The sequence below is a fragment of the Pinus tabuliformis genome, chromosome 8, assembly GCF_031772625.1.
Source record: "Pinus tabuliformis cultivar Carrire ecotype Pingquan chromosome 8, CPIR1, whole genome shotgun sequence".
In the NCBI taxonomy this organism is placed as follows: domain Eukaryota; kingdom Viridiplantae; phylum Streptophyta; class Pinopsida; order Pinales; family Pinaceae; genus Pinus; species Pinus tabuliformis.
The window spans coordinates 1,193,232,017-1,193,304,105 of NC_142294.1; the positions used below are offsets into that span (position 1 = coordinate 1,193,232,017).

At 35.7% G+C, this 72,089-nt stretch overlaps 1 protein-coding gene and 2 pseudogenes across 1 annotated transcript; 1 reads left to right on the forward strand and 2 right to left on the reverse strand.

The window, feature by feature from the left end:
• Positions 1 to 5,718: 5,718 nt before the first annotated feature.
• LOC149239652 (pirin-like protein) lies at positions 5,719 to 58,385 on the reverse strand (annotated as a pseudogene).
• LOC149239653 (pirin-like protein) lies at positions 33,978 to 34,869 on the reverse strand (annotated as a pseudogene).
• Positions 58,386 to 58,424: 39 nt separating the features above from the next.
• On the forward strand, positions 58,425 to 58,790 carry LOC149239654 (2-hydroxyisoflavanone dehydratase-like). Its single transcript, XM_089369934.1, has one exon. It carries the CDS (start codon positions 58,425 to 58,427, stop codon positions 58,788 to 58,790), a length of 366 nt encoding a protein of 121 aa, XP_089226060.1.
• Positions 58,791 to 72,089: the final 13,299 nt, after the last annotated feature.

Genomic DNA, 72,089 nt, shown 5'->3' on the forward strand with positions numbered 1-72,089 from the left:
AACCATTGAAGCTAAAAATTAGTAAACAAAAATGTCATTCAAAGGTAGAAGATAAAGAGAAATCAAATAATGTGTATTGCTTTTAGAGAGCAATCCCTGCTAGGGTATTTTGTTGGAGGGGTCACACACAAGTTTGTCATTAAAATTTAGGTTAAGAAGGTTTGGGAATTGCAGGGGCAGAGCTGCCTCTAAACAAGAAGCCTAACTAAGGTCTTCTTCCTATTTCAATTTACCAAAAAGGGTAATGTCCATTAAGTTAATACCACAGACCCTGGGTGTGTAAAAATACTCTGGTTGTGTTTCTCAACGTGAAGAGAGTTACTTGGTGACGTGGATGGCCCAACTTTGCTATCCAATGTGGGTAGAGTTTCCCCACCTTCCATGCAATCTTGACCATTCCTGGAAGCCATTTTCTACATGGATTGGAGGGTTTACCTGCCATGAGTCTTCACAATTTTTAACTCAACTTTGTTATCTAGTGTGGGTAGAGTTTCCCCACCTTCCATGCAATCCTAGACTTTCCTCAAAGCCATTTTCTACATGGATTGGAGGGTTTACCTGCCATGAGTCTTCACAATTTTTAACTCAGCCCCAAAAAGGGGTTTTCTTCTTCAACAACCTTTCCAAGTACTAGAAATAATTTTTCTTCCTCTAAGAGGGGAATAAGATGTTGAAACAATAATAAGTGAAGTACAACCACCTCCCAACTACATGCTTTTAGTATAAAGCCTAGACGACAAAATATAGAACTATCAGCTGATGATGGCCTAGCATACCACTTGCACACAAACTCTTGAACCTGTCACCCAAGCTATCCAAGCTCAAAGTGGTTCTTCAACCCTTAATAAAATTGACAGTGAAAGGGAGAAAGTAGTTTGAAAAAAAATAAGAATAAAAAGAAAAATGGTTCTTTAAAGGCTCATGTTGCCAAAGCCCCTACTATAGGTGTCTCCAATAAGCGCCCACCCAAAAAAAAATGGTTCACCCCACCTTGATGCCTTCCTCACAATGTGATGGTCATAGAGCTTGCTCTCTGCCCCTCTGTTGAACCCATTGATTAAAGATTCAACTAATGGTCTTCTAAAGAGTCCAATATCACCACCTTGGACCACTGATTTGCATAAATAACTGAAAATTCAAACCCCTATAGATTTTGGAAAGCCTTAAAGATAATGAGGAGGAGATGGAAGACATCCTGCCTTTTCTCAATGAAGTTATGTCATGGAACATCTAGGGCATGTATGACTTCGCAGAAAACACACATTCTAGTTCAAAGCTCGCTTAGCATTGAGTGAGCTTCTATTTTTTTCTACAAGAAGTCGAAGTTACAAAGTCAAAGCACAATATTTTTGTTGAGAAAAGCCTTGCATGTAATCTGGTTGAATGTTGTTTTTAATTCTTCTGGTTAATATCTCCTTGGCTGGCTTCTGGGATTATTGAGAAGGGGACAGACTCTACCCAAATAACTTGTTTGGACTTTATTTATCCTAGATGGTGAGCTTGTTGGGCTAACCAAGATCTACAAATCAAATGACAAGCATGAAAGGGCAACATTTTGGACGTAGTCTACTGATGAGTTTCCAAAGGCTCCCTAGATTGTTTGCAGAACACTATGGTAGAGAACCCATAAGACAAGGAAAGGAATATTACTGGTTCATACTTACATGGGAGAAATAAACTTTTATTGCCTAATTCAACCCAGAGTTTTATGACCATAACAACTTTTGATGCCATGATGTGTATAGTTGTGGTTAACCTAGAATAACTTTTACAAAGGTCTTGAGAGGATTATGAAAAGGCTAGATTGAGCCATGATCTCCAAGAAAAATTCCTTTTATTTCAACTTTGCGAGAGAGAGGCCCATAAAAATCCTAGGGGAGGCCACACTATCATCCCATCAAAACATTTGTTTCCCTATTTCCCTATGAAGGGATGTGCAACAAAATGAGAATGCACGGTATCTTGAATCACATCTAAACAATATTAGTTGTATAGCTTGTGAAAGAAAAGTACAATTCGTTACACAAGTTGAAGGGAAATTGAGATATGGATCATCTAGTGGGGCGAAGCCATTTACTGGCCACTCGCCTTTCTAAGGTGCCATAGCTACCAAATTTCCAATGTTCATCAAAATCATAGTAGGATCGTTAATGACTTGGAATACATATCCCAAATCCTATGATAATAACATCAAAAGAAAATATCAACGAGAATATCACAATTTCGTGTATCATATATTTATGTGTAAGATAGGTCAGTGTTAGGAAGTCATTCGATGTGGATTAACTGTCTATTTTAATGGGAAACGAAAAGGTGAAGGTGTATGTGAACATTATACCATTTTTAAAACTTATTTGGAATATTAAAGTGAGAATGTTTATATCTATTTCTTTCATTGAAAGATACCATTCTTAAAAATTATTTTGTATTTGGAATGTTAAAATGAGAATGTTTATATCTATTTTTCATGGAAAGGCTTGATTTTCATAATTTCTTTGGTGTGAGGTTTATGGGAGTGATAAATAACCTATGTCATCATTTAAGAAGGTGAACCTTTTAGTAAATGTAATGTTGTTCTATTATATTAGAATCCAACCACCTTTATAAATAATAGTGTGAGGAGTTCATGTACTATCACTTGAATTTGAAACTTATGAAAGCCCTCAAAATTATTAAAAAGTGGTTATGTAAATTTATTTATATATTCAAGATCATATACTTAAAATATTTTAACTAACAATGGTACTATATGTTGTAAAATAAACATTGTAAAGCATAAATTTGAGAAGTATTGTGACATAAAAAAAACCATTGAAGCTAAAAATTAGTAAACAAAATGTCATTCAAAGGTAGAAGATAAAGAGAAATCACATAATATTTATTGCTTTTAGAGAGCAATCCCTACTAGGGTAGTTGGTTGGAAGGGTTACACAAAAGTTTGTCATTAAAATTTAGGTTAAGAAGGCTTGGGAATTGCAGGGGCAGATCATCCTCTAAACAACAAGCCCAACTACGGTCTTCTTCCTGTTTCAGTTTACCAAAAAGGGTAATGTCCATTAAGTTAATACCATAGACCCTGGGTGTGTAAAAATACTTTGGCTATGTTTCTCAACGTGAAGATAGTTACTTGGTGATTTGGATGGCCCAAATTTGCTATCCAATGTGGGTAGAGTTTCCCCACCTTCCATGCAATCCTAACCATTCTTGGAAGTCATTTTCTACATGGATTGGAGAGTTTACCTGCCATGAGTCTTCACAATTTTTAACTCAACTTTTTTATCCAGTGTAGGTAGAGTTTCCCCACCTTCCATCCAATCCTAGAATTTCCCCAAAGCCATTTTCTACATGGATTGGAGGGTTTACCTGCCATGAGTCTTCACAATTTTTAACTCAGCCCCAGAAAGGGGTTTTCTTCTTCAACAACCTTTCCAAGTACTAGAAGGAATTTGTCTTCCTCTAGGAGGGGGATAAGATGATGAAACAATAATTAGTGAAGTACAACCACCTCCCAACTACATGCTTTTAGTCCAATGTCTAGACGACAAAATATAGAACTATCAGTTGATGATGGCCTAGCATACCACCTACACACAAACTCTTGAACTTGTCACACAAGCTGTCCAAGATCAAAGTGGTTCTTCAACCCTTAGTAAAACTGACAGTGAAAGGGGGAAAGTAGTTTGAAAAAAAAAGAATAAAAAGAAAAATGGTTCTTTAAAGGCTCATGTTGCCAAAGCCCCTACTGTAGGTGTCTCCAGTAAGTTCCCACCGAAAAAAAAATGGCTGACCCCACCTTGATGCCTTCCTCACAATGTGATGGTCATAGAGCTTGCTCTCTGGTCCTCTTTTGAACCCATTGATTAAATACTCAACTAATGGTCTTCTAAAGAGGCCAATATCGCCAACTTGGACCACTGATTTGCATAAATAACTGAAAATTCAAACCCTTATAGATTTTGGAAAGCCTTAAATATAATGAGGAGGAGATGGAATATATCCTTCCTTTTCTGAATGAAGTTACATCATGGAACATCTAGGTCATGTATGACTTCGTAGAAAACACACATTCTAGTTCAAATCTCTCTTAACATTGATTGAGCTTCTATTTTTGTCTACAAGAAGTCAAAGTTACAAAGTCAAAGCACAATATTTTGTTGAGAAAAGCCTTGCATGTAATCTTGTTGAATGTTGTTTTTAATTTTTCTGGTTAATATCTCCTTGGTTGGCTTATGGGATTATTGAGAAGGGGATAGACTATACCCAAATATCTTGTTTGGACTTTTTTTATCCTAGATAGTCAGCTTGTTGGGCTAACCAAGATCTACAAATCAAATGACAAGCATGAAATGGAAACATTTTGGACGCAGTCTACTAATGAGTTTCCAAAGGCTCCCTAGATTATGTGAAAAAAACTATGGTAGAGAACCCATAAGACAAGGAAAGAAATATTATTGGTTCATACTTTCATGGGAGAAATAAACTTTTATGGCCTAATTCAACCCCAGAGTTGTATGGCCATAACAAATTTTGATGCCATCATGTGTATAGTTGTGGTTAACGTAGAATAGCTTTTACAAAGGCCTCGAGAGGATTATGAAAAGGCTAGATTGAGCCATGCTCTCCAGGAAAAATTCCTTTTATTTCAACTTTGCGAGAGAGAAGCCCATAAAATTTCTAGGGGAGGCCACACTATCATCCAATCAAAACATTTGTTTCCCTATTTCTGTAGGAAGGGATGTGCAACAAAATGAGAATGCACGATATCCTGAATCACATCTAAACAATATTAGTTGTATAGCTTGTAAAATAAAAGTACAATTCATTATGCAGGTTGAAGGGAAATGGAGATTTGGATCATCTAGTGGGGGGATGCCATTTACTGGCCACTCGCCTTTCTAAGGGGCCATAGGTGCCAAATTTCCAATGTTCATCAAAATCATAGTAGGATCGTTAATGACTTGGAATACATATCCCAAATCCTACAGAACAACCATTGTGATGTTGGAAAACAGATTTAGATGACCAGACTAAGGCAATTACGGGATGAAGTTTTTTGAGCCAAAGGAGCTCAATTCAATGCTTTCTTGCACTCAATGAACATTAAAGACTGACGAGCTAAAGATTTCTCATAATGTTGGCAAAAAAGGACACCATGGGAAATTTTTGCACTTAAAACAATGATAAAATGGTTGAGTGCCAAAGAAGAGATTGAAAACAAGTTGTTTTAGTCATTACAAGTTGGTTTTTGAATCGCAAAAAATAAAGGAGCATAAGATAGGTAGAGATTATTAGACAAAGCCTCAAATGTCAAGTCACCTAGCAAAAGAGCATATGAAAATTTAGAATAAAGTTGGCCAAGATCTTATCAAAGGAATTTCATACTTACTCCTAAGTCTAGACAATCAATGAACGAAAGAGAAAAAATACAAAAAGGAATAATTTCCAATGAGAATGAAACAAATACAAATTTCCAAAATCATTCTACTAATTGCCGCAAAATGAAACAATTTACTATTAGAATAAATCGATAACAAGAAATGTAGAATATTTGATTATGGTTTAAAAAGTAATGAAAGAATTCAACAAGAAACAAACCAAGGCAAAACAATATAGGGAAACAACTTTGTGAATGTACTTCTAAAGCATTATATCTTATCCTCTGGAAGGCATGTCAACAACAGTAATTTTGGTATCATAGTTTTGAATTCAATATGATTTCTATTCAACATCATTAAGCTCAATAGGATCAGAATGCCTGTCAACAACTCTCTCAAATCCATTTTTGGAACATTGATAATATTCAATAGCCTGAATTATTTCTTGTTTATTGTTCATAACAAAGGGACCATATTGAATGACTGGTTCATTAAGTGGCTTCCCCCCAATTAAGATGAATCTGCAGGGAATATTTGACTTGTACAAACACTCAATCCATTACCAGATGTCAATTCATTAATAGCTGATGAACTAAGATCTCCAAAAATTGCCTCACCTTAGCAAACATAGGCAAATGCCTTCCAACCCTCTAGAACAAGTTGATGAAGAACAAATCCTTGCTTCATTGTGAAATCCAAGAACATTTTTGGAGTTCGGGTGTATACAGGGGACTTAATGCCCAAATCTTCTCCAGCTATAACAACCACTCTAAAACCATCTTTCTCAACCTTTGGTATGTCTTTACGATCCAATTCTTGATATGCAGGTTCAATCCTATACAGAAAACCAATGCCTTATAAGTTAGTAACTGAATTAGAAATAGAGAATCTTAAATAAATTATCTTCTTAGAAACAAAGGTACTTACATTTTGTCTTTTGATGAAATATTTACCAGAAGTTGGAAGCCAATATGGACCCCTTTTCTTGCTGGCATTTCACAGTGGACTATACCTCTTCCAGTTGTCATTGACTGCACAACACAATAAATTTTTACTCAAAAGGTTATCACAAATTCCAATGACCTAGTTCTAATACTCAATTCTCAGATCGATCCTTATTGACCTTAAAGGAAATTTCATCAAAACCACAAGAGATTGAAAAGTGTCCAACCTGTAGATCATGAGCTTTGTTACTACCCTTGTGTCCTACAAAATCTTGATGTGTAAAAGCTCCCTGCAGACAAACCATGTCCTGTAAGTTATTTGACAAAGTTGGCTCTCAAATAAACAAATAACAGGTTCAAGCCCCCACACAAACCATCAAAAAGTCTAAATGGAACTAGTTTTAGTCAACTGTGATGTTATAAAGTCCCTTCCCGTTAAGAAATTTAAGAAAAGCACAACATTAAGCATGATGTGAATGAGGAGAATATGACGAACAAACTATTAATGTAATTCATTATCAACTCAGTAGTATTAATAAGATGTAAGAGGTTCTTTGCCCACTTGTAATGGTCTAGATGAGAGTTCATATTGTTTATTTTTCTTCCTTCATTTATGAATATCTATGTGCTCTTGGACAGATTGACAAAGGACTAACTAGAAGGCCGACATGCAACAACTGAAGGTGCCAACAAACTTTGGCATCTAATAACAGATACTCATCAATTTCCATCTGTAGTTCCTTGCTAATTGCAGACTACATAGCAAGTGCATCGTTCTGGTCTTACACAAATGCTTCTTATCCCATAAAAGAATAAAAGAATAGTTATGTACATTAGAAAAATTAATGTGCAGAAGTTAAAACATCTACACAGGCTTACTCAAATTATTTTTAAATAGATTTTGGGTCTAGATTAATAATTGTGATACATATTGTTCACAACAAAATATTAAATAGAAAAGCAAGGAATGTGATAAGAAACAATGGCCATTGATGCTAGGGTTTGAGTTGGTGTACATGTTGTGTGTTGTTTATTGCTTTTGCTTCATTTAAGATAATGAGGAGGAGATGGCAGACATCCCTTCCTTTTCTCAGTTAAGTTACCTCATTGAACATCTAGTGCATGTTTTACTTTGCAGAAAACACATTCAAGTCCCAAGCTCGCTTAGAATTAAGAAATATTCTATTTTTGTCTACAAGAATAGAAGTTACAAAGTCAAAACACAAGAATTTTCTTGAGAAAAGCCTTCCATGTAATCTGGTTGAATGCTTTTTTTAATTCTTCTGGTTAATATCTCCTTGGTTGGCTTATGAGATTATTGAGAATGGGACAGACTCTACCCAAATAACTTGTTTTCACTTTATTTATCCTAGATGGTCAACTTGTTGGGCTAACCAAGATCTACACATCAAATGGCAAGCATGAAAGGGAAACATTTTGGATGTAGTCTACTGATGAGTTGTCAAAGGCTCCCTAGATTGTCTGCATAATGCTATGGTAATGAAACCATAAGACAAGGAAGGAATGTTACTGGTTCACATACTTACATGGAAGAAATAAAATTGTATGGCCTAATTCAACCTACAATTGTATGATGATAAAAAAATTTGATGCCACAACGTGTATAGTTGTGGTTAACCTGGAATAACTTTTACAAAGGTCTCGAGAGGATTATGAAAAGGATAGGTTGAGCCATGACGTCCACAAAAAATTCCTTTTATATCAACTTTTCTAGAGAGAGGCCACACAATCAGCCCACGAGAACATTTGTTTCCCTGGGAAGGGATGTGCTAGAAAATGATAATGTGGAGTATCTTGAATGTTTCACATCTAAACAATCTTAGTTTTATAGCTTGTGAATGAAATAAAAGTAGATTTTGTTACGTAATTGAAGGGTGATGGAGATTGGAACCATTTAGTGGGGTGTGCCATTTACTGACCACTCACCTTTCCAAGGGGCCCGTTGTTCCACAAAGTGTCTAGGAACCTCTACAATCCTCAGAGTAAGGGATGTCACTCTTAATCCTTACTCACTCCATTTAGACTCTCTCCTAGACAAGTCAAGGTGGGTAGTCCCTAAGGTAAATGGATGAGGATAGCCTGTGAAACACAAGTTCTAGGAGATTTTAATGATGGAAAACTTGATGAATCTAAAGTGAGTCTCGGTCAAATGAGATAGATAGATTAAAATAAGACACAGTCATAAGATAAAAATGACTACAGACCAGTGCTTTTAATTTGAATTAACCATAGACTAAATAATAACAAGTTATCTAGAGCAATTTACAAATGTGATGAATAAGGACAATCATGAATGATTAAATGTAAATTGCTCAAAACTTTGACATGCATGATAATCTGGAAAAATACCTTTCTCCAATAGTCAATATAATTTAGAACCTTTATCGCACCTTGACCATAGAAAAATTACTTACCGTGAAAAGAAACCAAGGAACTTTACATAAAAAATTTAAATATTCCTTAGGCGAATAGAAGAAGTAAAATAAATCAAAAGGGTTAGAGATTTCTGTAGGTCGAGACAATGGAAGAGGAAGGCAATAGATGAAGGTACATGCAGATAGAATATGGCTAAAGAAATCAGAGGTTGTGGGTAGTGTATGAGAGGGATCTGTTAACGGATGAGGGAGCTGTAGGTGGGTACATAAAGAGTAGCACAACATAGGCCAAAGGGATGAGGAACAATGAGGGTAGGTGAGGGAATCTACAGGGATAGCAGGTTGAATAGGGTGACCGCGGGGAGACTCCACGACGTGGGGGACAATGATGATAGTATGGGTTTAAGGCAACACACAGCAAGGGTTTGATGACATCAGGAAGGCAGTAAGGGTAGGGACAGTAGATTGCAGGTAGCAACAAAAAGGCTGTGACCATAAAAATAAAATTGATTTTTTTTTGCAAGAGAAATTCAAAGCCCTAGGCAGAAAAAGAACCGAAGGGAAATTTCCAAATGAAGATCTTATACCTCTGCTTAAGATTGACCAGTGAAACCCTTAAAAAATTTAAATTATTTCCAGATGAAAATTAAATTAAACCCTTGGACTGCACAAAAAAAATCTGGATAATATCCCTGCAAAGATAATTTTGACGAACCCCAGAAATCTAGATCTTACCCTCCAAGACCTAGATCTGGACTCTACACAGATTTCCTCGTCAGATTTATAGCTATAAGGAAACAAAAAAAACACCCAAACGATACATACAATGATAAAACTAAAACCCAGAAAAACCCAAGTCAGAAAACCAAAAATAATTATAGATCTATATACAAGAATGACAAATCTATCAGATCTGATGAGTGTGAGTCCAACTCTGCTCCCAAATCTGATAATTTGAGGCTCTCAATCGCTAGATTTATCAATTTCCCACATAAAATAAAATAATAAAATTAAAGTTTAAAGCAGGTGCTAAGCTCAAAACCCTTCATGCATCATTAGTAAAAATCTTATGATAACCCTAGGATGAAATTAAGATGGGCTCTTCAGAAAACACAAATTGGGAGTTGGCTCGTCCAACTGAAAAGTTCCCCGAATGCCCGATGACCTAAAAATGAAGACTTTCCTGCCAAACTCAATTCAACCATCAAAATAGAGCGAAAAAATGACAATAAAATTTAGACAAATAGAGATACCTACTACTACATTCAAAATTTAAACTATCACTTAAACCCCAACGACTGAGTAAGATACCTGTATTCAAATCACTCTTTAGAAGCTATCATTAAAGGCTAAAAAAATTTGCACATGAAAACGATACATCTTACAATATTTCCATGAAGAGTAACACGGGCGAAAATTAACCCCAAAGTCTTTCTTTATTATATGAATAAAATTTGCACGAGAGCTTTTAACTTAGCACACGACTCAGAGGTCGGATGAATTTACTGACGAATGACTTCCTATTTAAAGATAAATCCTCCAACAGCTAGTTCGAGTAATCCTTGTCAAAGCAATCTCGATCGTCGATGAGGATCAAAATTTCTTTTAATCTCATTCCTCGAAATTTTAAATTCTTGAAGAAATTCGAATTTTTCAATTAAATGCATTTTAATTAATTCAAAAATTAAATTTTTGAATTAATTTCCTCAAAATTTTGACTTTGACTTAACCCCAGGGATCAAAGGCTTAAAATTTATCAAAATAATTAATTTACCTTAGTCCCTGGACCTCTTAAAATTTATTTTTTAAGGATCGATGAATTTTTCCTTCAGAGAATTTAAATTTACCTAAGACCTAGAATTAATTAGATTTATGGCTTATGATTTTAATTAATTCTTGGCCAGAAAATTTAATTAATTAACCTATGAGGGGATAAATTATTTTTCCAACCCTCAAGGCACTTTACATCATGATTTTCACATTTTTTACATCTCAAGGGGGAAACCCATTTTTAAAAATCCTCATATACTACCCATCTCTGCGACACAAATATAATCCAGCAAACTAAGCAATTTGTAATAAAATAAAATATAATCCAACAAACCAAGAAATTTGTAATAAAATAACCTAACCAAATAGTTAGGATTATTCCCAAATCACTTTTACATAGACTCGATTTAGAACACTAGGACTCACCTAAGATCCCAGTGACAAAATCCATTCCAGCTTTGGGGTAAGGCTGAAGGAAAAATCTGTCGACCATCCAAGAATGGATCGGTGAGACAAGAAACCTTCTAGAATGTAGATCATCACCAGAAAAGTAAGTTTATCTAGGTAATTACATACATGACACGGATCTGCCGAGATTATTTACATTATACACACACATAAATTGTTTACAGTATAACATGATGATCAGGATAATGATGATAGTTGAACAACACGGACGCGTCGATCAAGCACTATCCCTTTTGAGAAAAAAGGAGGTGTACTTCTATGGGTCATTGACACGTAGTGGTCAATAGATGGCGCTACTTGGGGACACGTTGCTGCACCGGAGGAATGTGAGAATCCAGAATATGCATCCAAGGAACACACAACATAACATAAGTAGCATCCATCCAAAAATTAGCATATAACGTTAAGCACGGGAAAGATATAAGCTCTTCATTTATTAACTATCTAATAGAATGAAAAACACAAATCTAACTACAAAATGAAATACTGAAATAATAGGGTATAAGGTTAGAAATATAATACAAAGATGCCCCATGGCATCAAATGTGTTCAATATAATGCATATTGAGCATTTGTCTGCTTTCAGGAAAATCTTTTGGTTGTTTCTCAGATGTGACATGTCAAGTTCTACACACAATAGGACTTTTTCATATCCAAAAATCAAGCTAATCGTGACCATTAGATGCATCAAACCAATTTCTCATTCTCTTTCTCTTGAGTCTTTTCTTTGTGGCAAGCTGTATCACTGATGATGTGGAACATTCTACTTCAAAACTCTCAGATGATGTAAGATATGCATGACATGTCTTTCTTCATTCTGCATCTGATTCTTATTAATTTCCATTTTCTTTGGGTCACTTTCAATTAGCCACTTTTCAGTGGAACAAATGACCTCCTCATAATAAGATGGAGCTTGCTGCAGTAGACAAGGAGGCTTATGATTTGTTGACGTTTCCTTGTTTCTTTCATCCTCTGATTGATGCTGAAATTTTTGTACCTGTATTGTTATGGCATCCATCTCGTTAGAGTGTTCAATCTTCATAACAATGACTTCCTTGGCATATTTTTCTTCCATGGTCAATAACTTATTCTGAAAACATATCTGACCAGCTTCCATATCTTTTATTACTTTTTCATTATCTTTTTTTTATGGTCATCAAACAATTTTGCATAGAGCTCATTTCTCTGTCATGATTAGCTTTCATGTTTTCCATTTCCTCAACATGATGACTCTGCATATCGATCCTCATAGCCTCCATATTCTGAGAACACTTTTCTACTACGGTGGCTACGTGATCAGAGTGTTTAATTTTCATGATTTCCATCTCCTCATCATGTTTTTCTAGTTTAGTGTACATAGTTCTCATATCCTTGACGTAATCAGTTATAATTTTTTCTTAATTAAGCTCCATATTTTTTTACAAGTTGTGTTTGACTAAACTACATGTATTTAACCAACTGATTTAGTTCTTCTATAAGATGCTTATCATTCTCCCTTTTATTGTCGACATTGATTTGGTAACTTGTTACTTCTTTTCCACTATCATGGATTTGTCTTACAACGGTACAAGTGGATGGCACATTTTGATATGGAGAATTGTCTTGAAATATTTCATTGACACTTGGATCCTTTACAAGATCACTTTCATCTTTTTTCATAATATTAGGGGCACAAGGAAGGCTACTTTGATGTTCATATCTATCTTTAAAAGCATTGATGATGTCTTGTAAAGAAGTGAAAGAATCTTCAGGACAACTATGAAACCAATTCAAATCATCACCCTCTAAAGAAAAGGCAAATAGATGCATCTTGACATCTTCAAGTTTATATTTGGAAGAACTACAATAACTAATTATTGTATGAGTAACCCTGCATAGATGATTTCTAGTAGTGACTAAATCACAACCCCAAAACAAATGCAATTTATGAATGGCCTCTTCCAGCATATCATGGGGAAAGTTAATAAAATGACACGGGGTAAACAAGTCATCCATGCTGAATTTCTTAAAGGGATAAGGAGGGACTAAATGGATGCTAGAGAGAAACCCTTGCTCAAGAAAATCAAGAGATGCACAAGAAGCAGGCTTCTAGTAGAAATTCTTGTAAGAAATGAAAGAAGTGGAGTCGCTACTTGAACATGAATCTAGCTCTAGGATCTAAAAGGAAAGAGCATATGGATATAAGGTAGGGCTTCTTATCTAACAAATAATGGATGAATAAGTGGAGTTGCCACCCAAACAAGAAACGAACCGAAATTTCCAGGTGTTAAAAGTGCGGATGAAATGATTATTGAGATGATGAAAGATAAGGTGGTGAATAGATCAAATGATTCCAGGAAATGTTGTGCCACTTGACGGGCTAATGAATGGCGGAAATGATGAGATGATTAAAACGGTGAGATGAATAAAACAATGTCGAGGAAACCGAGAACAAAAAAACTCTATCCCTGGTAGCGACGCCAAAAAATGTTGTCATTGCCGGCTCAGATGAAAAGATGAGAAATGACAAGAATGATGAGGAAATGTCGTTGAAACGCAGATAATAAAATATTCCCAGCAACGGTACCAAAAAATTTTGTCACACAAGGTGTCTAGGCACCATGACAACGCTCAGAGTACGGGTTGTCACTCTTAATCCTTACTCACTCTATTTAGACTCTCTCCTAGACAAATCAAGGGGGGTAGTCCCTAAGGTAAATGGATGAGCATAGCCTATGAAACACATGCTCTAGGAAATTTTAATGATGGACAACTTTATGAATCTAAAGCGAGTCTCGGTCAAATGAGATAGATAGATTAAAATAAGACATGATCATAAGATAAAAATGACTACAGACCAATGCTTTTAATTTGAATTAACCATAGACTAAATAATAACAAGTTATCCAAAGCAATTTACAAATGTGACGAATAAGGACAATCATGGATGACTAAATGTAAACTGCTCAAAACTTTGACATACAGGATAATCTAGAAAAATATCTTTCTCCAATAGTCAATATAATTTAAAACCTTTATCGCACCTCGACCATAGAAAAATTACTTACCATGAAAATAAAACAAGGAACATCAGATAAACAATTTAATTGTTCTTTAGACAAATTGAAGAAGTAAATAAATCAAAAGGGTTAATAAATTAAAATTTTAATGGGCCATAGGCCACATTAAAAATTTTAATGTGAATGCGTGAATCCCTTTAATTTAATTCCTTAGTCACCAGAGTTTAAATTTTTTATATATTTTTAAATGTTTTAGATTTTTTTCAAATGTTTTAGATTTTTTATTTGTTTTAGATTTTTTAATTTTTAGATTTTTTAATTGTTTTATAATTATTTTTTTTTATATTTTTTATTTTTTTATATTTTTACGATTATTAATGATTTTTTAAATGAAAATCATAATAAAATCCAAACCACAAATCAAAATAAATTAAAATAAGAAAATCAAAATCAAATCAATAAGTTAAAAAAAATCAAAATCAAAACAACAAAACAAAAATAAAACAAAATAAAAAAATAAAAGGGGCCTAACAAGTCGAAAATCAAATGAAATTAAAAAAAAAATTATATACAACTAACCCTAACCAGATACCATGCAAATGAAATACAAAATAAAACAAAAAGTCGTATGTACATCGACGAAAGCTTGGACAACGAAGGAGAGGAGCTCTGCTCGATGGCAGATGTTATCACTCAGGTTGTCCCTAAAGCTCCTTAAAGGGATACGGTCGAGGTAACCACAAACCAATCTTTGGACTGCAAGTCCTAGCCTACCTGCAGTCAGAGAGGGCTCTCTCTTTATGATTTAGCTTTGTTGAAGATGATATTAGGCTAGCTATTGAGTTCAAGGTGTTTTTTTTATGTTTCGTGGGAAGGAGGATGTTTTCAAGTAGAGAGGCAATGCATAGTGTGGTAAGTTTCAAACCATTGGGCATGGAGTCATGGAGTGAGACTGTTGGTGCGTTTTCTTGGTCACAAGAGGAATGAGGAGCAAGGTAGCTACTCATGAAACAACACTTAAGTTTAAAAGGATAGAATGAGGGCTAAGGAAAGAATCTCTCACTTAGCTTAACAGAGGGAAGATGAATGAGCTCTATCTAGGAGCAACTAAGAATTCTTAGACAACCGTCATTCATATGTGAAATAGATCAAACATGAGCCATAAAGGAATTCATATTTATGCCTAAATCAAGAGGAAAATATTAAGAAGCCACAGACACTGAGCATAGAGCGCAGCTAAGCAAATTCTAAACCAATATTTTGTTTTGTGACTTGAGCATGTATGAAATTGAAATAACAGAGGTGAGAAACACTTATTGATCTATATAGCAGCACATGAATTCCATCATTCACTCTTCAACCATTAACAACACTTCAAACAGTCCATCCTCCAATCTTTTAGCAGTCTTTGATTAAAGAAATCATATCAGATACAGAACGAGTCTCTAGAGGAGTCATACCACCAACCAACCCTTAAAACTGTGCAGAGGGTGGTATATAAAGAAAAATAGCTACAAAATTCCCTTAAACAGCTGTCAAGGGGGAAAAATATCTCAAAAATATCTCTGAAAACAGATCAAAAGAGATCTGTGCAGTCAATGTCATTGATCCTAATCTATGTTGGAAATAAATGCATGAAATAACTTAAAACTGTTGTGCATGAGGGAGCAGCCTCATCAAAATGGCTCTTTAGGGTTGCACATGGTCCTGCAGCTTCAAAAATGGACTGAAAGAGTGCCTTGAGCCACGAGCTGTCCTCTATGTGATAACTGCGTAATTAAGGAAGCAACGCTGCTCCAAAATGCGACTGGGACCATTGTACTTGTCATAAATCTGCGTTGAAATCCTTTAATCTGCCTTCAAGTGGTCCTGTTGCCTTAAGTGGCCAAAATCTGTGAGTTGGTGAGCCATTACAGCTCAATGATGCTTTGTTATAACTACTGGGGCCTTTCTGCCTTCATCTACTTTGAACCGCAATACTGATATTGTCTGTCACTTTCCCGATACCCTTTGACATGCACTTGAGCCTTCTCTTTCCTCTGATACAGTTTACACTGTCAAATCACCCCTTTTCTGCCTTTTAATGCAAAATTAGCTACTGCAAAGGTTCCCGTGGCCTTTGGAATGCTATCGGCGCTGTGGCCGATCAAAACTAGCCTTAAACGTTTTGAAAAATGGTGTAAACAGGAGGAAAAAGTGTTGCCAACTGTGCCGAGGCCGAGACTGGCCCCCTGGAGCAAAACTGGGCTTGGAGCGATCCTAAATGGCTTAAGGATGTATGATTTCCCTTATGGGTTGTGGCGGGCGGGAGCGCTGCACACAAACCTTAAACAATGGCCATTTTATCATAATATGAAAATGCTCTCAAAACACTTCGAAATTGTGAAAATTTGGCGCTTAAGTGGACACTGTAGCAATCATTAAATCTTGGCCGTTGGATCCAGCGTGGGGCCGATCGAATGGCTGGCGCTAAATTGCATCGGGGCAGACCATTGGTCCCAACACATAAAACCGCCGAAATGCCACGAACCCAAAATGCTTATATGCCCTTTCATTATGGATATCGGGTCCGGTCCGTCAGCGATTTCATATCCGCGGATTTTAACAAAATCAATATGCGGACCCAAAATCCCTTAAAACTGCCCTTTATAACTTTTCGGCTCCAGCCTGTCGGGAGCCCTCTCCTTTTGCTATGCCCGGGGACCTTACAGACCCGATGGCTTTTATAAGACCCGCCTTTATAATATTTCGGCTCCGGAATATCAGAGCCAAAAATAAGGGGTGTTCGCCGAACAAACATGGGCCGTTGATTTGGTGATGGCGATGGACGACATTTTTCTATCGGTGGGGTCATGGGGTTGCCACATAAAAATGTCGAAACCCATCGGACCCAAAATATATTTATGCCGCGCTTTATTACTTTTCGGCTCCGCTGGTCGGAGCCATATGGGAGCGATGCAATTACATATGGTCCGTTGATCTGGGGCCCAAAAATGAATGGCTGCGATTATATTGAGACTTCGGCAATCGGCGGGGCAGAGGGTTGACATATATGTGATCGTCGAAATGGGCGATCGTCGAAATGATCCGGGCCATTGGATCGGCAGGGGCGATAGAGGGTTGAGATTTGGTCGTTGTATCGGTGATCGACGGCCCATTATAACCCATGCCTTGAGACTTAGCCATTTTCGCTTATAATATGCCACTGCCCCCTCCCGATAGTGATATCGCATTGGAGGGGGACCAAATAGATTCTTTTCTCATCGGAGAATGCATTTTGTTAAAATGCAAAGGAAAAATGAATTCGGAGGGGTACCCTTTGGTGTTTCGGATGGATTCTAAGGCATCGGAAGGGGTCTGATAGCCAAAAAAGGGAGGATTTTTTCATTTGTAGAAGGTTTTTAATGGTTTTTGCATGGTTTTTGGCAACTTTCATGCCTTGGAAGGAGTCCAAAGGCATTTAGGAGGAATGTGATGTGTTTTGAGAGGGTTTAGTGGCCAAAGAGGGTTTCATGCCTTATAAAGGCAAACCAAGGCCAAAGGGATGATTTTTATACATATGAAGGTAAACTATGCAAAGGAATGAGTCCTTTTGCATTTGGAAGATGGTTAGAGGGGTCAATGAGGGTTCTTGCTGAGTTTCAGATAAACTTAGCAATTCCCGAGGATATATATGGTTATTTTTCAACCAAGGGGAAGGGATAAGTATACAGGGGAGTTATATACATAGTTTTAGTAGGGGAAGGGGAAATAGATAGGGACTTACATAATAAATTTAGTAGTTAATATGATAGTGGTGAGAAAAAGCGCTAAGAATGATGTCTTAGGCTATCAATGGGGGAGAATGATTGATAGAAAAAGTTTGAACATTCCTTGAGTGAAGCAAATCTCCACCAAGGCAAATGATATGGAGAATGATGAATTTAAGAGGTATCAAGCAGATCTTGATCTCTTTTAGGGGAAGTTAATGAGTGACTTGGGGATAGAGGAGGAAGGGGAAGTTAGACATGCCTCGCTTGAAGTCCTTCAAATGGAAAACTGCCTCAAACTTGTGATATGAATAGATATGACACTTGAAAATCTGAAATGTATCACAAGTCATGATTCTGCAACCACAAAGCTACCTACCCGGCCTACTCACCTAGCATTTTCTCTTCTTTTTGGTTTGGGTGCACTTGAACTAGCATACCCAGCTTTTCTTTCTTTCTTGTTGCTTGTGCTCCTATCTACTTCTACACTTATTTCAGCCAGGGGCTCAGATTAAGCTGTTGAGCACCCTTGTTTCTCTACCTAACTACAAATCTGCCAAGATTAAGCTGTTTGGACAGATGTTCATTCTCTATATTCTACAACATGCATGAAACCTAGGGAGGCCAAGATTAAGCTTTTTGGCCTACCCTTAACTGAAAACTGATCAAAATGGATTCCTTATCAAAACTGGAACAAAGCAGTAGCATTAAAACTGGCACACCTTCATGCATACTTCTCTGGTCATCTGTAGCAAATATGGAGCATTGCAACATGCATAGTACGACATATTTGGCATGTAAAAATGTCGATCATGAAAGATGATTAACCTGATACAGTAGGAGGCTAACAATGGGTCCACTTGGGGATGGCTTTTCCTTGTGAAAAGCCAAGAACAGCATGTCAGACTACCTTGATCTTTTGTAGTTGCTGCGCGTCGAAAACTTATTCTGTGCTAACTGCTAAATGACTGGAACGTTGAGATCTGAACAACACTCTCCTTCACCTGAAATATTGTGAAAAATAAAGCATCGCCTGCTTTCTTCTGCGTGCTTGATATTGCGTCCACTTTTGTTTTAGAACTGCATTTTTGAAGTTCACATAAAAAGGGAACCAACAGGAGCAACTCCTCTTAATTTTGTCTTTGAACAGGCTGTAGATGTAACACTAAAAGCAAACGTTCCCCTGTTTTGATACTATTGACTGAAGAGTTGGAAGCATTAATGCAGCATTTTTATTTGAACCCGCTGTTATAAATGATAGCGCTGCCCCTTTACCATTGAGAGCATTTAAAGTATATCAAAACCTTCCTTGTGCACCCTTTGAAGTAAGTTCATAGCTGGGGGAAAAATTGATGTGCTTCTCTTTGAACTTCATTTCAAAAGAACAGAGGCTTCGAATGTCACGTTCCTTTGGGTCTTTTCTTCGGGACTGCGGTCTTTTCTCAAAATCAATGCAAAGATAGAGCTTTGAAATGGGGGACTTGCGTTGCTCTACCTCCATAACTTCGCTACTTGGTTCGAAGCAATCGGATTGCTTATAAAAACATAAAAGAAAAACGCTTATATGTACACACATTAATATACAAATATATATATCAGAACCCTGTATCCCTTAGATCACTGGATCAAGGTAATGCTTCAGCATGCGGCCATTCACAGGGCCCTCTTCAGCTCCGCAGGCATCTAGAGGCTTGAGAAAATATGTATTATTGCCTTGAATAGCGCTGATGACAAATGGGCCTTTCCACAGAAAGTCAAACTTGGCATGCTTTCCCTTGTCTTCTCGTCGTGAGTCCCACCTTAACACTTTATTGGCAATAAAGAAATCCTCAGCCTTAGTCCTCTTATCAAACGCCTGCTTTAGCCTTTCTTGTAACATTTGAGCTCTGTCATACACCTGCTCTCTGGTTTGCTGAAGATGAATGGTCTGATTGATCCTTCGTTGAATATCATTTGGTTAAGCTTGAACCTCCTGCAACAGCTTGATAACAGGAATGCCTAAAGAAGATGGAAATCTGGCTTCCATGCCATATACTAGCTCATAAGGGCTCATTCCAATGGATCTCTTTGTTGAAAGTCTGTCTACCCATAGGGCATTGGTGAGATTTTTATGCCAGTTCTTCTTTTTTTCTTCTAAGGTCTTCTTGATAATACTGATCAAGCTTTTGTTGGATGACTTGGCTAAGCCATTACCTTGAGGGTAATAGGCTGTGGAATGGCCTAAAGTGATATGGAATTTATGGCAAAAATTGATCATATTTTTTGATTTGAAAGCAGCGGCATTGTCAGTGATGATCTTCTCATGGCAGCCAAATCTAGAAAGGATATTGCACTCGAGGAATTGGATAATGATGGTGTCATTGGCTTGCCTACATGGGATGGCCTCAATCCATTTAGTGAAATAGTCGGTAGCTGTTAAGATCCACTTATGCTGGCCTGAGGAAGAGGGATGGATTTCTCCAATGGAGTCAAGACCCCATTGTTGAAAATGCTTCTCGGTTGAGATGGGTTTAAGAGGCAAAGGGAGCAACTTTCTCTTGCCCTCAAATATTTGGCAATTGTGGAATGACGTGGCAAACTTCTTTACATCTGCAAACAAAGTGGGCCAATAGAAACCAGCCCTTAGAATTTTATCAGCAGTGGACTTCCAGTATAGATGTCCTCCACAATCCCCTGCATGGAATTCTTTCATGATATTGTTAGTTTCATTCACAATCAAGCAGTTAAGAAATATACCTTCGTGATTTTTGCAAAATAATGCACCATCTAAGACAAAAAATTTCAAAGCCTTCATTCTTAAAAATATATTCTTGGTCCTAGACAATCTTGGGGGAGCACATAGGTTTAACAATACGAAGCAAATATCAGCATATCATGGGGATTGCAAAAAGGTGTCACTGATCTGTGGAGTCGCCAGCTCCGGTTCATTGTCCAGCTGATTAATGTTTAAGGCCTGAAAGTTTGTTTCGGACATCAGTTTAGCTAAACCTTGTCCCTTTATCAGTTTGGTTGGTTTTATTTCAATGTCATATTCGATAATGCTTGCAATCCACTTGCCTCTTTTGCCTTCTAATCTGTCTTGAGTCAGTATGTCTTTAACAGCAGCATGTGGGACATAGGCAGTCGCGTGTGAATATAGTATGTACACTCTAAAATCCTTTATGGCCTTTACAAGTGCGTAGGCTTGTTTTTCCATTATTGGGTACTTTAAAGGGGCATCTCTTAAGGCTTGGCTGAAAAGGCGATTGGATTTTCAGCTCCCTGCTCATCCTTTTGCAACAGGACAGCGGCTATTGTGTGATCAGATGAAAATGAGAAAATGATAAAATCTTTGACAAACTGTGGGCTTGTTAGAACAAGGGTTTGGGTTAAGGCTGTTTTGATACTATTAAATGCTTGCTTGGCCTCTAGAGACCACTTTACCTTGGCATCCTTCTTGAGCATGTTGCTTAGCATTCTTATTAATTTGGCTAGATTTGGAATAAATCTTCTCAAAAAGTTGATTTTCCCAAGGAATTCTTGTAGCTCTTTTATGTTTCTGGGGTATGGAATTTGGAGGATGGCCTGTATTCTTTCAGGATCAATTCTGATCCCATACTTTTATATGATGTGGCCAAGTAATTTGCCTTCTTCAAGGCCAAATAAGGATTTCTTCGGATTCAAGGAAATGCCATATTTCCTGCATGTCATGAAAATTTGCCTAAGATGTTCGAGGTGTTCTTCATCAGATTTGGAAAATGGGGTTAAGTCATCCAAGTAAACAACTAGGAAGTCATGTATTTCTTTTGCAAATGTGATATCCATTGCCCGTTGAAATGTAGCACCAGCATTTTTAAGTCCAAATGGCATCTTTACATATTTAAATGTTCCCCACGGTGTGGTAAAAGCCGTTTTGTCTTGGTCGTCTGGGTGAAGAAGTATTTGGTTGAAACCTGAAAATCCATCTAGCAAAGAGATTCTGGAAGCTCCCACTACTCTCTGCAATATGTGGTCAATTTTTGGCAAAGGATAGTGGTCTTTGAAGGAGACTTGGTTTAAATTTCTGAGATCTACACAAAGTCTGATTTCACCTATCTTTTTTCTTGTAGGAACCAGGTTAGACACCCACTCAGAAAATCTGATAGGTGCTATGATGCCTGCTTCATACATCCTCTTTACTTCTTTCTCAATCAGTGGGAGAAGGACACGGTTTATTCTTCTCATCTTTTGTTTAAATGGTTTCTGATTCGGTTTCAAGTGAATTGTGTGTTGTATTACAGAGGTATCATAGGATTTTAAATCCTCATAGCTCCAAGCAAAGACATCTTGGAATTCTTTGAAAAAATCCACGTACTTGGGCTTTTGATCAGCTGGTAAATTTTTGGACAGTTTGATCATTTTCGGGTTCTCTGCTGTCCCAATGTTATGTTCTTCTATCTCAGTGTTTATGGGTTGCAATTTTGGTTTTCTGGGGACATCATTGGCGTCAAACATGTCTTCTAGTGGGGTGAGGCCAGCAGGCAGAAAATTATCTTTCAGATCCATGACTTCGGCCTCTGTTTTATCTATTTCCTCCAAGTGCATTTGTTTCAGCTCTTCAATGTTAGCATTGTCAAAAACAGTTGGTCTCAGGATCTGTTTGGCTCTTACAGCCTGCTGATTTTCGTTTAATGCTTGTTGTTGTGGGTCCTCCATGGTATCCTCATCATTATTTAGGCCTGCAAATTCATGTTGTAAGGTAAGAAAATTGTTTATTTGAGCATCATCCTCGAACACTTGCCAGTCTTTAATGTTATTTGGGACAGCAGGCCTATGTTTTATTTGAGCAGTGAAATGGAGATTTGGCTCAAAGGGAAGCTTGCATGTACTAGCGAAAGTGGCTACGCTGTGAGCATGAATGTTATGATTTCTTGAAATCTTAGCAAGCTTGGATTCAGTGAATGTATCAAGTATTGCAGTGGCAACAGTCCTATAAGCTCTTAGCCTTCTATCATTGGTAACAAAGTTTCCTTTCATTTGTTGGATTACTAGGTCTGAGTCACCTAGAATGGAAACTTTGGCAGCTCCTAAAGCTTTGAGCAGCTTAAGGCCTAAGAGGAGTGCCTCATACTCAGCCATGTTGTTGGTGCATTTGAAATTCAGTCTATAAGCATGAACCTCTGCATGGTTGTTATGTGTATTGTGAATCCATATTCTTGCCCCTGCTCCTAACTTGTTAACAGAGCCATCAAACTCTAAATACCATGTGATTTCTTGCTTGTGGTTAGTATTAAGATTTTCAGTCATTTTAGCACTGGGCAGACCTGAGTCTTGTGTTTTGGGAGGTTTTTATTGTGTGCTGGTTGCATTGGCTGTTGTAACAGTCTCATGGGTATGTGCAACCGATTCTTCGTTGATGTGCACTTGTTGTACTAAAGCCATAGGCTTATCATCAGTTGGAGGACTTGTTTCATCATTAAACAAAATAAAAGAATCCATATCAGAATGGATTGAATAGATAGGGAAATTCTGGGGCTTTTCCTCACTACTTACCACATACTTCATCAGTGTTTCTCTATACAGTCTCTTTGGTTTCCCAAAGACTGAAATAGTGGCATAGGAGAGGTCTAATTGGAGAGATCCTTGGAGTTTTTCCCCCCAAGATCTTGACAAGAGCATGCCATATTTTGGTGGGATGTCAGCAACCACCACGTCCATTAGGATTGTCTTGTTGGTAAATTGGACTAAGGAGACACATAAGTCTTTGATTAAGCCTAAACACTTGACTTGACTTGAGTCAAAGGAGAATATATCTTTGTAGGGTCTTGTGACATCAAGGTTTAGTTTCTCCATTACAGCTTTGGGCATAAGATTGTGTGAGGCACCTAAGTCAAACATAGCATTGTGCAAGACTTTGCCATGAATGTGCAAACTGACATAAAAAGCTGGAACATATCCATATGTTGATTTTCCATTAACTTCAGGACCGAACAGCAGCTCAGGGGTATCATCTAAAACATTTACATCATCCTTGACCTCTAGAATTTGAAGTGATCTTTGAATTTGTTGCCTATACACATCATGTTTGGCAAGTTCTGGGAGGGGGATGGATATTTTAAGTTTTCCAATCTCTGCCTCTAAATTAAATGGCTTTTCCAATGGAGTCTTGGTGTTGATGACGACAGTTTTTTCTTTTTCATTCGAATTATCAGCGATTTTCTCTCGTATATCAACGTTATGGGAATTGATTGCTTGCGGTTTTTCAGTTTTAAGAGGGATTTTTGGAACACTGTTCAAGTTCTCTTTCGAGGAAGAAGGTGGCAAAGGCTGATCAACAGAAGGTTGTATGTCTGTTATGTCCTCTACAGTCACTTGGTGCGGGTTTGGGATAGTTATATCAGCTGTTTCTGTTATAATAGCCTTGCCTCTAATCTGGTTGGGTTGTTTGCCCTCCTTTGGTTTAACTTTTTCGGGCACATCTATGGTTCTTGTCCTCAGATTATACTGTTTATGGACTTCATACATAGCTGAATCATAACCTTGTTTAAAGTCAAAAGACTCACCAGAGTTAGTCTGAAATTGATTTATCTCATGGTCATCTTGGTCTTCTTGGGTTAGAAAAATTTGTTGCTCACCCTTCAAATCCATTAAGTTCATGTGAGTGTCTTCTATGGGTTCATTAGGATTGGATGCCTCTGCATAGTTTTCTTGAAAAGGAGGTCTTGTATCATGGTCTGGGCTAGACCTACCAGCATTTGGATTTTGATTTTTCCTGAAATTCGGGTTCCTAACAGTGTTAGCTTGTTGCCCGTCCCATGATGATTTCCTCTCAACACTCTCTACTGTATCTCCAAGCCTGTGCATGCCATTGATAATAGCATCTAGCTTTTGATCTAAGGCTCAGGGCTCTTCCTTGAAGGTGGTTCTTCTCTCAGTTCTAGCTCTATTTCTTTTGACAATTAAATTTCCCTCCACAGTGACAGCCACGTTTTGCATGTCTGCAAGGCTGTTAAGGGCTCTTTCTTTTAACTGGTAGGCCATATCTGGGTCGAATCCATCAGGGAATTTATATAAGGCAAGGTCAGGTGGGGGCCTTAAGTTTTGTGGGATAGCATTATAAACGCTATTGAACCTTGCACAATAGTCCAAGACTGTTTCTTGTGGACCTCTTTTGATTGTATCATATTCAGCTAGTATGCGCAAGGGGTCTTTCCTTTTCTCCCATTTGTTGATAAATGACTGGTATAAGGCTTCTGGGTCTTATATGGAATTAGCGGGGAGTGCTCTAAACCAAGTCCTGGCATCACTTGTCAAACTTTGGACAAAAATCTTCATTCTCACACTATCATCGTCAATCTCATAGCTTTCAAAGTAATCTTGCATTTTCTTTGTATGTTGAAGGGCTGTGCAGGCACTTGTTCCATCAAAATATGTGATTTTAGTTTGGTAATCCTGAGGCATAGCTCCAGGATTAGCAGGTAATTGAAAAGGTGCATATCTGTTAGCCATATTCACAGGTATAAGCGGAACAACAGGGATAAATGGAATGACTGGAACAACGGCAATAATAGTGGTAATGGGAGTATTTGTAGCGAATGGAGGTGTGGAAGGAGTGCTTTGAGAGGTGGATGAAGAACAAGGGGAACTAGGGGTTGAATGAAATAAAACTTTGACAGGGGTTGGGCCACAGTTTGGCTGAACTATCACAGGAGTAGAATCAGAAAAATCCTCCTTTAGCTCTAATTTCGTGAGGTTTATTTGGATCAAATTCGGATTTTCAAAGGCAGCTGTAGGATTTGGGTCTGGATTTGACCTTGTATAACGTGAATTCTTCCTAGGAGCCAGCTTCTGGCTTGTTTTTTTGGGGATTTTCTAAGAATGTATGGGTTAGAAAGAAACTTTTGAAGGTCTGGTTCTTTCCCAGTGGAGCTTTCCAACTTTATTTGTGAAATTATCTGAGGATGGTCCCCAGCAGAGTCGCCGTTATGTTATCACTCAGGTTGTCCCTAAAGCTCCTTAAAGGGATACGGCCGAGGTAACCATAAACCAATATTTGGACTGCAAGTCCTAGCCTACCTACAGTCAGAGAGGGCTCTCTCTTTATGATTTAGCTTTGTTGAAGATGATATTAGGCTAGCTATTGAGTTCAAGGGGTTTTGTTTATGTTTGGTGGGAAGGAGGATGTTTTCAAGTAGAGAGGCAATGCATAGTGTGGTAAGTTTCAAACCATTGGGCATGGAGTGATGGAGTGAGACTGCTGGTGCGTTGTCTTGGTCACAAGAGGAATGAGGAGCAAGGTAGCTACTCATGAAACAACACTTAAGTTTAAAAGGATAGAATGAGGGCTAAGGATTGAGAGGCAACAAAGAATCTCTCACTCAGCTTAACAGAGGGAAGATGAATGAGCTCTATCTAGGAGCAGCTAAGAATTCTTAGACAACAGTCATTCATATGTGAAATAGATCAAACATGAGCCATAAAGGAATTCATATTTATGCCTAAATCAAGAGGAAAACATTAAGAAGCCACAGACACTGAGCATAGAGTGCAGCTAAGCAAATTCTAAACCAATCTTTTGTTCTGTGACTTGAGCATGTATGAAATTGAAATAACAGAGGTGAGAAACAATTATTGATCCATATAGTAGCACATGAATTCCATCATTCACTCTTCAACCATTAACAACACTTCAAACAGTCCATCATCCAAGCTTTTAGCAGTCTTTGATTAAAGAAATTATATCAGATACAGAACGAGTCTCTAGAGGAGTCATACCACCAACCAACCCTTAAAACTGTGCAGAGGGTGGTATATAAAGAAAAATAGCTATGGACTTCCCTTGAACAGCTGTCAAGGGGGAAAAATATCTCAAAAATATCTCTAAAAATAGATCAAAAGAGATCTGTGCAGTCAATGTCATTGATCCTAATCTATGCTTGAAATAAATGCATGAAATAACTTAAAACAGTTGCGCATGAGGGAGCAGCCTCATCAAAATGGTTCTTTAGGGCTACACATGGTCCTGCAGCTTCAAAAATGGACTGAAAGAGTGCCTTGAGCCATGAGCTGTCCTCTGTGTGATAACTGCGTAATTAAGGAAGCAGCGCTGCTCCAAAATGCGATTGGGACCATTGTACTTGTCATAGATCTGCGTTGAAATCCTTTAATCTGCCTTCAAGTGGTCCTGTTGCCTTAAATGACCAAAATCTGTGAGTTGGTGAGCCATTACAGCTCAATGATTCTTTTCTATAACTACTGGGGCCTTTCTGCCTTCATCTACTTTGAACCGCAATACTAATACTTTCTGTGGCTTTCCCGATACCCTTTGACATGCACTTGAGCCTTCTCTTTCCTCTGATACACTTTACATTGTCAAATCTCCCCTTTTCTGCCTTTTAATGCAAAATTAACTGCTGCAAAGGTTCCCGTGGCCTTTGGAATGCTATCGACACTCTGGCCGATCAAAACTAGCCTTAAACATTTTGGAAAATGGTGCAAACAGGAGGAAAAAGTGTTGCCAACTGTGCTGAGGCCGAGACTAGCCCCCTGGAGCAAAACCGGGCTTGGAGTGATCATAAATGGCTTAAGGATGTATGATTTCCCTTATTGGTTATGGCCATTTTATCATAATATGAAAATGCTATCAAAACACTGCGAAATTGTGAAAATTTGGCGCTTAAGTGGACACTGTAGCAATCATTAAATCCTGGCCGTTGGATCCGGCGCGGGCCGATCCAATGGCTGACACTAAATCACATCGGGGCAGACCATTGGTCCCAACAAATAAAACCTTCGAAATGCCGCGGACCCGAAATTCTTATATGCCCTTTCTTTATGGAGATCGGGTCTGATCCATTGGCGATTTCATATCCGCGGATTTTAACAAAATCAATATGCGGACCCGAAATCCCTTAAAACTACTCTTTATAACTTTTCGGCTCCGGCCCGTCGGGAGCCCTCTCCTTTCGCTGTGCCCGGGGACCTTACGGACCCGATGGCTTTTATAAGACCCGCCTTTATAATATTTGGGCTCCGGAATATCCGAGCCAAACATAAGGGGTGTTCGCCGAACAAAAATGTGCCGCTGATTTGGTGATGGCAATGGACGGCAAAGATTACGTCGGCATTTCGCTATCGGCAGGGTCATGGGGCTGCCACATAAAAACGTCGAAACCCATCGGACCCGAAATATATTTATGTCGCGCTTTATTACTTTTTAGCTCCGCTGGTCGGAGCCATATGGGAGCGATGCGATTACATATGGGTCGTTGATCTAGGGCCCAAAAATGGATGGCTGCGATTATATCGGGACTTCGGCAATCGGCGTGGTAGAGGGTTGACATATATGTGATCGCCGAAATGGGCGATCACCGAAATGATCCGGGACACTGCATCGGCGTGGGCGATAGACGGCTGAGATTTGGTCGTTGTATTGGCGATCGACGGCCCATTATAACCCATGCCTTGAGACTTAGCCATTTTCGCTTATAATATGCCACTTCCCCCTCCCGATAGCGATATCGCGTCGGAGGGGGACCAAATAGATTCTTTTCTCATCGGAGAATGCATTTTGTTAAAATGCAAAGGAAAAATGAATTCGGAGGGGTAGCCTTTGGTGTTTCAGATGGATTCTAAGGCATCGAAAGGGGTCCGATAGCCAAAAAAGCGAGGATTTTTTCATTTGTAGAAGGTTTTTAATGATTTTTGGCAACTTTCATGCCTTGGAAGGAGTCCAAAGGCATTTAGGAGGAATGTGATGTGTTTTGATAGGGTTTAGTGGCCAAAGAGGGTTTCATGCTTATAAAGGCAAACCAAGGCCAAAGGGATGATTTTTATACATATGAAGGTAAACTATGCAAAGGAATGAGTCCTTTCGCATTTGGAAGATGGTTAGAGGGTCAATGAGGGTTCTTGCTGAGTTTCAGATAAACTTAGCAATTCCCGAGGATATATATGGTTATTTTTCAACCAAGGGGAAGGGATAAGTATCCAGGGGAGTTATATACATAGTTTTAGTAGGGGAAGGGGAAATAGATAGGTAGTTACATAATAAAGTTAGTAGTTAATATGATAGTGATGATAAAAAGCGCTAAGAATGATGTCTTAGGCTATCAATGCGGGAAAATGACTGATAGAAGAAGTGTGAACATTCCTTGAGTGAAGCAGATCTCCACCAAGGCAAATGATATGGAGAATGATGAATTTAAGAGGTATCAAGTAGATCTTGACCTCTTTTAGGGGAATTTAATGAGTGACTTGGGGACAGAGGAGGAAAGGGAATTTAGACATGCCTCGCTTGAAGTCCTTCAAATGGAAAACTGCCTCAAACTTGTGATATGAATGGATATGACACTTGAAAATCTGAAATGGATCACAAGTCATGATTCTGCAACCACAAAGCTACCTACCCGACCTACTCACCTAGCATTTTCTCTTCTTTTTGGTTTGGGTGCACTTGAACTAGCATACCCAGCTTTTCTTTCTTTCTTGTTGCTTGTGCTCCTATCTACTTCTACACTTATTTCAGCCAGGGGCTCAGATTAAGTTGTTGAGCGCCCTTGTTTCTCTACCTAACTACAAATCTACCAAGATTAAGCTGTTTGGACAGATGTTCATTCTCTATATTCTACAACATGCATGAAACCTAGGGAGGCCAAGATTAAGCTGTTTGGACAGATGTTCATTCTCTATATTCTACAACATGCATGAAACCTAGGGAGGCCAAGATTAAGCTGTTTGGCCTACCCTTAACTAAAAAGTGATAAAAATGGATTACTTATGAAAACTGGAACAAAGCAGTAGCATTAAAACTGGCACACCTTCATGCATACTTCTCTGGTCATCTGTAGCAAATATGGAGCATTGCAACATGCATAGTATGACATATTTGGCATGTAAAAATGTCGATCATGAAAGATGATTAACTTGCTGCAGCAGGAGGCTAACAGCAGAGACAGAGCCGTGGATTCGGTAGCAGGCAGCGAGGTTTTCTTGGATTTGCAGGTTGAAAGGCTTGACAGAGGCAAAGGAAGAGGTGGCAGTGGACAACAATGGTTTGCAGGAGCCACAAGTTGATGGCAGCAAAGGAGGATTATTTTGCAGATGAAGGAAAAGTTTTGGATAGCTGGTGCTGCAGCAAGGGGATGCAAGTTTCATTGAGGGAGTAGAGGAGGCCGCATGAAGGAATAAAGCTTTCTGCAGGGCGAGAAAATGGAAGAGGAGGGTAGTAGATGAAGGGACGTGTAGATAGAATATGGTTGAAGAAATCGGAGGCTATGGGCAGCATATGAGAGGGATCTGTTAGTGGATGAAGGAGATGCAGGTGGGCACGCAGAGAGCATCAAAATGTAGGCCAAAGGGAGGAGGAACAATAAGGCAAGGTGTGGGAATCTGTAAGGATAGCAGGTCGAAGAGGTTGACTATGGGGAGACTCCAAGAAGTGGGGGACATCGATGACAGTAGGGGTTTAAGGTAGCATGCAGCGAGGGTTTGATGGTAGCATGAAGGTGGCAAGGGTAGTGACAATAGGTTGTAGGCAGCAGCAAAAGGCTGTGACTATAAAAAAAATTCGAAATTTTTCTGGAGGAGAGAAATTGAAAACCCCAAGTAGCTAAAGAACCAAAGAGGAATTTCCAGATTAAGATCTTATACCTCTGCTTAAGATTTACAGTGAAACCCTTAGAAATTTTAAATTATTTTGAGATGAAATTTAAATTTAAACCCTTGGACTGCACAATTTTTTTTTTGGATAATATCCCTACAAAGATAATTTTAACGAAGCCCAGATATCCAAATCCTACCCTCCAGGTCCTAGATCTGGACTCTACATATATTTCCTCCTCATATCTATAGCTGCAAGGCAACAAAAAAAACACCCAAACGATATATACAATGATAAAACTAAAACCCGGAAAAACCGAAGTCAGAAAACCAAAAATAATTATAGATCTATGTACAACAATAATGGATCTATCATATATGAGGAGTGTGAGTCCAACTCTGCTACCAAATTTGATAATCTGAGGCTCTCAATAGACAGATTTATCAATTTCCCACATTAAAAAAAAAATAAAGTTAAAAGGAGGTGTTGATCTCAAAACCCTTCATGCATCATCTGTAAAAATATTATGATAAGCCCGGGATCAAATTAAGCTAGGCTCTTCAGAAAACATGGATCAGGAGTTGGCTGGTCCAACTGAAAACTTCTCTGAACACCCAATGATCTAAAAATCAAGACTTTCCTGAAAAACTCAATTCAGCCATCAAAATAGAGCGAGAAAATGATAATAAAATTTAGATAAATAGAGATGCCTTCTATTACATTCAAAATTTAAATTATCACTTAAACCCCAACAACTAAGATACCTGTACTCAAATCACTCTTCAGAAGCTATCATTAATGGCTCAAAAATATTTACGCATGAAAACGATACATTTTACAATATTTCCATGAAGAGTAACGGTAGCGAAAATTAACCCAAAAGTCCTTTTTTATTATCCGAATAAAAAATACATGAGAGATTTTAGCTTAGCACATGACTCAGAGGTCAAATGAATTGACTGATGAATGAATTCCTATTTAAAGATAAATCCTCCAATGGCTAGTTCAAGTGATCCTTGTCAAAGCAATCTCAATCGTTGATGAGGATCAAAATTTCTTTTAATCTCATCTGTAAAAATTTTAAATTCTTGAGGAAATTTGAATTTTTCAATTAAATGCATTTTAATTAATTCAAAAATTAAATTTTTGAATTAATTTCCTCAAAATTTTGACTTTGACTTAACCCCAAGGATCAAAGGCTTAAAATTTATCAAAATAATTAAATTACCTTAGTCCCTGTACCTCTTAAAATTTAATTTTTAAGGATCGATGAATTTTGCCTTCGGAGAATTTAAATTTACCTAGGACCTAGAATTAATTAAATTTTTTGGCTTAGGATTTTAATTAATTTTTGGCCAGAAAATTTATTTAATTAACCTATGAGGGGATAAATTATTTCCCCAACCCTCAAGACACTTTACATCATGATTTTCACATTTTTTACATCTCAAGGGGGAAAGCCCATTTGCAAAAGACCCACACAAACTACCCATTTCTGCGACACAAATATAATCCAGCAGACCAAGCAATTTGTAATAAAATAACCTAACCAAATAGTTAGGATTATTCCCAAATCACTTTTGCATAGAGTCGATTTAGAACACTAAGACTTGCCTAAGATCACAGTGACAAAATCCATTCCGACTTTGGGGTAAGGCTAAAGGAAAACTCTGTTGACCATCTGAGAATGGATCGGTGAGACAAAAAACCTCTCGGAATGTAGATCGTCACTAGAAAAGTAGGGTTACCTAGGTAATTACATACAAGACACAGATCTGCTGAGACTATTTACATTATGCACATCCAGAAAGGGTTTAGAATATAATACGATGATCAGGCTAATGATGATAGTTGAACGGCATGGACACGTCAATCCAACACTATCGCTTTTACGAAAAAAGGGGGTGTACTGGTATGGGTCGTTGACACATAATGGTCAACAGGGCCATAAGTGCCAAATTCCCAATGTTCATCAAAATCATAGCAGGGTCATTAATGACTTGGAATACATATCATAAATCCTACAGAACAACCCTTGTGATGTTGGAAAACAGGCTTGGATGAACAAACTCATGCAATTCTGGGATGAAGTTTTTTTAGCCAAAGGAAGCTAGCTCAAAGCTTGCTTTCACTTAGTGAACATTGAAGACCGACCATCTAAAGCTTTTTCATAATTTTGGCAACTAAGGACACCAGAGGAAATTTTTGGACTTAAAACAATGATAAAATGGTAGACTTTCTAAAGAAGAGATTGAAAACAAGTTCTTCAGTCATTACAAGTTAGTTTTTCAATCCCAAAAAACAAAGGAGCATAAAATAGGTAGAGATGCTTAGAAAAAGTCTCGATTGTCAAGTCACCTACCAAAAGAGCATATGAAAATTTAGAATAAGGCAGACCAAGATCTTATCAAAGGCATTTCATTACCTACACCTGAGTCTAGATGATAAATCGACAGAAGAGAACAAATACAAAAAGGAATAATGTCCAATGAGAATGAAACAAATATAAATTTCCAAAATCATTTTACTAAATGATGCAGAATGAGACAATTTACTATTAGAATAACTTGATAGAAAATGATGCGGAATATTTGATTTTGGTGAAAAAAGTAATGAAAGAATTCAACAAGAAATAAAGTAAAACAAAACAATATAGGGAAACAACTTTGTGAATGTACTTCTAAAGCATGATATCTGATCCTCTGGAAGGCAGGTCCTGGGAAGGGATGTGCAAGAAAATGAGAATGCACAGTATCTTGAATGTTTCACATCTAAACAATCTTAGTTGTATAGCTTGTGAAAAAAAAGTAGAATTTGTTACACAGGTTGAAGGGTGATGGAGATTGGGATCATCTAGTAGGGGGATGCCATTTACTGACCGCTCACCTTTCCAAGGCCCAGGCCATAGATACCAAATTTCCAATGTCCATCAAAATCATAGTAGGATCATTAATGACTTGGAATACATATCCCAAATCCTACAAAACAATTGTTGTGATGTTGGAAAACAGGCTTGGATGACCAGACTGAGGAAATTCTCAGATGAATTTTTTTGAGCCAAAGGGGCCCAGCTCAAAGCTTGCATGCACTCAGTGAACAATAAAGGTTGACCAGCTAAATATTTTTCATAGCCTTGGAAACTAAGGACACCAAGGGAGATTTTAGCACTTAAAACCATGATAAAATGGTTGACTTTCGAAAGAAGAGATTGAAAACAAGTTTTTCAATCATTACAAGTTGGTTTTTCAATCCCAAAAATTAAAGGAGCATAAGCTAGGTATAGATGCCTAGACAAAGTCTTGAATATCAAGTCACCTACCAAAAGAGCATATGAAAATTTAGAATAAAGCCGACAAAGATCTTATCAAAGGAATTTCATTACCTACACTTGAGTCTAGACAATCAATCAACAGAAGAGAACAAATACAAAAAGGAAGAATTTCCATTAAGAATGAAACAAATACAAATTTCCAAGATCATTTTACTAAATGACGCAAAATGAAACAATTTACTATTAGAATAACTTGATAACAAACAATGCAGAATATTTGATTCTGGTTAAAAAAGTAATGAAAGAATTCAACAAGAAACAAACTGAGACAAAAAATATAGGGAAACAACTTTGTGAATGTACTTCTAAAGCATTATATCTGATCCTCTGGAAGGCTTGTCAGCAACAATAATTTTGGTATCATAGTTTTGAATTCAATATGCTCTCTATTCAACATCACTAAGCCCAACAGGATCAGAACGCCAGCCAACAACTCTCTCAAATCCATTTATGGAATGCTGATAATCTTCAATAGCCTGAATTATTTCCTATTTATTGTTCATAACAAAGGGACCATATTGAATGACTGGTTCATTCAGTGGCTGCCCCCCAATTAGGACGAATCTGCAAGGAATATTTGACTTGTTCCAAACACTCAATCCATTGCCAGAGCTCAATTGAACAGTGTGGTGAGCACCAATAGTTGATGAACTAAGATCTCCAAAAAATTGCCTCGCCTTCTAAAACATAGACAAATGCATTCCAACCCTCTGGAACAGGTTGATGAAGAACAACTCCTAGCTTCATTGTGAAATCCAAGAACATTGTTGGAGTTCGGGTGTATACAGGGGACTTAATGCCCAAAGCTTATCTAACTATAGCAATTTCTCTAACACCAGCTTTCTCAACCTTTTCTATGTCTTTACCTTCTAATTCTTGATATGCAAGTTCAATCCTATACAAAAAACCAATGCCTTGTAAGTTAGTAACTAAATTAGAAATAAATTATCCTGTAAGTTATTTGACAAAGTTGGCTCTCAAATAAAAAAATAACGAGTTCATTTCCCCGCACAAACCATCAAACATTCTAAATGGAACTGTTTCTAGTCAACTGCGATGTTGTAAAGTCCCTTCCCATCAATAAATTTAAGCAGAGCACGACAGTAAGCATGATTATTGAAATAATCCCGTCACCAAACAAATGCATTGGTGCTTTCCCCATGCATTTCATAGTGGACTATACCTCTTCATATTGTAAATTGCCTCGCCTTCTAAAACATAGACAACTGCATTCAAACTCTCTGGAACAGGTTTATGAAGAAAAACTCCTGGCTTCATTGTGAAATCCAAGAACATCGTTGGAGTTCAGGTGTATAAAGGGGACTTAATGCCCAAATATTCGCCATCTATAGCAACTTCTATAACACCATGTTTCTCAACCTTTGGTATGTCTTTACCTTCCAATTCTTGATATGCAGGTTCAATCCTATATAGAAAACCAATGCCTTGTCAGTCGGTAACCGAATTAGAAATAAATTATCTTAAATAAATTATCCTCTAAGTTATTTGAGAAAGTTGACTCTAAAATAAAGCCCCCACACAAACCATAAAACATTCTAATTGGAACTGGTTTTAATCAACTTGATGTTATGAAGTCCCTTCCCATCAACAAATTTAAGCAGAGCACGACATAAATCATGATTATTGAGATAATCCAATCACCAACAAAATGTATTGGTGCTTGCCCCATTAATTTCACATTGGAATATGCCTCTTCTAGATATCATCCACTGCACAACCCAATAAATTTTTACTCATAATGTTATTACTAACTCCAATGACCTAGGTCTAATACTCACTGCTCAAATCAATCCTTGTTGACCTTAAAGGAAAGTTCATCAAAACCACAAGAGATTAAAAATTGTCCAACCTGTAGATCACCAACCTTGATGGTACCCTTGTGTCCTGCAAAATCTTGATGTGTAAAATCTCCTTGTAGACAAAGCATCTCCTGTAAGTTATTTGACAAAGTTGGCACCCAAATAAACAAATAACGGGGTAAAGCCCCCACACAAACCATCAAACATTCTAAGAGGAACTAGTTTTAGTCAACTGTGATGTTATAAAGTCCTTTCCCATCACGAAATTTAAGCACAATACTATAGTAAACATGATTATTTAAATAATCCAGTCACCAACAAAATGTATTGGTGCTTGCCCTATCTGTGTTTGCCCCATCTACTCAACGCATAAGGAAACCATTTCCTCTTCCAAAACAGACAGAAGAAGATATATCCATGTGTGATAAATAAGTAGGGAAAATTTTAAGAGCCCCCCCTAAATTTATATATATAATAAATGGGCGAATCTCCATCGTATATAGGAAAAATGGAAGGCGATTTTATCAATAATATAATATGTATATATAGTTTTTTGGCGAATCTCTCACCAGCCATGGCGAATATTTTACTCAATTATAAAATCTTGTAAGATCTTGGTATTACCATGGGTCAATACCATGGGTTATTATAAACCTGGAGCTTAAAAGTTACTATTAGTAATTTATAAAAATTAATAAAATTAATAGTTCATTTTTATTTTATTTTTTATTTTAACCAAGCTAAAATGTTTAACATACATTAAATTACAACATCGATTTTTACTCTTGATCCAGCCCTGAGAGGGATCAAATATTTTTTCACTCTATGCTAGTTTGCATATCATGATATTTGATACCTCTCAAGGGTTAGTAGATCCAGAGTAAAGATGGATCTATGCTGGTTTAATTCGCCCATTTAAATAGGCTACATTCCAGGTCAATACCATGGGTCAATACCATGTGCCATTTTGGTGAATACCATGGGTCAATACCATGTGCCATTTTTATTTTTATTAATACTAATAGTAGGGTTACTAATGTTTTTTTGCATGGTATTAATAACAATCTAGTCCATGGTATTTGTCCCAAAGTATTTTTCCCATAGGTTTCACCTAAATATAACGCATTTTTTGAGTGTTCATAAATATAAGGTGACTTATGGAGTAAATATAAAAAAATGTTTTATTTGTTTACCATACCTCTCGTTTATTTATATTTTTAATAATTTACCATACCTATTTTACAAATATGGTATTTGGCCCATAGGATTCACTTAAATAAAACCTCTTTCTTGAGCCTTCATAAATAGAATGAGGGTTATGGACTAAATATAAAAAGAGGTTTTATTTATTTACCATACATCTAGTTTATTTATATTTTTATTTATTTACCATGCCTTTTGAGTAAGTATAAAAAGACGTTTTATTTATTTACCATACCTCCACTTTACTTATATTTTTATTTGTTTACACCCTTGCATGTATATAAGGTGACTTATGGAGTAAATATAAAAAATGTTTTATTTATTTACCATACCTCTCATTTATTTATATTTTTATTAATTTACCATACCTCTTTTATAAATATGGTATTTGGCCCATAGGATTCACTTAAATAAAACCTATTCTTGAAAATGGGCGAATGGATTCACTTAAACAAAATCTATTCTTGAAAATGGGCAAATGGAAGGTTGTAACTCCTAATTTCAAGGGCTAAATTTACCTTTTTTACCCTCTCCCTTAAAATAAGGTGGGCTATTTGAGGTGATTTGTAAAAATGTACTATGATACAAAATATTCGCCCACTAAAAATTTAAAACCCCTTAATTTCGCCAAAGGGCGAACATTCGCCCCTAAAATTTTCTATGTAAATAAGCATTTGAATCCATGAAAGGCCCAAGTATTGGCAGATGAAGCTTATGTAAGATGCGTTTACCTTGAGCATGTATGTGACAGTCTCAAAACCTGAACAACAAAAGGAAGGACAAAAAGGACCTAGTCTTCCATAAGATACTACACACACCCAATGGAAAAATCAAAGTGTTATTGAGTTTTTAAATAGGAAAAAGATTGTACCTCTGTGAGGATGGTCTAGAAAGCTAGCAAGAGGAGAAATTGCAAGCCAAATGAAATTTACCATTAAACAAATAGTTCTCTTGACAAACCACATTAGAAAAATGACAAAAATTCAACTCAAAATCAACAACTTATGTTCTGATTTGATCAAGACCCATCGTCTCTATCGTAACCCAACTGTAGCTCAAGAAATCTCAAAGGAATTTCTTACACAAGAAGGGAAAGAGTTCGAATCTCATCATCTTCTTGCTAAGAGAATTGGATTCAATTAATTGCAAATTCGTCAAATAAAAAAACTAACCTGGAAATTCATCCAACATAAGGAAAGGATCCAAATTCTTCAATTCGGGCCTGTGTGCATATCAATGTCAAAAAATTTGATGAAATCAAAACACCAGACTGCTAAAAAGAAAAATAAGAAACCTAAATATTAGCAGAAATATTACCTTCCAATGCTTCATTTAACAACTGGACCATCTCCTTGAGGCTCCGACTTGGAAAACAATTTTCTCCCTAGCAGGAGAGGCCTCTTAATTCAGGTGATATCATTGTTATTCATCTGGAATGGAACAATATTCTTAATCTCAACAGCTCTTGAATTTGAGAATGAAAGACCAATCTGGGGCTTAGAATTAATAGCAATATTTGAGGCAATTTTGTGCAGCAGGAAAAATGGTGCGAAACGAACATAAGAAACTAACCTAAACTAACTATTAGGTTTTTTCTTATCCTAACTATTAATCCAAGGGTCTAGAACTTTTCAATCATCTAACATCCGATCGAATGGTTTAGACAAGTACATGGTGGCAACTGGGGGAGTTGATTTCAAAGGGGAACGCCTTACGACGTAAATATATAAAATTCCAAACAAAATTGGTAAAATTAATTTGTTTTCTAAAATTTCAAAACCTATATCTCATTATTCAATAATAATAAAATATATAATATTATACACTTAGCAACAACTTAATTAATATTATATTTATTAAAATGTATATTATATATTTATATAATATATATTTATACATTCTATATTTATATTTATATATTATATATTATATATTTATATTATATTATGGGGTGTATTATTAAGAAACTGAAGGTCATTGGTTTGAAACTATGTGGGTAAAAATATAACCATGTTAGGAGTTGATGTGGCCCAAATCAGATGTGATCCTTAGATAATTTTTACAACTTAAATACCCCTAAGTCACAATTTCTCAACCAAATATATATATAAAACTTACTTTATTGACAAATATTTCTTAACCACCAAAAGAAAATGTGAATAGTTTTTAAAAAATATGCATCCATTATACTATAAAATTTTATTCTCATATCTAAAACACCAACTAATTATACTTCAAAGGATATTGTTTATTTTTTGAAGGCATGCTTTTGGTATCAATTGCTTTACTAATAAAAATTTCTTAACAACCCAAGTAAATAATTTTTTAAAAATATGCATCCACCATATTAAATTTTATTTTCATGTCTAAAACACCAACTAATTATACTTCAAAGCATATTTTTTATTGTTTGAAGGCATGCTTTTTGTTTAATCAACCATAAGTATTTCAAATTCGACTAAGGCTAAGGGATAAACACTAGAGGCAAAGTGCACCTAGGATATTCTTAGTGTTTATTCACGGTGTTTAAAAGAGTTCTATATCCACGGAGGAAAAACAAAATGTTTCATTGGCCTGGAAATATTACATGAATCTTACAAATTCTTTGATTTATTTCTATGAATGGAAGAAACTACAGACCAGTACAGAAATACAAATGCTTTTTGTAGAAATCACTACAAAGCACCAATGGATAGCCTTAGATGGTTTGCAGATCAAATCTTCATTAGTCTTTCCACCATATAAAAGCATTGTGTTGGGAGAAAAGGAAAATATTGCCAAAGCCACCCCTTTAGTTCTGAAAGATGACTCTGTCTCAGGCATAGATGGCAGAATCCAAAAAGTCAATGAGCAGTTAAATTGGACAAATACTACCCTCAAAGGTCTCTCTGTACATGCCTCAACTCATTTTGCACAGAAAGAGAAAATTGAGTCTCTACAAGTCTCTGTGAATACTGTGAATAAAAATTTGAATGAATTTCAATTTTCTGTTTCCACTCTTGAAGGTTTTGTCCGAGAAAGCACTAGAGCCACAACATCTTTGTCTGATCAACTCAAAGGTTAGTATGATGATATTGAAAAAGGAGTCAGTCTAGGTCTACATCAGACACAAGACAAAATTAAAGAGTTGATTTCCAAATTTGAAAGATTATCCATTTCTTCCACAGACAAAGATATTCCCTCATCTATGCTTTTCTGACATCCTATCTCTATACAAACAAAATCTGTTGATAGATTTCCTCACTTGTTTCCTAAAGAAACTCCTGACAAACCTGAAGCATCCCCTGGATCTCATCTTTTACCAGTTTACGAACCTCTGCCAAGCCAGTTTACCAGATATCCTGCCCCTGATCTTAGTGGCAAAGGACGCATGCCTGAATTTCAGACATTCCAACCCGACTCCCACAGAGAATGGAATATTGACAATCTCAGTTCTGGCCAAATTAGACAGATGATTGACCAGATGTTTACTAAATACAAACTAATGTGCATGAAGGGAAAAACTAAAATAGAAGCCTGTAAAACATTGATCCAATGTTTTACTGGCACTCTTCAGCGGTGGTGGGAAGTGGAGTCTTCTCCCACAACTTTAGAAAAAATGGCTGAAGAATTTGTGAAAGATGAGGCAGGAGATATTGTATTTCATGAAGATGGAAGTGCTCAGAGCAACATGATTGGTGCTCTCACATCAATGATTCTTGAACATTGGTGTGGTTCTGAAGTTGAGATATCAGATAAACATTCCCAAATTCTTATGAATCTAAGTCCAAAAACATGTCTCAATATGAAGATTTCCATAGAGATTAGGTGCAATGGGTTTACGAGGTCAAGGAGAGTAAGAATCTCTTATGGAAACAGGTATACCTTGCTGCTCTGCCTTCTAAATTTGTTTATTATTTAAGAACTAAAGAAGCTTTCCTACATCCATATGAATCCTATTCATGGGGTGAGATCTATTGTATTATAACCAAGGCCTTAGTTGGCCTATGTACAAATTTGAAAATGAACAAGTCTAACAAAAACTGTCTAAGCTTCCTGACAGCAAATCAATTTGCAAAAAATATGGCTTAAATCTAGATGATCCTATTGTACATAGAAAAATGATAAATAAGGCCATACAAAAAAATTCTAGCCAGAGGGTCAGTCATTCTCATCAACCCACACGATATTCAGGTCTGAACAACAACCATAGAAAAAGCACAGCCAAAGGATACTACAAAAGAGTTCCCTGAACTCATTATTACAGTCCTCAAGATATTCATCTTAGGACACATAAACATGAAGCATGGAACAAGCTTACTTGTTATCTTTGTGGCCAACAAGGTCACCATGGAAAATTTTAGGGGCTAATGTTCGCCCAATGGGCTAATTTTCCATGATTTTTCCACAAAAAAGATTCGCCAATTTCCAATTTTATAAAAGACGATTCGCCCAAATTTTAGAATATAAAATTATTTTACCTTAAAAATCGTCAACATTATATAGAGACTATATATAAAATAATTATAAATTTGATTAATTTTACAAATATATCAATAAACATTTACAATTTGCATATTAGAGATTAGTGAGATTCGCCAATGTTTTAAACTTCAAGAAAATTTTCCATCCTTAAAATTTTTCTTGAAGGTCACTTCAAATAAATGTCCTATTGGGGAAGAATCCAAATTGAAAAAAGGGAAAAGATCCCAAGAAAAACCACAAAAGTTCCAACAAGAAAAAGGAAAGCAAGGGGAAAAGAAGACACTGGTACATCTTCAATGCTTCAAATGTGGATCCAAACTGCACAAAACAAACCACTGTCCTAATTTTCATATTAAAGAAGAAGTACACATATTAGGTCAAAATTGTTGTGATTCTACTAAAACCTCTAGTTTAAGTAATTCTGACTCTGACTTATCTTATCAAGATAACATGTTCTTTGTTGAAGATTGTAATTGAATAGATTCTGATGATTGTCATTGCACCCTCGCAAATATTGATACTGAAGAAAGATCTGACAAAGAACAGACACCACCAAAGCCATCAGAAAAAGTTAAAATATGTATGGCTCATCTCAATGATGGTGAAGAAGCCAAAGTCTTGGAAGGAATAAAGATGTTGCCCAAAGGAGAGATGAAAGAAAATATAATGGAAACTTTTATGTAGACAATGCTCAAAAACAAAGGATTTGTAGCCACTTCCTCAAGTAAAAATCCTAAAGCCCTTTTTGTCGATGCTTCCTTTGAGAAAAATACTAAATCCTTTCAAAGAAGCCACCAGGAAGATAAGAAAAGAACACTTACTCTCCCATAAGTTAGCCATGAGATCCAAAGTCTAAAAAAAGAAATAGCTGAGCTCAAAACCCTAGTCTCAAAATTAGAAAAAGGAAAGACTCTTGAAGATGAAACAATCCATTTCTTTTCTAAACCAAATCCAAATATAGAAATCTATGAAACCAAGCCTACAGATTTCAGAGGTTTGGGAAATATGAAGATTATGGTTGTGCAACATCAATAGTTTCATGTTATGCTCTAGATTAGAGTCCAGGATGAATTCTTTCATTTAAAGACCTTATTAGATACTGGTCTAGACATCAATGTTCTAAATAAAAAATATGTCCCTGCTAAGTATTGGTCCAAGGCAATATGTGAGGTTATTGGATTAGGGGCACAAGGGTTTAATTTTCAGTATGAAGTCCCTAAGGCCACAATATGTTTTGATACATATTCCATAAATGAAAATTTTGTAGTAGGCAACATTCCTATTGACTGCATCTTAGGAAATCCCTTTTTGGCAGTCGTAGAGCCACATGGCTCTACAAGACTTGAAGATGGTAGATTAGGATACTTCATCTCTGTACCAAACAATAATGGTTATCTGCATACCATCACACTCCCATTTGTGTCAACGCCTTGAATTTCCACCATGATTTAGGCAATGCAAGAATTACATAAATCCCAAGAAAGACTAGTAGAATTGAAGGATTTAAAATCTTGCCTCCAGATTGATGACCAACTCAAACAGCCTAGTGTGCAGAAAAGAATTGCAGAACTCAGAAAACTCCTAGAAGATGAATGTTGTGCAGAAGAGCCCAATGCCTTTTGGCATAGAAAGAAATACTTTTTTGATCTACCATATAAAACAGAGTATACTGGTAGGCCATGCAAAAGCCAAGAAATTCCTATGAATGAAGCCTACCGACAACTTTGTCAGAAGGAGATCCAGGATCTACTAGATAGAAAATTGATCCACGAATCCAGCAGCCCCTGGAACTGCTATGGATTCTATGTCAATAAACATTATGAACAAATCAGAGGAGTACCTCGCTTGGTAATCAATTATAAACCACTCAACAGTGTCTTGGCTGATGATACCTACCCAATCCCACACAAAGGAAATCTAATTACCTGAATTGCAGGTGCCAAGATATTCTCCAAGTTTGATATGAAATCTGGATTTTGGCAGGTATCTATCAAAGAAGAAGATCAGTTCAAAACTGCTTTCAGTGTGCCATCAGGACATTATGAATGGAATGTTATGCCTTTTGGGCTAAAGCATGCTCCCTCAAAATTCCAAAAGGTGATGGACCAGGTTTTTAAGCCATATTTTGACTGGCTTATTGTATATATAGATGATATATTAGTATTTTCTAAATATGTCAATGAACATTTTAAGCACTTGTACAGATTTAAACAAATTGTTAAAAATAGTGGATTGGTTGTAAGTAAGAAGAAAGTAGAGATCTTCCAAACAAAAATCAAGTTCTTGGGTCATATTATTGAAAATGGACAGATCACTCTGCAACAGCATGCTGTTGCATTTGCTGACAGATTTCCTGATGAAATCAAAGATAAAACCCAATTGCAGTGATTTCTAGGTTACATGAATTATGTCTACAACTTCTATAGAAACTGCGCCCAAGACAAAAGAATCTTGAATCAACGTTTGAAAAAGAATCCCAGTCCATGGACTGAAGTTCATACAGCTGCAGTCAAGAAAATAAAAGAAAAAGTCTGAGTCCTACCCATTTTATATGTATCTGATGAAAATCTGTTTAAAATTGTTGAATCTGATGCTAGTGAGCTTGGTTGGGGAGGAATTCTTAAACAAGACAAGGATGGTGATGAGAAAATTATACAATTTTCTTCAAGAGGTTGGAACCCTGCCGAACAAAATTATTCTACAATTGAGAAAGAAGTCAAAGCAGCCTGGAACTGCATTGACAAATTTGATATCCATCTGATAAAAAAAAATATTTTAAGAACAGATGCCTCTGCCATGAAAAGGATCCTAACAAAGGATATTAAGAAACCAGGAGAAGCCAAGTTCACAAGATGGCAGACCCTATTCTCCAATTTCGATTTTGATATCGAACACATTAAGGGTGTCACAAATTGCATTCCAGATTTTCTTAGCAGAGAAAATCTCCAAGGGCCGACACACCTCATGCTCATTGTCACTGAATGGGATGTCTAGTGCAACCAGGAAATCTACAAAGAAATCCCAGATTCTACCCGATGGCAAGATTATATAGATAGTTGGAGACCAACTTGGAAACTCCAAAACACACATGTTAAATGCAAACCTCCAACCACATGGAGATCTCCAGCGTCTAGTTCCAGAAAGAAAACTATATCGAAAATCAAGCAGATGGATTCCTTACATGGTATATAGCCACTCCAACAAATTAGCAAAAGAAGCACAAGAGGCTTAAACCTTCATTTTAAAGATTTAATTAGAATTTGGTAGGAAGAAAATAATTGATTCAATATTTATCAAAAATATTTTGTGATCAATTGAGCAAGAGATCCATCTTTTGAACTAAAATTTCTATGGCCACATCGTGACCCAACCTTGGTTTTTCCTGTTACTATCTACAATTTGTCTGCATATAAAAAATTTATGGTTAAATCTCCTTTGGAGAGATAAACCAGGTTCAACATACTACACACTGATGAAATTTGGGTCACTATTCCTCACTCAGCATCATCATCGACCACAATAGCTCATTGAATGGTGGGGAATGTTTGGACTCAACAACTCTGCCATGGACCCACACTATTTTGAAATTGCTCGTCATTTGGAATGTGTAAAATGCGAAGGCTGAGAATGATTCCATTTACCTTGTACAATTGTTTCAGATCTTAGTAAATACTCTGACAATGAGATCCTCCTAAATTTTATGTCCAAACACCACTAGTGGTCTATCATGACTAAAGTTAAACATCAAATTATTTTGGAAAAACCCATGATAGTTTGCAATATTTTTACAAAGACATGGGACAATAATCTATATCACAAAATAACATTCCCTGGCTCCACGCTCTTGGGGGCCTCATAATTGTACTCATTATTCGTTCCTCGTGGACCTTGCATGATAAAGGTATCCACTATGTAATGTAATGTCTAGTCACATGACTATGATTATGACCAATTTTGTGGGATTCCAACAAAATCTCCACATTGTAAATCGTTTGATACACTAGGTTAGATCTATAAGATTGTGATGAGACTCAGAGCACTTTTTTGACTTTTGGTAAGGTTTGACTCACATCTCATTCAATCCTATGGAAAGGTTATGAGCTATCTTCTGAAGATGATTTTGGTCTCCTCTCGATTAATATAGATAAGGAGAGGAGAATGCATTATGGGTATTTGGCCTTGGAGTCTTGAGGTTGAGAATTGCCCCATGCTCTGCATCTGCGCTTTTAAGCGATCTTCTTTCAACACATAAACGTTTTCATAGATTGTCATAAGTCTCAGAAGCTTGCGCATCAAGACGAACAATCCTGGTGAGAACCTAAAGTGGCCAGAGCTTGAGGATTAAGTCTTGTTTTGTTTTAAAAATATATGATTCTCAAGCAGAGTCTGCAAAATATTAGGTAGCGTTCAGTTTCTATAGTCAATTTTGAGTTAGAATATCTGATAAATGCCTTAGCAGTCCATCTCTGAAAAGAAAAGAGACTTTATGTATATCACCAGTTATTCTGAATTCAATAAAGAAGAACTTTATTGTTAATCAATGCATGTATAGTAGCTACATAATTTCTAAGCTATAAATCTTACGACTGTTGTGAGCTTCATCTGAGATTCATTCGAAGTTCACTTAGAGTCCTGGAGTGTAGTGTGCTCATATAGGCAAGAGGCCGTCAAGAGGGTGCTTTGTGTTGGGCCGCTAATATGCCATTATTATTATCACTTTTGAACACTTATTCCACCCATTTCTATTATTCTTCATCATGTCATTTATTATAATTTATTATATAAATCTATTTTATGATGATTTATGCTTTTATGAATGAATATTATTTATTCTCCTTTATTTCTAATAAATTGATGATTATGCATGATTTTATCAATGATAGTTTTAATAAATAAGTTGTAACATTATTCACCATTTTTAGCCTCCAAGATAATTTCAAGATTGAAGATTTGATCATTAAAAGTGCCAACTCATAAATTCGCTGGAATAAGAAGTGACGGTTTTGCGATTGAGATTATGAGCAAATGAAGCAGAATCTAGAAACTCCAGAACATGGGTTTTGTCCAGAACGGACCCAATTAACTTTAACAATAAACGGTTTGCCCAAATTCGGCTTGTACTGAGAGAAACGCGGGGTTCTTTGAGCACGATTTTTCAGATTTGTTGTTGCGGCCATCCTCCAAATCTCAGTTGCAAAGCCAAATTCGTCTTGATCTTGTTGAAAGCTGGATGGAAATATATCTTCTTGTTGATCAATTGGTTAGAAGAAAACAAATTTTGTAATAGAAATCATGTTGTACTTATCTTTATTGTAACTGCTCTCTGATCTCTCTTTATTTAAATCAGAACAGAGATCAGAGATGGGGGATACGAATGATGGAATTGGGGGATTCGAATGATGGAAAAATGATGGAATTGAGGATTTAGAATTAGAGATTTAGAATTAAGAATTCATGATAGGATAGGAGAAAGAAAGGATTGTTTCAAGCTGTAAGTCTCAAAGCTATTGCTGTTGTAATGATTTTACCATTTAATGATTAATACCTAATTTGGGAGTTGTTGTTCATTCTTTTCATCTGAAGTAGCCCAGCAGTATCCGCTGGCGGCTAAGGGCTCAACCTATGGTGGAGTACGTTGTTTCTGTGTATCATATCTTTACAATTGTTGCTGTGTGATGGTTTGATTTATTTCCTATTCTTTTGAATTGCATTATTTTATAGTTTCATGTTTTTATAGTGTGCTGTTAGAATATTTTATGGAATTGTTTTATTGCACAAGTTGAGATTGAATCGTGTGGCTGTTCTTTTCCATCATAACAGAGATTACTATCATTTTCAACTTATATTGTTATGCTGTTCATTTCAAATGTAAAGCTTCGTTGTTCATTTCAGATTGTTGGTTATTCGATTCCACTAATCAGAGTTTGATGTTCAGATTTATTAAATATGATTTGTTGTTTAATTCCTTTAATTATAAGTTTGTTGTCCATTTACTTCGTTGTTCAGTTTGGTTGATTAATTGCAAGAGTTTGCTTTTAAAGAGTTTTCCTAGTTTACTTTCAATGACAGCTTTAGTTCAATTTCGATTTCCTTTTGATTGCTTTAAAGCAGGACAGTCAACTGTAGAGAACATTGGTTATTGCTTCCTCGTTCCCAGATTGATTGTCTTGTTCCGGTTTGATTTCAATTGCATCAATATCTAGAGGAATGAGTTATTGCTAATGTATCCTCGATTGATGGTTGTTTGAGTGAATGATTTAGTTTAAGAACATTTCAGTTCCTTGCTATTCCATTTCTTAATTGTTGTTCCATTTCTTATCTGCTGTTCCATTTCCTGTTATTCGCATTATCTTTGCTTTGGTGTGAAGAACGATCTGAAACTGTAGTGGGCATTGGCATTTGCTGTCTAGTACCCAGATTGATGATCTGTTCCTTGATTACTTTTGATTACATCAGTTTCCAAAGGGATGAGTTATTGCTACTGGACCCTTGACTGATACATTGCTTATTTTTCTGAATGCATGATTTAAGTCTTAAAGTGCTTTGTTGTAAGTAGATTTTATTTCCAGCTTTCATTTACTTTTGGATTTTGAGCACTATACTGCAAAACATTACTCTTGAGTAAAGAGCCGCCTCAGACTGAGTACACTCTTGAAATAAAAAGTCGTCCCTGGGTTGATAATTAATGTGAAGGTAATTAGGAGTTCAAAAGACACCTTTTTATCGCTCCACATTTTGGCGCCCTTGCCGGGGAGAGTGTAGCCATTTCTAAAGAGTAGTGTGAATCTAATGAGTGCCTGCTAGGGAAGAGTTGGATCTTCAAAACAAGAGGTAAGAACCTGCGTGCGGAGCATGTAAAAGCCCTGCTCCATTGTCCGCTTTCCTAATAGATTTGTTGTTGCTTTGTTGGGTAGAAATAGATGTTTGAATTTTTGTGTGAATGAATTAAAAGAAAAAAAATATAAATTTTGAAAAACAAATCTCATGATTTCTCTCAAGTGGTGATGTAAGCAGCACCCATTTCACTAACTGATTGTCAGGAACATTTGAAGAAGGGGCCTCGAAGAAACACATGAAGAACATCTTCTATTATGATAAGAAATGGCTCACTTTTTTACTTTTGAATTTCCTATCAAGGATCTAGGAGGAGTGACACAAATGCACATAATTTCCCCATTGTCTCTACCAAATTTTCATGGCTTGACAAATGAAGATCCAGATACATTCTTATTTTAGTTCGAAATACTTTGTAGAGGATATGATTATTGTACTAATGATCAAAGATTGAAAGTGTTTCCTCTTACTCTAAAAGGAGCAACTCTACAATGGTTCATGAGCCTAGGTGGGAATTGCATCCAAAGATGGGAGGACATGAAGAACATATTCTTGAAGAAGTACCAAGACTATTGCAAATCCAATGAAGATATTCTCGGTATGATACAAGGGGAAGATGAAAGTTTGGAGGATTATGTAGATCGATTTCATTATAACCTTCAAAAATCAAAGCATAAGCATTTGGAAAAAGAAATCTTAAAAACACTCCTTAAAGGAATCAACGATGAATTTTTAGAACTCTTAAATCTGATAGGAAAAGGTGATGTTTTTCAATTATCATATAATGATGTTTGTGAATTGTGCATAAGGTATTCAAGAGGAATCTCCAAGGCTGGTAAGAATTCTAGAGATGTTTGTTCTTTCTTTTCCAAATCTGCTACAAGAATAGGAGACATAAGAGCTGAAATTAATACTTTATTTCAAAATTTTAAAGTTGATTTTATTAGCTCTCTAAGTTCACAATTGGATGCTTTGCAGGTTCGGAAAAATCAAGAATTTGATGAAGTGTTTTCCAATCATGACCGAAAGGAGCAGTCCATAGATAGTTGTTCTTCCTTATCTAGGATGGAAGTAGCATATCAAAGAGATGAGGAAGATGCAACAAAGTCAAAACCATGGAAATCATGGCCTACATGTATGGTTCAAAACACTTCCTCTTCATTCTCTTACTTTCATAATCCATTATGGAATACTAATGTGTTAGGGCAACCATGTCAATTTCAATATAACCACCAACCTTGTTTACAAGTTGGCCATGGTTCATCTTATGATGGCATGACTACTCTCCGTCATCTTGTAGCACAAACATATTCTACATATTTTTCACCAACTCTTCCACAACATCCTGCTTGCATACCAAATTCATCCACTCAACCCAATCAACCACATCATCACAATGCTCCATTCCTTACACATTTTCCTGCTCAACTAATTCCACACCCTCACCATAATAAACCAGTACAACATGCTTACAATGTTGAACTGCCATATTTACCCACCCTTCTCACCCATTCTATCTCACATGCGCCATTAGAGAAAACTTATAATGAGATTTAGAATGTTTCAAATTCAAAAATTGTAGAAGCTATGGAAGAAAATGAGGTTTCTTATAGTATGTATCAACAAGCTATTTTAAAAGCTCAAGAACTTCATGATCTGATGGATATGAGAGATCAAGAAAGTAATAGATACATTGAACATTGGTTTCACTCCATCATTTGTTTGCAACATCACTCTATGCTTCAACAATTTTTGATACCATTTTTTGAAGGGAAGTTGGCTTCTCATACCCTAATATCCATTAACATGCATTTTTCAAATTTGGGTATGTGCATACATGAAGCCCTATTTCGAAAATGGTTCCATTGGAAGTAATCCTATACGTAGTCATATTCATTTTTCAAATCAAAATAGGTTAGTGTAGAAAATAAAATAAATAAGGGAATAAATCAATGCATTTTGTTTTTTTGTAAAACTAGTTGTTTCTTTTGTTGCAACACGCTATTGAAATCAACATCGATGATAAATGTTTCAATTCATTTGTGTATGTAGATGATTTATAATAGAAATAACAATTCTACAAACACTTATATTCATCTTTATCATCAATATGAAAAAATGGTTGAATATCATTTTTTTGGCTTGCGGGCTTGATGAGATTTCTGGAAAAACAGTCGGGACAATCATGTTTTGAGGGACCAAAAGTGAAAATTTTTAAAACTTGTTTCTACCCTAGGTATCCCTTAATGTCTAATTTCTAATCCAATTTGAACCACTCAATTTGGATTTGAAACGAAAATGTTAGAAACAAAACATTGACAGGGTGTCTAGTGGGCAGCTCAGGAAGAGACTTGGGACAGTTAGTTTTTGGAGGCCTAAATGAATGAATTTTTAAAATCTATTTCTATGGTAGATTCCCCTATTAATATAGTTTACAATTCAATTGGAATCACTCATTTTCGATATCGTATGAGGAAGTTATGATCAAAATACTGACTGTCTATCGTAAATCAGCACTCTTAAAACTCTGTCTTTCCGACTGTTCCTTACAGTATTTGACCTATCAATTCTTCTTGTCTTCAAAACCTATTTCTATTGGAAATAAATAAATGAATTTATTCTCATTTCCAATTTGAATCATTTGAATATGACATCAAACGAAAAATCTATGCTTAAAACATTAACTATTGTTCTAAGTGGGGTAATCGAAAATGACTCTATAATGCAGGTTGTTCTAACTAAAATTGACATATCATATCATTGAATTTTTAAACCCTATTTATATTGGAGATACACCTTTGAATTAGCTCTCATTTGGCTTTGGAATCACTCAATTTGGACAAAAAACGAAGTTGTGATTAAATCACTGCTGGTTAGTATGGTCGACCACTGCTCTCCCGCAAGTGGCAAATAAATTTTACTTTGTTATTTTCTCAATGGAATTGTTATACAAAGTAACTACTTGTTATTTTTTTGCATAATTCTTGGATTAGGGGAGCCCGATCACCTCTCTTTCTCCATGATTTAATATTTTATTGCAGGTAGACACTCGTTTTTTTGCAGGTCCTGGGAAAATAAAGAAGGTCAATTTATGGACAAGTGATTCTTAAAAGAAATTTTATTGAAACAAAGGAATTTCATCCAAGTCATTGCCCAACGGATTCATAATAGAATAAATGAGAATTGATTTCTATTTGAAGATTCATGTCTTCTCACTGCTGCCAAAACATTTTTCAAAAAGATCATTTTTTTACATAATATCACAGCTGTTGTAACTTAATTTACATATTGTCTTTAAATAAAATGTTGTTTCTTTTCTAATTTCTCTTATGCTTTGTGTTTCAGGTATTGTTTCATTCAAAGTGTAACTCATCCTCAGCATCAATGCCGTGAACAGCTAATTTTTTTTTTTTTTGCATGTTTGCATTTTATGATTGTCCATTTTGTTGTTCCTTTCTGAATGGAACAACACTTCTGCACTTTCATATTTTGGTGTTCCTTTCCGAATGGAACAACACTTCTGCACTTTCACATTTTGTTGTTCCTTTTTGAATGGAACAACACTTCTGCACTTTTCATTTTTGGCACTTGCGTTTTTGCTGTTCCTTTTCCAATGGAACGACACTTTTCGTTTTTGTTGTTCATTTTCCAAAGGAAAGACACCTTTCATTTTTGATGTTCTTTTTCCAAAGGAACGATACTTGCGTTTTTGATGTTCATTTTCCAAAGGAACGACACTTTTCATTTTTGCTGTTCCTTTTCCAAAAGAACGACACTTGCGTTTTTGCTGTTCCTTTTCCAAAGGAACGACACTTTTCGTTTTTGCTATTCATTTTCCAAAGGAATGACACTTTTCATTTTTGTTGTTCCTTTTCCAAAGGAACAGCACTTGCGTTTTTGTTATTCCTTTTCCAAAGGAACGACACTTTTGATTTTTGTTGTTCATTTTCCAAAGGAACGACACTTGCGTTTTTGTTGTTCCTTTTCTAAAGGAACGACACTTTTAGTTTTTGCTGTTCCTTTTTCCAAAGGAACGACATTCGCATTTTCACACTTTTTTTGTGTGTATTTTTGTTTTTTTTTGTGCATTTCCTTTGATGTTCCCTACAGGGAACACCACTTTTTGAGTGTTTTTGCTGTTCCTTCAAGAGAGCAACCCTTCCTTCCTCTTGTGGAATTATTCTTAGTTCATCTCAACCACATTTTATTGATTCCCTTTCATGGCATGAAGTACACTATTTTTATGAAGACAAGAATTATGGATTCTTTTGAAGCGAGTTAATATCATTCACGTTATGATCTTTAACAGGACAGCTCCTTGATGATAGATTTTTTTTTTTCAAAAGGGACAGAATTATTTATATATTACTTTACTGCATTGTTTTCGGTTGTACATGATACTGATTGATCATCTTAATACCATGTTGGTTCCATCCTCCCTGGTTATAATCTTGTCTGTCGGTAATAAATGAGATTATGGGTATATTTTTTTTCTATTGGCATGTTCAACTACTTCCACCATCCCTGCTCTTAAGGAGTACTCAGCCTCCCTCTTTTTATCATAAAAATGTGTAATAACAACAAAATTTTGTTCGCAAATGGAGGATAGGGGGTCTCATTACGAGCCAGCCTACCATGTTCATAAGGTTGTAAGAAAGTGGCATTCCCATTATGGCCACCACACCAGGGTTATGATCTATTGGATAGCCAAATTATCCTTGGAACAGGAGGTCTCATCACGAGCCGGCCTGATCACTTTTGCTATATCCCAGTGAATGGCAGTGTGATTACTTGGTTACCACACCAGCACACTGATCTCTTCTGTAGAACAACACTGTAACTCTCCATTTATAAATTGAGGATCCTGGCTCATATGGGTTAAAAAGCAACCCTACCGAGGCTATGGACGCCTGCTGGCAGCAGAGGCTCTGCTTATAGTATTGAAGTTATATCTTATCGTCAATTATTACTATAATACCCTTTTCTTATTTTTTCTTTTTATCAAAGAAGTTATTTCCTTAATTTTTTTTCCCTATTTTGAACCTTTATGCATGAGAAATTGTTTTATGATCAATCGCATCATTTTCAGCTAGCATACTATCAATAAAGCATCTTTTTCACATATTGTTGTTCTTTTTATCTTTTTCATAACTTATCATCAATCATAAGTATCCTATCTCTTATTCATAACTATTTTTACATACTCTGCTCTCATTATAACCATAACTCCCGCTATCCTATCATTGATATGTGTACTCTGCTTCATTCACTGCTATATTGTTCATTCCCTTGCCTTGCCATCAGCACAACACCTCTCATATGCTTTATGGTGATGGAATTCCTTTTCCAATTGGAGGGGGGAATGTATGCATGCGATATGATTACTGCACTCTCCCATCACTTGTTGATTTGCCAAAATATTAGTATTGCATGTATACATAGTTTTTCTGATTGAAATTTTTGCATGCATCTTATCTATTGCTTACACTATGTATTCAAGAACATTGTATGCAAAATAGTGATTTGTTTACAGGAGAACAACAAGTATGGGGGTGAAATCTATTCGCAGCATGACCACACTATTGCAACTAACAGAAGAGGCTCGAGCAACTCGTGAACGTGAACAATTCTTCAGACATGATGTGCTTACCTGGATCCCACCTTTTGCATCACTTTTAGTGCCAACTCTACCTACATCAGTTTCAACAAATGCCAGTACATATATGTCATTCCACATTTTTCTTTTTGGAGGTAAAACTTGAGGTAAAATAGTATAATTTTCTGATTTATTACAAATTTAGGAGAATTCAATGAAATCCATTTTGAGCATTATTTATCATCCTTCATTCCACATCTTTACCACTTCCCCTTTTTCAGCGGCATATTATCTTTCAGTTTGGGGGAGTGTTGTTTTCATTCATTTCTTTCTTATGACCATGTCATTCATATTCTTTATCATCCATTTCTATTCTTATTCATTCTCAACACCTCCCTTATTCCATGTTGTTTGACACCAAGCATAGACTTCAACAGATAGTAGAAACCACCTCTATTTGTTTACTAGCATCGCATGAGGGCATGCTAATTTTTCAAAGAGGGGGAGGAATTGCTACGCATGATGGATGTTTGAATTGCTACGCATGATGGATGTTTTCTATTTTCTTTCTCATTTAAGGCATACAATTTTAGTGTAGAAATTGATTTCCATAATATTTTTAAAGCTATAAACTCAATTCTTGTGATTTTTGGAAAACACAGATGTATCATTAATACAAACCCAGACAATTTCAAGATAAATTGGTTCATAAAATTTCAGAAATCATGCACTCTCACCTACAGCCATTTTGTTTATATCTCATGATCCGTGCGTCAAAACAGTCTGATTTTTGGATCATAAAGGCATTCATATATTATAAATTTACTTGCCAAATTTCAACAAAAGTTGGTTTGTAGTTTTTAAGAAAATGGTTAATGAAGTTTGCTGTTACTTATATCATATTTTAGTGCAACTTCATATATACATATAGTTGAATGTCAATGTAAAAATTGTTATGCCTTCATCAAGATTACTAAAAGTGAATATTCATTAATTAAGGAAGAATTCATTTGTTCTATCCATTTCATGAGCTAAGATGAACATATTTTTTATTGCTTGGTTAACACATGGGCTTTTGTCTCTGGGTTGCATGAGGACATGCAATATATTCAGTTTTCGTTGCATGAGGACATGCAACATATTGAGTGTGGGGGTATGTTGGGCCGCTAATATGCCATTATTATTATCACTTTTGAACACTTATTCCACCCATTTCTATTATTCTTCATCATGTCATTTATTATAATTTATTATATAAATCTATTTTATGATGATTTATGCTTTTATGAATGAATATTATTTATTCTCCTTTATTTTTAATAAATTGATGATTATGCATGATTTTATCAATGATAGTTTTAATAAATCAGTTGTAACATTATTCACCATTTTTAGCCTCCAAGATAATTTCCAGATTTCGGATTTGATCATTAAAAGTGCCAACTTAGAAATTCGCTGGAATAAGAAGTGACGGTTTTGCAGTTGAGATTCTGAGCAAATGAAGCAAAATCTAGAAAATCCGGAACATGGGTTTTGTCCAGAACGGACCCAATTAAATTTATTGAAGAATGTTTTGCCCAAATTCGGCTTGTACTGAGAGAAAAGAAAGGTTCTTTGAGCACGATTTTTTCAGATTTGTTGTTGCGTCCGTCCTCCAAATCTCAGCTGCAAAGCCAAATTCGTCTTGCCTTTGTTGAAAGTTGGATGGAAATATATCTTCTTGTTGATCAATTGGTTAGAAGCAAACCAATTTTGTAATAGAAATCATGTTGTACTTATCTTTATTGTAACTGCTCTCTGATCTCTCTTTATTTAAATCAGAACAGAGATCAGAGATGGGGGATACGAATGATGGAATTAGGGGATTCGAATGATGGAAAAATGATGGAATTGAGGATTTAGAATTAGAGATTTAGAATTAAGAATTCATGATAGGATAGGAGGAAGAAAGGATTGTTTTAGGCTGTAAGTCTCAAAGCTGCTGCTGTTGTAATGATTTTACCATTTAATGATTAATACCTGATTTGGCAGTTGTTGTTCATTCTTTTCATCTGAAGTAGCCCAGCAGCATCCGCTGGCGGCTAAGGGCCCAACCTCTGGTGGAGTACGCTGCTGTTGTGTATCATATCTTTACAATTACTGCTGTGTGATGGTTTGATTTATTTCCTATTCATTTGAATTGCATTATTTTACAGTTTCATGTTTTTATAGTGTGCTGTTAGAATATTTTATGGAATTGTTTTATTGCACAAGTTGAGATTGAATCGCGTGGCTGTTCTTTTCCATCATAACAGAGATTACTATGCTTTTCAACTTATATTGTTATGTTGTTCATTTCAAATGTAAAGCTTCGTTGTTCATTTCAAATTGTTGGTTATTCGATTCCACTAATCAGAGTTTTCTGTTCAGATTTATTAAATATTATTCGTTGTTTAATTCCTTTAATTATAAGTTTGTTGTCCATTTACTTCACTGTTCAGTTTGGTTGATTAATTGCAAGAGTTTGCTTTTAAAGAGTTTTCCTAGTTTACTTTCAATGACAACTTTAGTTCAATTTCGATTTCCTTTTGATTGCTTTAAAGCAGGACTGTCAACTGTAGAGAACATTGATTATTACTTCCTCGTTCCGAGATTGATTGTCTTGTTCCGGTTTGATTTCAATTGCATCAATATCCAGAGGAATGAGTTATTGCTAATGTATCCTCGATTGATGGTTTTTTGAGTGAATGATTTAGTTTAAGAACATTTCAGTTCCTTTCTATTCCATTTCTTAATTGTTGTTCCATTTCTTATCTGTCGTTCCATTTCCTGTTATTCGCATTATCTTTGCTTTGGTGTGAAGAACGATCTGAAACTATAGCGGGCATTGGCATTTGCTGTCTAGTCCCCAGATTGATGATTTGTTCCTTGATTACTTTTGATTACATTAGTTTCCAAAGGGATGAGTTATTGCTACTGGACCCTTGACTGATACATTGCTTATTTTTCCGAATGCATGATTGAAGTCTTAAAGTGCTTTGTTGTAAGTAGATTTTATTTCCAGCTTTCATTTACTTTTGGATTTTGAGCACTATACTGCAAAACATTACTCTTGAGTAAATAGCCACCTCAGATTGAGTACAATCTTGAAATAAAAAGTCGTCCCTGGGTTGATAATTAATGTGAAGGTAATTAGGAGTTCAAAAGATACCTTTTTATCGCTCCACACTTTGCGTTGGAATTTTTTGAAGGTTTGTGTATGGGTTTGTGTAGCACAGTCACCAATTTGTAACTCTGCAAGCTTCATTCTCTGTCGGAGGAAGCCTCTGTGACCAGCGCAGTCAAATTGGTATCAGAGCCAGTAATGTCTGGTTCACCGAGTAATACTATAAACTCTTCTTTATCTAAAATGGAAGCTGGAAGAAGATTTGTTTCTTTCGAGAAGTTCAAGACCAAGAACAAAGTTCCAGTAATATAGATATTACAAATCTCTTTGATAAAGCTTCATCTTCTATAATAAATTCTGCCGAGATAGAAATAGTCGAAAACCAGCTTGCTTCATGCTGGAAACTCCCATCAATTAGTCCATCAGATGTGTATGCAGACCTTTCTATGTTTCATCTCAAAGTTGTTACTCGTGTTTCTATAAAAGAATGTGTCAGTCAGGTCCAAGAGAATGTTGAAACTATACAGACTATTCCTCTTTTAGATCCCAAAGAATTACAAAAAAGAAGCTAAGAAGCATAATACTCATATGTGCATCTTGGTTGCATCCAGGTGGGAATTTATGCTTTAACCCACAGAGGGTTGAACACTTTTGTCTTAGCTACTATTCGAGACTTGACTCATAACAAATATATTGATTCTATTCTTGGAGGGATTGTTGCACCTTTATCAAACGGACCTGTCTGGTTTGATTGCTATCCTAATTTCTCTGTCTATGTGTATGATGAACACATCAAAGACATACTTCAGTTGCAAATAAAGACTTCTGGCTTTGATATGCGGAGAAAAAGAACAAATATTTCCATCCACACTAGAGGTTGTTTTTGCCATACTAACACCCTCTATCTTGCAGTCTTGCATTCTCCTAGCCAAGAGTCAAAATCAAGTGTGGTCGTTCTCACAGATGCTCATAATCAGAATATTGAACACCAAACAATAAAATGGGAAGAGCTAAGTTTTCCTGAGAGTTGGGTGATAGATATTCCCAGAACACCTAAAATATAGAACATTACTTCTACACAAATCAGAGAAGATTTTGCTTCTGCAATTCTTTCTTTTCGCTGCAAATCTACTATTCCCAAAAGACAAATAGAACAAGCAGTAACAAATTACAAAAGATCTAAACCCATTCCCATTGAAGCATCTACCACATCATCTTCCATATGTACAAATTGTCTCCATGTTGAATTATTCCTTGCTTGCCAAACTCTAATTAACCTACAAAGCCTTATACATATGACCATCCATAAAAAAAATAATCCAAGAACTGGGGAAGCTCCTTCTGCTCTGTTAAATATAAGACCATTTTTCTAACTAGTTTTTAAAAACTTTTAAAAACTTTGAATTCAGTCTTATATTAACACACAATCACGATTTCATATAATAAAAATTTTCTATTTATTTTTCAAAATTGATATTTTTGATTATTAAAATATATATATCTTCAATTATAAAATAAAATTTAAAATGGTAACGTATGTGCGACTAATGCGACATCTAGCGCCCACTTGGCATTTCATTTTCGCAACCATGGTCAACAATGTGTGGTATCTGCAGTTTTAAATACAATGTGTCCATGCTTTTGGAATTGGAACTACATGTCTAGGAAAAAAATTTACCTGCTTGTCCCTTTTCTTGATCGTCGTCCACAGCCCAACATGTATGGATATCATCGTTGAGGTTCCTGGTTTTGTAAGAGTCTACGAAGACGGATGGTTGAACGCTTAATCGATCAGGGTATGGTTCCCCCTTCTCCAGAGCTGGAATCTCTTGATTTTCATGGAGTTGCATCCAAAGAGGTGGTCATCGATCCTCAAATAGGTATCTTCGTCCATCTTTATCTCTCCCGTCTACATATTACTAATGGAAAAGAGAAACTGCAAGTACTTGTTTATGTTCATGGAGGGGGTTTCTGCATCGAATCTGCTGCTTCACCTATGTATCACAGTTATCTTAATGAAGTGGCTACAGAAGCCAAGGTGATTTGTATATCAGTGGAGTACCGGAGAGCTCCTGAAAATCGCCTCCCTACAGCTTATGACGATTTTTTCGGTGCTCTTGAATGGCTTGATCACTAAGCAATGGCAATAGAAGGTGTATCTGTGGATTCGTGGCTCACTTCACACGCAGATTTCAGTGCGGTCTTCTTGGTAGGTGACAGTGCCAGAGGTAACATTGTGCACCAAGTGGGAATCCTTGAGAGTGGAAAGAAATGGGGTGGCCTGTGTTTCCAAAGGGCCATTTTGGTTCATCCCTTCTTTGACGTAGAAGAATGAATACATAGAATTAAAACAAGCTCAACTAGTAGACTGCCTTCACTCACATCTTGATGTGATTCATTTAGTTAGAAAACATGTATATTTATAGGATTACAAATTAGTTGATGAGTTTGAACAACTATCTTGTAAATAGGATCTAGAACCTAATTAAAACCCATAATTTTAACAAGACACAAAAAGAGACTAATAATAAAATAATCTAGAATTCTACACATTTTTCCATTATTATAAGTCTCCCTCTTAATGGAGAAATCTGTTTTCTACCAAACCTAACATAGTTCTAAATGATTCATACTTTTCCTTTCCAAGAGACTTTGTAAAGATGCCATCCACATTATAAATGGTATTACGATAAATTAAAGTAATTTCTTTAGATTGCATATTTTCCCTGAAAAATGGTAATGAGTCTCAACATATTTTGATATTGCATGGTACACAAGATTCCTGGTCAATTTTATCGAGCTTTGATTGTCACACTTGATAATTGTTGGTGTTTTCTATACTTTTTCAGTATCTTTAAGAATTTCTCGCAACAAAACTGCTTCACATGTAGCACTACCCAAAGCTTTATATTCTACTTTTGATGATGTTAAAGAAGCAATTGGTTGTTTGTTTTTGTTCCATGCCACGGTCCCAGATCCAATGATGAATCCATATCTCGATACTGATCTTCTATCATCAAGATTCCCAACCCAATGTGAATCAAAATATCCTTCCAACTCAACATCAAAAGCATCAGTACATTTAATATCATAATTAATAGTGCTCTTAAGATACTAAAGGACCCTGTTTTCTACTTTTCAATGGAATTTAATAGGTTTGGCCAAGAAATGACTCAACATGTTGACTAAATATGCAATATCTAGCTTGGTTATAATGACATCGTTCTGACTTCCCATTAATTGACAATGCAATTTTCCATCCACCTCTCTTATGCCGTCATCACTTTAGAGTTTGGAACTCTATTCTAAAGGTACTAACTCTGCTTTACATTGTTCCATTGTGAACCTTTTGAGTATCTCTCTAATAAATTTATTTTATGTAACCAAATTCTGTACAACTTATGTCCATATCTGAAGACCTAAAAAACAATGCAATTCACCAAGTTATTTCATTTCAAACAGCTATGATGGCTACCTTTTAACTTCATCAATCAATTTAGAAGCATTTCCTGTTATTATAAGATCATCAACATATAGGGAAATCAAAACAACATGCCCCTTCTGATTTTCTTTGATACACATATTAGGATCACTTTGGATTTTCATAAAACCCCTCTAAAGAAATAAAGAATCAATCTCTTCATGTTGTGATCTTGGTGCCTATTTCAACCCATAAAAAACTATCTTTAATTTACAAGCAAGGTGTTCTTAATCCTTTATAACAAACCCTTATGGTTAAACAAGATCTACTTCTTCTTTAATTCCCCTTCGAGAAGGAAGACATAACATCTAGTCGATGAAGTTTCCATTTATGTTTTGTAGCTAAAGCGATTATCAATCTAATTGTATCTAACTTAGCTACAAGTGAAAAGGTTTCTTCATAATCAATTCCCTCGTTTTACAAATAATGTTTAGCAACCAATCTAACTTTGTACTTATCCACTCTCCCAACAAATTTAATTTTTTGTTTGAAAATTCATTTGTATCCTATGGTTGAATCTTGCATGATGGCCTTCTTGGTAGTTCACTACTTTCATCCCTTCTCCTACTTTGCAGTGACTTATCTCCCCCTCTGGGTGTGCTTTCATTGCTTAAGGTATCTATATCACTATATTGTTCCTCTTTTTTCTACTCCTATTTGTCAACAACTTATTCTTTGACATCATGAAAGTAATTAGGAATATGTATGCATCATAGTTGTTCCCCCTACAACCTTCATCTACATGTTCCTGTAACAAAACATCTCTACCTACAAAGAATTTATGTGTAGGGGGGTTAAACATCTTATATGCCTTATGATCAAAATAGTGCCCAATAAAAATACATTTGATAACTTGTGCACCAAGTTTTCTCCTACCTTCTTTTGGAACATGATAGAAGTAATTTCTTCCAAAAATTCTTAAATAATTTACTATTGGTTTATAACCATAAAGAGCTTCAAATAGAGTCTTATGGTTTAAAGTTTTTGTTGGACTTCTATTTTTTAAATAGACAAGAACACTAATAGCTTCAACCTAAAAAGCATTGGTAAGACTTTTACCTTTCATCATGTTTCTTGCACATTCCACTAAGGTTATGTTCTTTCTTTCACTTAAACCATTTTGTTGTGGACTATGTGGCACCATGTACTATTGTACAATACCATGGGATTTGTATTACTTGGCAAATGCACCAATCTATATTCTCCCCCTTGATTAGATTAGAGGATCTTGATGTATTTACCTGTATACTTCTCATTTTAAATTCTTTGAAATATTCAAATACATAACTCTTATTTATCATAAAGTAAACTCGTGTATATGTAAGTGCAATCATCAATAAATATCAAGAAATAATATGCTCCTAATGATCTAGTCTGCATATGCCCACATATATTCGTATGCACAAGTTCAAGAACATCCCTTTTTCTTCTTTCTGTATGAGTAGGGAATTCTTCCCTATGCATTTTCCCTAATTCACACCCTTCACATGAAAGATATTCATTCCTTAATAATGGAACCCCCTCTATAATTTTTTTTTTCAAGTAGCAAATAGTCATGATAATCAAGGTGGCCATAACTTTGGTGCGAAAGAGCTTATGTTGTCATGGTTGTGGATGAAAATGGTTGATGACTTTTCTTTGTCACATATAGCTTATATAAGCCTCCAAATCTCACACCTATGGCAACAACCTTGAAGTTATCTCGCATGTCTTTCACATGATTAATATTTTCTCAACTAATGGAATTAACCAAGATCTTTTACTTCTGTGATGCTAGCAAAATTTCATGTGAAAGAGTATGAAAAACCCACATGTGCATACTCTAAAAAAGAGGAAACATAATGACAACCATCAAATAAAATAACACACACAAGTTGATAACAGAGTTCACCGAGTGTGGGTTACGTCTTTGGACCCAATGTCAAGAGTGGGGAGGCTGCTTCATAAGTTGATGCAAGATGATGATGAGTACATGATGTATTCTTTGTGAATACAAGGATGAACCCCTTTTTCCAGAGTTGCATGCCTCTCCACAAAACATTCTTCTATAAGAGATCTCACTCATACAAGTTCTCCTTCAACATGACAAAATAGAAATCTCTCACATAAAGTGGCATACATGGATCGCAGAATCAAAACACCATCTCAACAAAATCAAATAAGGATGTGGCACGAATGCACCTTATACCTCCAAGTCTGGGGACGGATTGAAAATTGGCTACTTCAGTGAAGGAACTTCCTGCACCATTGTGTTCCTTTTGAAAATCCATGAAATATGACTGTAAACTTGACCCCTTTCTGACTCTGTCAAATCTGGGCTCCTTGACAATCTCAAAGATTCCTCACAAGATTCTCTTCTTGGAACCAGCGAGCGAACAACTTCACTAGTTGGTTCCTTTGCAAGTGATTTTTCCTTCTTGAGACACTACTTTGGATGGAGCCTCCAACATGTGGCTCTCTGATCTCCACCTCTATTTCAATGATTGCAAAAAATTTTCTTCCTCTAGACCTATTTAACCTTCTTCCTTCCCTGACGTGGAGAAGGCTTTTCATTTCTTGTCCTCTTTCTTGTTGTCATTCTTTTCCAACACTTGGAAACTACATGGTTATATAAGCCACAAAACTACATGGTTTTCTATGCAATAAACTTTTCTCATCATTAGCAATATTCCTGTAATCAAAAGGAACATTAGCATACTGAGACTTTTTATACCTCGCTTGGTTGTCTCTGGTACATGCTTGGTGATGAGAGCTTGCCTCAACTCTTTCTCTGCAATGTGCACTATCATGGGAAGATTGTGATGTGTTCCCATCATTCTCTTTCCTTGATGATTTGGTAAATGGCTTGGATTATTTGCCTAAAGAACCCCTTTCTTCTGCTGCGTTTGAGCATTCTCCTTCAGTGTACCCCAATCTTGAAATGGGTACCTTGAGGATTCCAACAGAAATAACATCATGTGAAAATGAAACTCAATTGTTGATTATAAAGCAGGTGATGATACCTTCGTTAAGTATTCGTTGTGCTTCAACATTTCTATGGCCTCTCCCGTGGCTCGTAATTGAAGTTGCAATATTTGCTTCTCCTATTCTTCTTCTAGTAGAAATCTCCTCAATTCAACATTCTCCACTTGAAGGCTCTGATTGATTTCCTCATTTGAATGATGAGAAAAATAAGAATAAGAATATTCACTCGAGGATGGAGATGGAGCATCATCTTCTACTTTCACTTTCTCATATTCCTCTTTTTCCATTTTCTCCTCATAACCTGCATACATTATATCTACCATGCTTGAAATCATGTAGAAGACCTCGCAGAGATCTCTGTGATACTCCATTTTCTTTCTTGCTACATGGTCAATCTCTGTTATTCACACTCACAATTCGCATCAATAAGAAGACCGCTTTGATACCAAACATGATCTAAATTCTCCCAACTAACGGATTTAACCAAGATCTTTTACTTTTGTGATGTTAGAAGAATTGCATGTGAAAGAGTATGAAAAACCCACATGTGCATACTTTAAAAAATAGGAAACATAATGACAACCATAAAATTAAAGAACATAAACAAGTTGATTACAGAGTTCACCCAGTGCGAGTTACGTCTCTGGGCTCGTTATCAAGAATGGGGAGGCTACTTCATAAGTTGTTGTAAGACTATGATGATTACATGATGTATTCTTTTTAAATACAAGGATGAACCCATTTTACTAGAGTGGCATGTATCTCCATGAGACCTTCTTCTATAATAACTCTCATTCACACAATCTATCCTTCAATATGAAAAAATAACAATCTCTCACATAAAGTGGGATACAAATATCCTCTCAAAATGTAGCATAAATGGATCTCATAATCAAAACATCATTCTCAACAAAATTAAATAAGGACATGGCAACAATGCACCTTATACCTCCAAGTTTGGGGAAGGCTTGAAAATTGGCTACTTAGATGAAGGAACTTCCCATTCCATCGTGTTCCTTGTGAAAATCCATGAAATATGACTATAAACTCGACCCCTTTCTAACTCGATCAAATATGGGCTCCCTGAAAATCTCAAATATTCCTCATGAGATTCTCTTCTTAGACACGGGAAACAAATTTCGTTTCCTAGTGAAGAAATAGACTACGACATTAGACTCCTAGTGAAAAACTAGTTCATTTGAGTATAAACTCGGCATAGTTTTGACACCTTCAAAATTCTACCCCCAAGGAATCTTAAAGATTCCTCAAAGATTACTCATAGAGAATATCTTTTTAAATATTTCCTAACCAATTCTCTAACGATATTCTTAGAATCTTCTTGAGATTCATGACTTCAGTGCCCTACTTGCATCCTCATCTCTCATGTATTCTCCATGGTTCCCTTTGAACCATTTGAATGGAATTTTATAACAATGTGTGAGGGTGAGTAAGACAAAGTGTATGGTTGGCACAATGGTTGGCATTTTCATGTTAAGTTACTTTTTTTAGGGGTAGTTTTGGGTTCAAAACCCATGGACTCCAAATTTTTCTTTAATATAGTTTTAAAGCCCAATTTTGGTTTTAATATAGTTTTCAAACCATATAATATATAGTAAGTCCATATTGTAATGACTCCCCAAATCATGAGAATAAGACAAACATGAATGTTGCACCATCCCAAGGCCACTTTGGCCTAATTTGAGGTTCCATGTGGTAAGCTCTCATTGGTCCACATCATATGCCAATTTTGTCACCTACTTGCCATGTGTGGACTTGTGGTGCTACAACATCACCTGCTTGTGGGTCCACCTAGTTTATTGACGGGTATGCCACATTAGATATTTGGGTCCCACTAGGCGTGATGAATTTAATTCCATGAGTCATCTTTATGTCTTTCCACGTGGCATAATGTTGACTTTGACTTTTTCCTAATTCAACTGAAACTTTGTTTGAGCATAACTTTTGCATACGAACTCAAATTGATGCATCGTTTGCACCATTGGAATCAGTAAGAAGAGATATACACTTTGGTATTATTTTCAATGAAATCCAAATACTTTGATTTTTTAGCCTTTCTGGAGCCACCTAGATCATCACCAGGCAATGTGTCTTCACAAATTCTACCTTCAAATTCTAGTTTGTTATGGTAGAAATGGAGATTAAATTCTTCTTAGTGCAGAAATACATACGTCACATTATGAATCTATTTAACACAAACATTTGGTAATGTTATAGGCATGTCACCACACTCTTTAATCTAGTGTGAAAAAACATGCCCAAGATATATATATTTGCACCAATGTTGGTTTCATGGAAATTTCAAACTAATGTTTATTGCAATATATGTGAATAGAGGTTCCAAAGTCAACAAACCATGCATTTGAATCATTTGTTTCAAAATACAGCGAAATATAATTTGAAACAAATAATATAAGATTCATAAAGCCATTATTCATAACTTCCCCTCCATTAGCAAAATGACATTTGGGCCTTCTATTTCTATGTTTAGACTCATCATACTTTCTTTTAAAACAATCTCTAGAATGGTGTTGCGGCTTTCCACCTTTTTAAAATTTCATTCAAACATCATCCTTAGAAGATATCATACCTTGTTGAGGCTTTTCATAAGATGATTTTCCAAATGATTACTTTCTTTTTGGTGGCTTTCCTCCTTTGCTTCCTTCCTGTCGCTTTCTCCTAGAGGGTTGTTTTCCCTTCACCATCAATGCCAGATCTGAATTTTGAGGCCTTATATTTCTCTTCCCTTCTTCCTCCCACATTAATATACCTAATAACTCACCAAAAGTGGGATATTTCTCCCTCACGCCAAGACCTATACTGATCATCTAGTATTCATCTAACATTCCATTTAAAGTTATGGTTACAATATCAATGCTAGATACATATTCTCCTATGTCTTGCAACTTATCTTTAAAATCTTTAGTTCTTGAAATAAAATCACTAATGGTTTCATTTTCTTCCATCTTAATGGAGAGGATCATACTTTTCAAAGAGACGACCACATTTGTATTTTTCAACTCATACAAGTCTTTAAGTGTAGCCTACATTTCATTAGAGGTGTTGCAATCCCAAATATGGGGAATGATATTGTCCTTCATGGACATCCTTAACAAAAATTCTGCCTTATTCTCCCTATCTTGAATTGACATGGTTGTTGCACCTTCAATGGCATATGGCTTCCATTCCTCTCCACTTTCTATTGACCACAAATTGTATCCTTCCATCAAAGTTTACAATTTAAATTTCCAGTTTACATAGTTGAAACCATCTAGATTATTCACCTCATTTATATAGGATTTTGCATGTGGATTAGCCATTCTGAAAAGAAAAGAGGAAATTTCCCAAATTTTTCACAACTCAATCCACTAAAATATGTTTGCATAAACCGATTGAAAAAAAATAAGCACATAAACTCAACATTATTTTCTTCAACTCTTAAAGTAGCACATTGCATAAACTTGTCACACAAAAATAGCCTTTTCATCTAGATGACCATTTCAATAGTATTCAAACACATGAGAAAATAAAATATTATAATTTGAGACTTACACACCACTACTGCTTTGGTTGGAGTCAAGGTCTTGGCTCAATATTGTAGATCAATGAATCTATGCATAGGTTCCATTGTAGGAATGGGCTACCATGCACTAGTGTGAGGTCTACACTACATGCAACAACCCAAGAACGACAATTGAGTCTTGTAATTTCCAGATCAAAATAACAAACTCCTTTCCTTTGCTAGCCTTGTATTTCCACAAAAGATCTGTTGAGAGCCACAAACAAAAATATATCAAATTAAACTATAGATGGATGACTTGTTTCAATGAGATGGACAAACCACTCCATTTGCACCATTGGAATGAGTAAGAAGAGATCTACACTTTGGTATTGTTTTCAATGAAATCCAAATACTTTGATTTTTTAGCCTTTCTGGAGCCACCTAGATCATCACCAGACAATGTGTCTTCACAAATTCTACCTTCAAATTCTAGTTTGTTATGGTAGAAATGGAGATTAAATTATTCTTAATGCAGCAATACATACGTCACATTATGAATCTATTTAACACAAACATTTGGTAATGTTATAGGCATATCACCACACACTTTAATCTAATATGAACAATCATGCTCAAGATATATATATTTGCACCAATGTTCGTTTCATGGAAATTTCAAACTAATTTTTATTGCAATACATGTGAATAGAGGCTCCATAGTCAACAAACCATGCATTTGAATCATTTGTTTCAAAATACAGTGAAACATAATTTGAAACAAATAATATAAGATTCATAAAGCCATTATTTATAACTTCCCCTCCATTAGAAAAATGACCTGTGTGCCTTCTATTTCTATGTTTAGATTTATCATACTTTCTTTTAAAACAATCTCTAGAATGATGTTGAGGCTTTCCATTGTTTTAAAATTTCATTCAAACATCATCCTTAGAAGATATCATACCTTGTTGAGGCTTTGCATAAGATGATTTCCCAAATGATTACTTTATTTTTGGTGGCTTTCCTCCTTTGCTTCCTTCCTGTGGCTTTCTCTTGGGAGGTTGCTTTCCCTTCACCATCAATGCCAGATTTGAATTTTGAGGCCTTATATTTCTCTTCCTTTCTTCCTCCCGCATTAATATACCTAATAACTCACCAAAAGTGGGAGATTTATCCTCACACCAAGACCTGTAATGATCATCTAGTATTCATCTAATATTCCATTTAAATTTATGGTTACAAGATCAATGCTAGATACATATTCTCCTATGTCTCCCAACTTATATTTAAAATCTTTCATTATTGAAATAAAATCACTAATGGTTTCATTTTCTTCCATCTTAATGGAGAGGATCATACTTTTCAAAGAGAGGACCGCTTTTTTATTTTTCGACTCATACAAGTCTTTAACTGTAGTCTACATTTCATTAGAGGTGTTGCAATCTCGAATATGGGGAATGATATTGTCTTTCATGCACATCCTTACATTTTTTTTTCCTTATTCTCCATATTCTCCCTATCTTGAATTGACATGGCCGTTGCACCTTTAATGGCATATGGATTCCATTCCTCTCCACTTTCTATGGACCACAAATTATATCCTTTCATTAAAGTTTACAACTTAAATTTCCAATTTACATAAGACATCTAGATTATTCACCTCAGTGGATTAGCCATTTTGAAAAGAAAAGAAGAAATTTCACAAATTTTACACAACTCAATCCTATAAAAGATGCTTGCATAAACCGATTGAAAAAAAATACGCACATAAACTCAACACTGTTCACTTCAACTCTTAATGTAGCACATTGCATAAACTTGTGACACACAAATAGCCTTGTCATCTAGATGACCACTTCAATAGTATTCAAACACATGAGAAAATAAAAAATTATAATTTGAGACTTACGCACCACTACTACTTTGGTTGGAGTCAAGGTCTTGGCTCAATATTGTAGATCAATGAATCTACGCATAAGTTCCATTGTAGGAATGGGCTACCATGCACTAGTGTCAGACATACACTACATGCAACAACCCAAGAACGACAGTTGACTCTTGTAATTTCTAGATCAAAATAACAACCCCTTTTCTTTGCTAGCCTTGTCTTTCCACAAAAGATCTGTTGAGAGCCACAAACAGGAATATATCAAATTAAACTACTTATGGACGACTCGTTTCAATGAGATGGACAAACCGCTCCAACAAGCCCTCCAAACATTCACCTTAATATTCTATCAATGAAAAAGCACCTTTATCGACGCTTGACATCAGTAGACAACACCGTTCAACACAAATCTTAGTGTACACTTGAAACTCAATTCCGACGCAAAATCTCAATGGATGTTTCCAGTCAAACTCTACTCTATTTCCCCACTGATTGCTTGAATGGTTGCCTTGAATCCTAGGCCATATGTAACAGCAAAGTGGCATTCGTTCTTCACATTCTAATATCAAAGCGCAAACTTCCATCTGATGAAGGAATCCCGAGCCTCTTCATCGCTAGAGCTCTATATTTAGAGGTTCTCTCCTCTTCCCGTGGATCAAGCTCTTCAAATTCACTCGACGACCTTCCCCTGCAATGATCAATCACACGAAAAATTCAACCACAACACAAACTCATCTCCCGCCTTGGCTTTGATACCAACACACTTGGTCAAAGAAAAAGTATGGAAGAAGAGTGATGCAACTCACATGTGACGAGAAACTCAGTCTGACGACTGTCTGTAATCATAACTTGATTCACAAACTCATCTCCCGCCTTGGTTTTGATACCAACACACTTAATCAAAGAGAAAGTATGGAAGAAGAGTGATGCAACTCACATGTGACGAGAAGCTCAATCTGACGACTGTCTGTAATCATAACTTGATTCATTTAGCCAGAAAACACACACATACATTTATAGGATTACAAATTAATTGAGGAGTTTGAACCGTAATTCCCAAATTCGACCGTACTGATGGGAAAAATTCGATTCCGTTCGTCGAATGATACGTTGATTCAAATTTTGGTACGTGACGAGATAATAGAACGAGAACAATGCACATTTCAATGAATATTTGGAGTTTTTAATGAAATTTGTATTAATATATATTAACTTATGGCTTATGATGTATACCAAAAACTATAGAATATGCTTAGGGCTACGATATGTACAAAAGCCAAAAAAATAGGTTAAGAGAGGACCGAATGTTGGTAAACTAGAGTATGGATATATGTGTTATTTTAAATTTATAAATTAATAATTTGTAAATATGTGGAGATATATATTTATCAAATTTAGATAAGATTAGGAAAAAAAACTATGACTATTGTTCGATGGTTTTTTTTTTTTTTTTTTTTGAAATTTGAGTAAGTATAAAATTATAACGCTTATCTTCTTATGTTATAAAGAATAAAGTAAGTTAGTAACATAAAACGAATGATAATATGGACTTTGTATAGTAAGTGTAATATGGAATTTGCATAGAAATTCAGTTTATATTGAACATCATATTATATAATCTATAACATACATCATATTATATAATCTAAAAGTAGTTATTTATGTGAATGAATATAAAAATTTCCTTAACTTGTTATTCTAAATGTAAAATTATAAGATTTGTTTATGTATATAATTTTATTTGCAATAAACAAATTTTAAGAAGTTTTTGAAGTTGTCAAAATTATAATTTTTCTATTTGAATTTGTAAAAATATTGAAAAAATAATATATTTGAATAATTGTAAGAGGTATACTTCGTATTGAATTTTAAGCAATCAATTTTTTACTTTACCCAATAGAATTCAAACTTGAACTCGAATTCAAGCATGGTAACTATGGTTTGAACTACCTTCTCATAAATAGTATCTAGAACCCAATTAAAACCCACAATCTTAATGAGGCACAACCAAAGACTAATAATAAAATAATCTAGAATTCTCCACATTTCTCCATTAGTCTAAGTTGAATTGGATGTAGAGTGTGCACAGGGATGGAAATTCATGGTTTTAATAAGTTGACAGATAACATATGGAGAATCACTCTCCTTGTGGGTGCAGATAATGGCCACCTATTTTATAACCCAGATGGACCTTGTTATCGCTCTCTCTCTACTCCAGTGTATCGTTGAGTACTTGTATTTGTGCCATAAAAAGATCTACTGGAGATGGTGGTATTTGTACTATGAAGCTTTAAACAAGTTAGGCAAAGATGCTGATTTGGTTATGACAGAAGGTGAAGACCATGTCCTTCATCTCTTCAATCCAAACTCGTAGAATGTGTCCCTCATGTTGAAATGCATTTCAAATTTCGCACATTTCTCTTGCCATCCATCTTGCAACCCACCAAATGTCTTTATACAATCTAATAACCCACCAAATATTTTTGTCTGAAGAGCAAATCCTATTTACTTAAATTTAAGTTATTTACACTTTTATTAAAGTATAAAAAAAATTAAAAATAATTTATTTATGAGATTTTTTAATTTTTAATTTAATTTTCCTAATTTGTATAAATTTAATTTTTTTGAAACTTTTAAAAATACTATATTTATTTCTATAATTAAAAATACATAAACAAATCACAAATTCTCAAGACAAACTCATTTAAAAAAAACAAAAAACAATCATAATTAAACTGCACAGTTAAACTACACCAAACTGAAGTGAACACTAAAAATATATTATAAATCTATGACAGTCTTTATGATTCTATTACACAATATCTTTTAGAAAATTATATTATAAACAAAAATAATGAGTTCTTTCGATTGCTTTGATATGTGCATTATACAATTCAATGCTACGAAAAATATGTGATGTAAAATTTAGTTGTACTCAGAAGATGTGATATAAAACGTGAAGAAGAATTTTGGAAAAAAATATTAAAAGAAAATTTAATTTAATTAAAATATATTTATATTACTTAGGTTTATAAATTTGTTTTGAAATGAGTTTTTTTTTAATAATTATTTAGGTACTATAAAAACACCAGGGTTTGGCTAAATTATTGGGAGATTGATGAGAATCTTGTATTACAAAATATTAATAACATTAAAATTATTGTTACTTTTAAGTTCAAAGAAAAAATGTTGTGTGAGAAAGATATAGTAGTTAAAAGCAAAATAAGATATTATAAGGAGGTTATCAACCCCACCCTAGAAGATTAAAAATATCTCTCTATTTTAACTAGCTCAACAAAGAAAATTAATATAGCCAAGATTAGAATGAACTCTCATGAGCTCCATAGTGAAGCGGGTCGTTGGGCAGTTCCTAAAACACCATGGATGGAAATGATCTGCCATCTCTGTGAGAATATGAACATCGAGGATGAAAATCACTTCCTCTTAGAATGCCCCACGTACAACCACATTAGATCTCAGTTTCATAATCTTTGTTGCAATACTGACCTTCCTAGCCATTTACGATGTCAAAATTATAGTAGGTTGGGAGGCTTCTCTCCAAGCTTTTTCAGCATAGGAATAA

What these genes read in the sequence shown, in the direction of transcription:
- LOC149239654 (XM_089369934.1), top strand. Translation starts at nt 58,425, where the DNA reads ATGGTTGAACGCTTAATCGATCAGGGTATGGTTCCCCCTTCTCCAGAG.